General features: G+C 49.8%; 2 protein-coding genes and 1 long non-coding RNA gene across 9 annotated transcripts in view; 2 read left to right on the top strand and 1 right to left on the bottom strand.

Moving 5' to 3' along the window:
• Window positions 1-21,839: 21,839 nt before the first annotated feature.
• On the bottom strand, window positions 21,840-47,721 carry C1QTNF1 (C1q and TNF related 1). 4 transcript variants are annotated; one of them, XM_025362884.1, is made up of 4 exons: window positions 47,291-47,721; window positions 27,496-27,664; window positions 24,915-25,054; window positions 21,840-24,092 (listed from the first exon to the last, which is right to left on the bottom strand). In XM_025362884.1, exons 2-4 carry the CDS (start codon window positions 27,648-27,650, stop codon window positions 23,542-23,544), a joined length of 846 nt encoding a protein of 281 aa, XP_025218669.1. In that variant the 5' UTR covers window positions 27,651-27,664; window positions 47,291-47,721; the 3' UTR covers window positions 21,840-23,541. The 4 variants fall into 4 exon arrangements, with proteins under 4 accessions (XP_025218669.1, XP_025218668.1, XP_025218666.1 ...); XM_025362883.1 differs by lacking the exon at window positions 47,291-47,721 and adding an exon at window positions 45,889-46,308; XM_025362881.1 differs by lacking the exon at window positions 47,291-47,721 and adding an exon at window positions 44,499-44,837.
• A 2,843-nt stretch (window positions 47,722-50,564) lies between these two features.
• Window positions 50,565-51,517, top strand: LOC112609784. The gene is made up of 2 exons (XR_003116240.1): window positions 50,565-50,726; window positions 51,117-51,517. It is a non-coding gene; the product is annotated as an uncharacterized LOC112609784 (long non-coding RNA).
• A 9,341-nt stretch (window positions 51,518-60,858) lies between these two features.
• The window catches only part of CANT1 (calcium activated nucleotidase 1), a 17,598-nt gene continuing 7,901 nt past the window's right edge, over window positions 60,859-70,555 (top strand). For 2 of the 4 annotated variants that reach the window (XM_025362547.1, XM_025362548.1), the window contains exon 1: window positions 60,859-60,992. The gene's annotated coding sequence lies outside the window, so the exon portion shown is untranslated. Of the gene's footprint in view, window positions 60,993-65,151; window positions 65,262-70,555 lie in introns of all 4 variants that reach the window. The other 2 variants (XM_025362545.1, XM_025362544.1) reach the window with 2 other exon arrangements.

The following is a 70,555-nucleotide window of genomic DNA, read 5'->3' as shown; positions in this document are numbered from 1 at the left end:
GTCTCAGAACAGTTGGAGGAAAAACAAAAAACACAAGTAAAACTGTCAAGGCTGGACGCGGTGTCTTACGCCTGTAATTCCAGCACGTTGGGAGGCCAAGGCGGGAGGATTGATTGCTTGAGCAGACTTGGAAACCAGCCTGGGCAACATGGAGAAATCCCATCTCTCCAAAAAATACAAAAAATTAGCCTGGGCCAGGCACGGTGGCTCACACCTGTAATCCTAGCACTTTGGAAGGCAGAGGTGGGCGGATCACTTGAGGTCAGGAGATTGAAACCATCCTGGCCAACATGGTGAAACTCCGTCTCTACTAAAATACAAAAAAGCAGCCAGGCATGGTGGCGTGCAACCGTAGTCCCAGCTACTTGGAAGGCTGAGACACGGGAATCACCTGAACCCGAGAGGCAGAGGTTGCAGTGAGCTGCGATCATGCCACTGCACTCTAGCCTGATGACAGAGCAAGACTCCATCTCAAAAAAAAAAAAAAAAAAAAAATTAGCCTGGCATGGTGGTGTGCACCTGTACTCCTAGCTACGCAGGAGGCTGAGGTGGGAGGATCACTTGAGCCTGGGGAGTCGAGGCTGCAGTGAACCATGATTGTGCCACTGCACTGCAGCCCGGGCAACAGATTGAGATCCTGTCTCAAAAAAATAAATAAATAAATAAAAAGAAAAAGAAAAGAAAAGGAAGAAAGAAAAAGAACTTTTCAACTGTCACTCCCTTTCTCCTTGCTACTCAGTAAAGGCTTAATGAATGAAAGAAAGCTGTGGTTCTGGCTGGCCCCTGGCTCCAGCCCCCCCACTCACCTGTATACCCACTGGGGGCTGCGCCCGGGTACCTATTGGAAGTCCTGTCTGCCTGCACACCTCCATCTGTGAACACACACTCACTCCTCAGTAATACAGTGACACTACCTGGGATGCCTGCCCTGGTCATTTTCCCTCGTATTATTATTGCAATTGCACAAATATTTGTTAAACAGAAATTATGGGAGCCCATTATTTTGGACTGAGCTCCTGCACTAGGCTCCAACAGACCACCCCAAACCAAGATGGAGTCACTCGTGCTAAACGCCACGTATCATGAAACCGAAGCCTTGAGGAAGCAGATAGTTCCCAAAACAGACAAGTTTTTCCTGAAAACAGGGGATTCCAGTCTACGTAAGTCAGTGTAATAAGGAAGTCCCCTCTGCTTTAACATTTACCAAAGAAACACAATGATAACCAACTGACGTTTTTCCTGTGGTTCCGTTTCCTTGTTCCCATCTCACAAAACCCACTGTCTGCCATTGGCCAATGGAAGCTCTTACTCCATGTTGTAGAAGGAAAGCTGCCCCAATTCATGAATCTCAAATAAAAGCCAATTAGATTTATAACTAAATGTGTTATAATTTTGTCTTTTGACACATGGCATTCATTTTCTCCTTTTAAAATTTCAAGGCGTTGCAGATGGAATTCATGCTCCTTTTCATCCACCTACCTCTTGCTTTCCATACTTCCCCCTCAATAGTCCACCCCTCAGCATTCCACCAATATCAGCAATTTGGCCTGTATTTTTACAGATGTTTTAAAATACTTCTGGGCCGGGCACAGTGGCTTACACCGGTAATCCCAGCACTTTGGGAGGCCGAGGCAGGCAAATCACTTGAGCTCAGGAGTTTGAGACCTGAGCAACATGGCAAAACCCTGTCTCTACTAAAAATACAAAAAGTTAGCCAGGCATGGTAGCACATACCTGTAATCCCAGCTACTCTGGAAGCTGAGGCAGGAGAATCACTGGAACCCAGGAGGCGGAGATTGTAGTGAGCCGAGATCGTGCCGCTGCACTCCAGCCTGGGTGACAGAGCAAGACTCTGTCTCAAAAATAAATAAAACACTTTTCTGTACATGTATAAATATTTAAAACATACATGCTTTAAAATATGTGTATGTACCTGGAACTATATTGGGCTGTTTGTGTTTTATAAAAATGGTATCATATTGTACAGGTTATTCTGCATCTTGCTTTTCACACCTAGCAGTATTTTTTAAATCAAGCCATATTGATTTATATAACTCTAATTTGTTCGTTTTGACTGCTGCTTAATATGCCATCATTTCAGTGAATACTTAAATAGCAACATAGCAAACATTTGCTATTTTTTTATGTTAAAATGAGTATCTTTGTATAAACCTTTTTGGATACATATATATGTTTCTTCTTTTTAAGGTAAAAACATGAGTTACTAACAGTATACACACTTTCAGTTGTAACAGTCACTGCCAAATTGTCATTCAAAATGGTTTCACCACTGACATTTTCCCCAGCACTGGATGAGTATGTATTACTCCGCAACCTCTCAAACAGTGATGTTATCAAACTTTAAGATTTTCTTTTTTTTCTCAACTGATGTGTGAACATTGAGTTTCATTGTTGTTTTAACTTTTTTTTTTTTTTTTTTGAGACGGAGTCTCGCTCTGTCGCCCAGGCTGGAGTGCAGTGGCCAGATCTCAGCTCACTGCAAGCTCCGCCTCCCGGGCTTACGCCATTCTCCTGCCTCAGCCTCCTGAGTAGCTGGGACTACAGGCGCCCGCCACCTCGCCCGGCTAGTTTTTTGTATTTTTTAGTAGAGACGGGGTCTCACCGTGTTAGCCAGGATGGTCTCGATCTCCTGACCTCGTGATCCGCCCGTCTCGGCCTCCCAAAGTGCTGGGATTACAGGCTTGAGCCACCGCGCCCAGCTAGTTTCATTGTTGTTTTAACTTTAAGTTGTACCAGTCATGGTGGTTCACGCCTGCAATCCCAGCACTTTGGGAGGCCAAGGTGGAAGGATGGCTTGAGTCCAGGAGTTTGAAACAAGCCTGGGCAGCATAATGAGACACCTGCAACTCTACAAAAATATTTAAAAATTAGCCAGGCATTGTGTCACACACCTGTATTCCCTGCTACTCTGGAGGGGCTGAGGTTAGAGGATAGCGTGAACCAGGAGTGAGGCTGCAGTGAGCTATAACTGTATCATTGCACTCCAGCCTGAGTGACAAAGCAAGGTCCTGTCTCTTAAAAAATCTGAACCAGTCAGGCATGAGAGGCTCACTCCTGCAATCTCAGCACTTTAGGAGGCCGAGGTGTGTGAATCACTTGAGACCAGGAGTTCAAGACCAGCCTGGGCAACATGGCAAAACCCCATCTCTACAAAAAATACAAAAAAATTAGCCAGGCATAGTGACATACGCCTGTAGTCCCAGCTACTCAGGAAGCTGAAGTGGGAGGATTGCTTGAACCCTGGAGGTTAAGGCCGCAGTGAGCCGAGACTGCAGCCACTGCACTCCAGCCTGGGCGACAGAGGGAGACCCTGTCTCAAGAAAAGGAAAAAAAAGAAAAGAAAAAAACAACTCGACACGCACATACACACACACAAAAACTTCAAGTTACACAGCTTGTAATGTCAATTAGCCCTTTGGACATGTGTTACATCTTCTGTGACAATCCCATTAAGCCCTTTGTTCATTTCAATTATGTTTTTTTCTTACTGGTGTATACAGGTGTGTTGCATACCCCAGATACTAATATTTTGCCTTTGCTGTATATAAAGGGAGCGAATCTGCGTGCTGCTTGTCTTTGAACTCTTTCAAAGTCTCTGGCACTATCAGTATTTCACACTTCAGTGTGGTCCGGTGTATTCATATCATCCCCTGTGACTTTGCTGTTTTCCCCAGTTTAGCAGAGCTGCCCTGCTGTAAGCTCACAAAGATATTCTCCTGCATTTTGGGCTGATAATTCTCTAGCTTAATTGTGTTTGTTTACTTTTTCTTTTTACATCTACAAATTCAGATGCCTTTTGGGAGGTAGGTCTTTAATAGTTCATCTTCCTGTTCGATTATTGACCTACTCGAACTTTCCTTTCTTTCTGGGCCAATTTTGCTGGTTACTGTTTTCCTAGAAAAGAGTCCATTTCATCAAGGTTTTCAAATTTGGGGTATTAAGTTGTTCCTAATCGTCTTCTTTTGTCTCTTGGTTGTGCCGTCTCTGTGTTTATTTGTGTCTTCTTTCCTTCTTCATGCTTTTTCGCTGAAGGACTGTCCACGTTACTCATCTTTTACAAGCTCTTTATTTTGTTCTATTTTCTGTTTCACTAATTTCTGATTTTACTGTTTTCGTGCTCTTTGGATTTATGTTGTTGTTCTTTTTCTGGGTTTTTCTTGTTTGTTTGCTTTTTGGTGTTTTGTGTGTTTTGTTGTTGTTTGTTTTTGTTTTTGTTTTGTCAGGGTCTCGCTCTGTCATCCAGGCTGGAGTGCAGTGGCAAGATCTCAGCTCACTGTAACCTCTGCAACCTCCTTGCTTAAGCGATCCTCCCACCTCAGCCTTCCCAGTAGCCAGGACTCCAGGTGCATACCACCACACCCGGCTAATACTTTTTGGTAGAGACAGGGTTTTACCATGTTGCCCAGCTGGTCTCGTGTGATGCTACTGCCTCAGCCTCCCAAAATGTGGGGATTACGGGCGTGAGCCACCTCACCTGGCCATTTTGTTTTGTTTTGTTTTGTTTTAAGACAGAGTCTCACTCTGTTGACCAGGCTGGAGTGCAGTGCAGTGGCGTGATTTCGGTTCACTGCAACCTCCGCCTCCTGGGTTCAAGTGATTCTCCTGCTTCAGCCTCCTGAGTAGCTGGAATTACAGGTGCCTGCCACCACACCCAGCTAATTTTTTATTTTTAGTAGAAACGGGGTTTCACTATGTTAGCCAGGCTGGTCCCAAACTCCTTACCTCAGGTGATCCACCCATCTCGGCCTCCTAAAGTGCTGGGATTACAGGCGTGAGCCACTGTGCCCGGCTGCCTGGCCATTTTTCTGGTTTCAAAAGTGGAAAGTTAGGTTCACTTATTTTTTTATTTCTAGTGTCATTTTTTTATTTTTAATTTTTCCGTAAGTTATTGGGGTACAGGTGGTATTTGGTTACATGAGTAAGTTTTTTAGTGGCGATTTGTGAGATTTTGGTGCACCCATCACCTGAGCAGTATACACTATACCCTATTTGTGGCCTTTATCCCTCACCCCCTCCCCAAGTCCCCAAGGTCCATTGTGTCATTCTTATGCCTTTGTGTTCTCATAGCTCAGCTCCCACTTACGCATGAGAACATGAAGTGTTTGGTTTTCCATTCCCAAGTTACTTCACTTAGAATAATGCTCTCCAATCTCATCCAGGTCGCTGCGAATGCCGTTAATTCATTCCTTTTTATGGCCGAGTGGTATTCCATCATGTGTGTGTGTGTACATATATATATATCTCACATATATATCAGTATATCATATATATCACAGTATATATGATATATCTCATAATTTCTCTCACATATATGATATATATGATATATATCATATATTAGTATATATTAGCATATATGATATATATCATATACAAGTATATATTATATATTATATAATATACACATTAGTATATATTATATAATATACACAGTATATATTATATAATATACACATTAGTATATATTATATAATATACACATTAGTATATATTATATATAATATACACGTTAGTATATATTATATATAATATATGTGATGTATCAGTGTATTTTATATCACAGTATATATGATATACTGTATATATGTATATATGATATGATTATATCTTATATCACAGCATATATGATATACCATATACACCATATATGATATACTGTGATATATATTTTATGTATCTATACTATATATGATATATATAGTGTGATATATATGATATATATATCTCTCTCTCTCTCACCTCTCTCACACAGTTTCTTTATCCACTCGTTGATTGATGGGCATTTGGGTTGGTTCCATGATTTTGCAATTGTGAATTGGGGTTCGCTTATTTTTAAATCTTTTAAGTTTTCAAATGCATGCAGTCTCAGGGACACGTGTTCTCCTGAGAATCACTTCTCTTGTTACCCCATAGGTTTTAATGGGGTAGTACTTGCATTTTCATGAAGTTCTAAATAGTCTGTAATTTCTACCTTTAGCTCCTCCTTAACCCATCAAAAAAAGTTCTTAATTTTACTGTAGTAAAGTTCATCAGCCTTTTCTCTTACGATTTGTAGTTTTGCGGATTTTTCTAAAGATATTTCCTTACTTCAAAGTCATGACCTCATGGGCTATGCCATCCTCTGTTATTTTCTGCAAGCCTTATTGTTTTGCCGTTATCCTTCAAATCTGCAGCTCACCTGGAATTGCTTTTATTTATGACGTGAGGGAAGGGGACACGTTTTATTTTATTTTTTATCGTATGTCCCTCCAGTCGTTGCATGAGTTCCAGAAAATCTCTTTCATGGCTCTGCAGTGCCCCCTTCTGGTCACACATCCATACATGTCTGAGCCCTCTATTCCATTTGTCTTTTCTTTGTGCAAATCCCAAAGTCTTAATGTCGAAGCTTTAAAATAAATCTTTATATTTAGCAGAACAAGTCCTCCGACCTTGATCTCCAAGATTAACAGGGATATTCTTGGCCCTTATATTTCCATATAATTTTTATTTTATTTTTATTTTATTTATTTTATTTTTTTTTTTGAGTTGGAGTCTCACTGTGTCTCCCAGGCTGGAGTGCAGTGGTGCAATCTTGGCTCACTGCAACCTCCACCTCCCAGGTTCAAGTGATTCTCCTACTCAGTCTCTCGAGTAGCTGGGATTACAGGCACACACCACCACACACAGCTAATTTTTGCATTTTTAGTAGAGATGGGGTTTCGCCATTTGGCCAGGCTGGTCTTGAACTCCTGACCTCAGGTGATCCGCCCACCTCGGCCTCCCACAGTGCTGGGATTGCAGGCGTGAGCCACCGCGCCCGGCCCCATATAACTTTTAGAATCGTACTTTCAATTTCTTTCTTCTTTTTTGAGATGGAGTCTCGCTCTGTCGTCCAGGCTGGAGTGCAGGGGCGTGATCTCCACTCACCACAACCTCTGCCTCCTGGGTTCAAGCAATTCTTCTGCCTCAGCTTCCCAAGTAGCTGGGATTACAGGTGTGGGCCATCATGCCCAGCTGATTTTTGTATTTTTAGTAGAGATGGGGTTTCACCCTGTTGTTCAGGCTGATCTGAAACTCCTGACCTCAAGTCACCTGCCTGCCCCAGCCTCCCAAAGTGCTGGGATTACGAGTGTGCCACTGAGCCCAGCCCATTCTGTTGATTTCTGTTGGAATTTGGATTGAGATATAATTGTAATCCTGGGCTGGGAAAAAAATTGATATCATTATACAATTGGGTTTGACAGCACATGAGTGTGGCGTATTCTTCTGTGGATACCAAGCAGATGCACCACTCAGATCTCCTGCTGGGCAAGGGGGAACAGGTGACCGGAGGGCTGAGCTGCTGTGTTTGGGGATCTCACAAAGCCAGGCTGAGGCCGTGCTGCCTGCAGGCTGCTCCTAGCCCATAACTGGGCACAGCAGTATGACAAAGGATCATGTTTGCTCGAGGACTACCTATCAGCCTGGATTTCTGGGAACTATGCTACAGTTTGAGATTGTTCCAACCCAGTCCTCCTGCCTTGCTCTCTCTTTCCCACATGGTCTAAGCTCCCCACTGCAGCCTCCTCCCACCTTTATCTTTCACAAGCATTTCCCCAAATAAATCTCATGGACTTCCAATCCTGTCTTGGCATCTTTGCAGAGAATAAGAACCACCGTGCTGTCCATGGATTTCGATTTTATACCTAACTGTTGTCTGTGTACAGGTCTTACACATCAGTTGTTAGATTTGCCTCTGGGGCTGGGCACAGTGGCTCATGCCTGTCATCCCAGCACTTTGGGAGGCGGAGGTGGGCGGATCACCTGAGGTCAGGAGTTTGAGACCAGCCTGGCCAACATGGTGAAACCCCATCTCTACTAAAAATACAAAAATTAGCCGGGCATGGTGGCAGGTGCCTGTAGTCCCAGCTACTTGGCTGAGGCAGGAGAATCATTTGAACTGGGGAGGCAGAGGTTGCAGTGAGCCGAGATTGCACCACTGCATTCCGGCCTGGGCAACGGAGCAAGACTCTATCTTGAAGAAAAAAATAAAAAAGATTTGCCTCTGGGTAAACGACATTTTGTAAGTGGCCTCTCTGATGGGTTAAAGACGGCTGCAGATTCTCTGCATGTCCTCCCGTGACATGGTGATGTCTGTTACCCACCACTTCCTTGGGCTGGCCCTGTGACTGGCTGGAGGGGCCACCATGTGGCTCCCAAGGCGTGGTCCTAGTAGGCCTCACATATTCCTGTCCTACTCTCTTGGAGCACTGTGCTGAGATCGGTACGCAAAAGAAGCCTAGGATGAAAGAGGATGCGGGGAGAGAGACCCAGACACCTCAGCCCTTTCAGCTGAGGCCCTAGACATGTGCGTGAGGCCATCATAGGCCACCCGGTTCCAGCTGAACTACCTGCTGCAGGAAGCCCCATGAACGAGCCAAATAAAGCCAGCAGATCCGCCTGCCAACCCCCAGGATCATGATCATGACCGGTGAGGAACTGATGTTTCTTCTTAAGCTATTAGGTAGGTGGTTTGTTATGCAACAATGTAATTAATTTGGTACAGGCTTGCCTCAAAGATATTGCAGATTCAGCTGAGTCCACCAAAGTAAAGTTGCTATTGCAATAAAGTGATGATATGGTTTGGCTGTGTCCCCACCCAAATCTCATCTTGAATTCCCACGTGTTGTGGGAGGGACCCAGTGGGAGGTAATTGAATCATGGGGGCAGGTCTTTCCCATGCTACTCTCGTGATGGTGAATAAGTCTCACAAGATCTGTTGGTTGTAAAAAGGGGAGTTTCCTTGCATAAGATCTCTTCTCTTCTCTTGTCTGCCACTATGTGAGATGTAGTTTTCACCCTCTGCCATGATTGTGAGGCCTCCCAGCTACGTGGAACTGTAAGTTCGTTAAACATCTTTCTTTTGTAAATTGCCCAGTGTTGGGTATGTCTTTATCACTAGCGCGAAAACAAATTAATACAAGTGAGTTACAATTTTTTGGTTTCCTGGGGCCTATAAAAATTATGTTTATGGGCTGGGCACCTTGGCTCATGCCTGTAATCCCAGCACTTTGAGAAGCTGAGGCAGGAGGACCAAGTGAGCCCAGGAGTTCCAGACCAGTCTGGACAACGTAGTGAGACCCTGTCTCTACAAAAAAAAAAAAAAAAAAAGCCAGGCGTGGTGGTGCATGCCTGTGGTCCCAGCTGTTCGGGAGGCTGGAGCAGGAGTACTGCTTGAGTCTGGGAGTTGGAGGTTGAAGTGAGCTGTGTTGGCACCGCGGCACTGCAGCCTGCACAACAGAGTGAGACCCCCATCTCTAAAATAAAAGAAATTAATTGTAAAGTTACGTTTACGTTATATGGTAGTTTATTAAGTGTGCAATACCATTATGTCTTAAGAAACAAGGTATACACATTAACTTAAAAATACATTATTGTGGCCGGACGTGGTGGCCTACGCCTGTAATCCCAGCACTTTGGGAGGCTGAGGTGGGTGGATCACCTGAGGTCAGCAGTTCGAGACCAGCCTGGCCAACATGGTGAAACCCTGTCTCTACTAAAAATACAAAATTAGCCGGGCATAGTGGCAGACACCTGTAATAGAAGGCTAAGGCAGGAGAATCACTGGAACCCGGGAGGCAGAGGTTGCAGTGAGCCGAGATCATGCCACTGCATTCCAGCCTGGGCAACAAGAGTGAAACTCCACCTCAAAAAAAAAAATATATATATACACACACACACACACACATATATACACACACATACACATATATATATATATACACACACACTAAAAATTGCTAGTGATTAAGCCTTCAAGTCTAGCTGTCATTTTGCTGGTAGAGGATCTTGCCTCAATGTTGGTGGCTGCTGCTGACCGTCCAGGGTGGTGGTTACTGAAGATTAGGGTGGCTGTGGCAATTTCTTTTTTTTTTTTTTTTTGAAATGGAGTCTCGCTCTGTTGCCAGGCTGGAGTGCAGTGGCATGATCTCGGCTCACTGCAACCTCTGCCTCCAGGATTCAAACGATTCTCCTGCATCAGCCTCCCGAGCAGCTGGGACTACAGGCATGTGCCACCACACCCAGCTAATTTTTGTATTTTTTAGTAGAGACGGGGTTTCACCATGTTGGCCAGGATGGCCTTGATCTCTTGACCTCACGATCCACTCACCTTGGCCTCCCAAAGTGCTGGGATTACAGGCATGAGATACCGCGCCCAGCTGGCTGTGGCAATTTCTTAAAATATGACAACAGGGCTGGGCACCATGGCTCACGCCTGTAATCCCAGCACTTTGGGAGGTCGGGGCAGGAGGATTGCTTGAGCCCAGGAGTTCAAGACTACCCTGGGCAACATGGCAAAACCCTGTCACTACAAAAAAAAAAAAAAAAAAAATTAGTCATGCTGAAACACACCTGTAGTCCCAGCTACTGGGGAGGCTGAGGTGAGAGGATCACCTGAGCTTGGGGAGATAGAGGTTGCAGTGAGCTGTGATTGTGCTACTGCACCACCTGGGCAACAGAGTGAGACCCTGTCTCGAAAAAAAAAAAAAAGACAGTGATATTTTCCACACCGAGGGACACCAGGAAAGATTTCTCCACAGCATGCAATAACAATTTGATAGCATTTTACCCACAGAAGAACCTCTTTCAAAATTATAATCAGGCCAGGCATGGTGGCTCGGCCTGTAATCCCAGCTCTTTGGGATTCAAAGTGATCAGTTAAGGTCAGAAGTTGGAGCCCAGCCTGGGCAACATGGTGAAACCCTACCTCTACTAAAAATACAAAAATTAGCCAGGCGCGGTGGTGGGCACCTGTAATCCCAGCCACTTGGGAGGCTGAGGCATGAGCATCGCTTGAACCCGGGAAGCAGAGGTTGCAATGAGCCAAGATCATGCCATTGCACTCCAGCCTGGGTGACACAGCGAAATTCCATCCAAAAAAAAAAAAAAAATAGAATCAGTCCTGTCAAATCCTGCCACGGTTGTATCACTTACATTTATGGAATATTCTAAATCCTGTGTTGTCATTTTAACAATGTCCATGGCATCTTCACCAGGAGTAGATTCCATCTCAAGAAACCACTTTCTTTGCTCATCCCTAAGAAGCAACTCTCATCCATTTAAGTTTGATCATGAGATTGTGGCAACTCAGTCCCATCTCCAAGCTCCACTTCTCATTCTAGTTCTCTGCTATTTTCCACCAGCTCTACAGTTCCTTCCTCCACTGGAATTTTGGACCCCTCAAGCCATCCATGAGGGTTGGAATCAAGCTCTTCCAAACTCCTGTGAATGTTGTTGGCCTCCTCCCATGAATCCTGAATGTTCTTAATGTCATCTGGAATGGGGAATCTCTTCCAGAAGGCTTTCAGTTGACTTTGCCCAGATCCGTCAGAGGAATCTCTAGCTGTGACAACTAAAGCTTTACTATTAATATATATATATATGAGATATGTTTTCTTAATCTGAGAGATACTTTATTTTATTTATTTATTTATTTATTTTATTTTATTTTATTTTTGAGACGGAGTCTTGCTCAGTCGCCCAGGCTGGAGTGCAATGGCACAATCTCGGCTCACTGCAAGCTCCGCCTCCCGGGTTCACGCCATTCTCCTGCCTCAGCCTCCCAAGTAGCTGGGACTACAGGCGCCCGCCACCACGCCCGGCTAACTTTTTGCATTTTTAGTAGAGATGGGGTTTCACCGTTTTAGCCAGGATGGTCTCGATCTCTTGACCTCATGATCCACCCGCCTCGGCCTCCCAAAGTGCTGGGATTACAGGCGTGCGCCACCGCGCCCGGCCTATTTTATATTTTTGAGACAGTCTTGCTCTGTCACCCAGGCTGGAGTCCAGTGGCGCAATCTCTGCTCACTGCAACCTCTGCCTCCCGGGTTCAAACGGTTCTCCTGCCTCAACCTCCCAAGTAGCTGGGATTACAGGCATGCGCTGCCACGCCTGGCTATTTTTTTTTTTTTTTTTTTTTTTGTATTTTTAGTAGAGACAGGGTTTCCCCATGTTGGCCAGGCTGGTCTCAAACTCCTGACCTCAGGTGATCTGCCCCCCACCCTCAGCCCCCCTCAGCCTCCCAAAGTGCTGGGATTACAGGTGTGAGCCACCACGCCTGGCCTGATACTTTATTTTAAACTAAAATAACCAGCTTCTATTTGAATATTTATCTATAATAAAGACGTATAGCTTTCTGTGCTAGTTTGGTTTTTTTTGTTATTGTTTGTTTGTTTTATTTTGCTTTTCTGGGGCAAGGTCTGGCTCTGTCGCCCAGGCTGGAGCGCAGCTGGCACGATCGTGGCTCACTGCGACCTCAACCTCCTGAGCTCAAGAGACTGTCTCAAAAAAAAGAGATAACAGTGAAGTTTGCCACACCTCCCCCTTCAGCCTTCTGAGCAGCTGGGACCACAAGCGCATGACACCATGCCCAGCTACTTTTTGCATTTTTTGTAGAGATGGGTTTTCACCATGTTACCCAGGCTGGTCTTGAACTTATAGGCTCAAATGATCCACCTGCCTTGGCCTCCCAGAGTGCTGGGATTACAGGCATGAGCCACCATGCCCGCCTGCTAGCTTGGTTTTTCATACTAAAAAGGTAGCATGTGCACCTCACACAATGCATATTAAGTAGAATTTAAAATACAAATGTGGCCAGGCGTGGTGGCTCACGCCTATAACCCCAGCACTTTGGGAGGCTGAGGTGGGTGGATCATGAGGTCGGGAGTTTGAGACCAGCCTGACCAACATGGTGAAACCCTGTCACTATTAAAAATACAAAAATTAGCCAGGCATGGTGGCACACGCCTGTAATCCCAACTACTCAGGAGGCTAAGGTAGGAGAATCGCTTCAACCCGGGAGGCAGAGGTTGCAGTGAGCCAAGGTCGCGCCACTGCATTCCAGCCTCAGCGACAGAGCGAGACTCCATCACACACACAAAAAATACAAATGTACTCATTGCCCAACCCCAACCACCATCCACTTCTCTGCCTCTTGTTTTTTCTTTTTTTTTTCTCCAGATTTTTTTATTGTGATAAAACACACATAACGTAAGATTTGCTATCTTACCCATTTTAAGTGTGCCTCTCGGTGGTGGTATGATTTTCCTCTAATTCGGCCTTCAGGTCTCTCCTGGAGAGTGGCTGCAAACTCGCCCTGACAGGGCTCCAGGGGAAGTGCTGGTGGGTGTTTGCAGTATGCCTTTCACAGGAGGTTGCTTTTTTTTTTTTTTTTTTTTTTTCTTTTTTTGAGATAGAATCTCACTCTGTCGCCCAGGCTGGAGTACAGTGGCATCGTCTCAGCTCACTGCAAGCTCCACCTCTCGGGTTGGAGCATTTCTCCTGCCTTAGCCTCCTGAGTAGCTGGGATTAAAGGCATGCGCCACCATACCGGGCTAATTTTTGTACTTTTTAGTAGAAATGGGGTTTCACGGTGTTAGCCAGACTGGTCTCAAACTCCTGACCTCAGGTGATCTGTCCCACTTGGCCTCCCAAAGTGCTGGGATTACAGGCATGAGCCACTGTGCCTGGCCATAGGAGGCTGCTTTATTCTGGTGGATGGCCTAATGCCTACATGTGACCAGGTGTCCCTCTCCCAGAAAACTTGTTTCCACGGGAAGCCCTTGTGGCTCTTGTGTGACCTGTGTCCTTACCAAGACAGCCACTCTCTAGAGGAGCCCTGACCGGGAGGCATTAGCTTAGAGGAAGCACCATTAGAGAACACATGGTGGAAGAGAAACAGTTTATTACTCACAGACCCTGCGGAGAACAAGGTGCCCGAGAAGGCGATGGGCAGTCCAGAGACAGCAGGGAGCTCACCGAGCGGTGGAGGGGTTAGGGAGACCTGTGGGATCAGGCCCTCATTAAGGCCCATGGGTATTATTGTATTCTTTCTTGTGGGGGTTGTGGATTGTTAGTTTAAAGAAAACACACACAAAAGGGGAACTTACTGCCATGACTCCGGTGTTGGCCATTAGGTTTTTGTCACAGTCAGCAATGGTGGGGTATGCTGGGTTTGGCATCAGTGAGATGAGGAATAAGTGGGTGTAACACAAATAACCACATGAGCAGGGGAGTGTTAAGACCAAGGGTGACATGGTATGTTTCAGAAGAAAACTATGCTGCATCCAATATTAGATTCTAGCCCCGTTCATTTTCTTTGAAGAGTTTTGACTTTGTTTTTTATTTGTTTTGTTTTGTTTGAGATGGAGTCTGGCTCTGTCGCCCAGGCTGAAGTGCAGTGGCGCAATCTCAGCTCACTGCAACCTCCGCCTCCCAGGTTCAAGCAATTCTCCTGCCTCAGCCTCCCAAGTAGCTGGGATTACAGGCACGCACCACCACACCCGGCTAATTTTTGTATTTTTAGCAGAGACGGGGTTTCACCATGTTGGCCAGGCTGTTCTCGAATTCCTTACCTCAGGTGACATCGGCCTCCCGAAGTTGTGTTATTATTATTACTATTTTTTGAGATAGTCTGGCTCTGTCACCCAGGCTGGAGTGCAGAGATGCTATCATGGCTTACTGTAGCCTCAACCTCCCTGGGCTCAGGTGATCCTCCCACCTCAGCCTACCAAATAGCTGGGACCACAGCCGTGTGCCACCCTGCCTGGATGATTTTTTTCTATTTTTTGTAGAGATAAGGGCATTCACTTTGCTGCCCAGGTTGGTCTCGAACTCCTAAGCTCAAGCGATCCTCCTACCTTGACTTTCTAAAGCACTGAGATTACAGGTGTGAGCCACCGTACCTAGCCAATGAAGTATTTTATTCTTATTATTATTTGAGACACAGTCTCACTCTGTCACCCAGGCTTGAGTGCAGTGGTACAATCTCAGCTCACTGCAGCCTTGACCTCCCTGGGCTCAAGTGGTCCTCCCACCTCAGCCTTCCAAGTAGCTAGGACTACTGGTATGTACCGCCACACCCAGCGAACTTTTTGTAGAGATGGGGTTTCGCCATGTTGCCCAGGCTGGTCTTGAACTCCTGGGCTCAAGAAATCCACCTGCCTCGGCCTCCCAAAGTGCTGAGATGGCAGGCGTGAGCCACTGTAAATGGGCCAATAAAGTATTTTTTTAAATTAAGACATGTACATTTTTTATAAGAATTAATGCTGCTGCACACTTAATAGACTACAGTATAGCATAAACATAACTTGTATATGCACTGGGAAACAGTGCTGACCCACAGCCCAATATACCCCACAGATGCTGACCACAATAAAAACCTGATGGTTATAGCCAGAACCCCCTCACCCCGATGTTTCCTCCTAGGAATGTTCCACCCACTGACCCCCACCCTACTCCTCAGCTATAAATCCCCACTTGCCCAAGCTGTATTCCGGGTTGCGTTCAATCCCTTTCCTCCACCACAAGACCCTGTTGCAGTGGTCCCTGTACCTGTTGCAACAGTCCTGATAAGGTCTGCCTTACCATGCCTTAATGGGAGTCACTAAATAAGGTCTTCCTTAACAATTTGGCCAGGTGTGGTGGCTCACGCCTGTAATCCCAGCACTATGGGAGGTTGAGGTGGGCGGATCACCTGAGGTCAGGAGTTCAAGACCAGCCTGACCAACATGGTGAAACCCTGTCTCACGAAAAATACAAAAATTAGCCAGGCATGGTGGCACACACCTGTAATCCCAGCTACTCAGAGGGCTGAGGCAGGAGAATCACTTGAACCCAGGAGGTGGAGGTTGCAGTGAGCTTAGATCGCACCACTGTACTCCAGCCTGGGTGACACAGTGAGACTCTGTCTCCAAAAACAAACAACAACAACAAAACAATTAACAGAGTTGTGCAGCTATCATCACAATCTAATTTTAGAACAGTTTGTCTCAGCCAGGCATGGTGGCTCATGCCTGTAATCCCAGCACTTTGGGAGGCCAAGGCGGGTGAATCACAAGGTCAGGAGTTTGAGACCAGCCTGACCAACATAGTGAAACCCTATCTCTACTAAAAATACAAAAAAATTAGCCAGGCATGGTGGCATGTACCTGTAATCCCAGCTACTTGGGAGGCTGAGGCAGGAGAATCACTTGAACCTGGGAGGTGGAGGTTGCAGTGAGCCGAGATCACGCCACTGCCTTCCAACCTGGGCAACAGTGCAAGACTCCATCTCAAAAACAAAGCAAAGCAAAACAACAAACAAAAAACAGTTTGTCTCCCCAAAAAGAAACCAAGTAGCAGTCATATTCTAATCCCCCCACCACACACAAGCAGCCTTGGAAACCTCTCGTCTGCTTTCTGTCTCCATGGATGTACCTCCCCCAGAGGTTTCATATAAATGGAATCCCACAATATGTGGTCTTTGTGTCTGGTTTCTCTCACACAGTGTAATGTTTTGAGGTTCATTCCATGCTGTAGCATGCATCACTAATGCATTCCTTTTATAGCCAAATAATATCCCATCATATGGACACACTACATTTTATTTATTCCATTACCCACCGATGGACATTTGGGTTGTTTCCATTTTTTTGGCTATTATGAATACTGCTTGGAACATTGGAGCACAAGCTTTAGTGTGGGAGCTTGTCCTTATTTCTCTGGGGCATACACTTAGTGGAAGTACTGAGTCATGTGGCAACTCTATGTTTAACATTCTGAGAATTTTCCGACTGGTTTCCAAGATTGTTATTTTCTTACTGGTGACATCCGTTGAGAACCGCCACCAAATTCACCAGTGTTCTAGGCCTGGATTCCTCGCTATGCCTCTCACCTTCCCTCTGGGTTCATTTTCTCTCAGCACAGGTTTTCCAGTGACAGATTCCCCCAATTTTTGTTCGTTTGAAAATGTCTTTTTAAAAATATTTTAATTGGAAATAGAACTGAGATGGACAGTTATTTCTAGCCCTTTAAACATTCCATTCTGCTATCTTGTGGCTTCTGCTCTTTTGCTTGTATTTGTTCGTTCTCTCGTTGCTATAAAGAACTGCCTGAGACTGGGCGATTTATAAAGAAAAGAGGTTTAATTGGCTCACAGTTTTTCAGGCTGTAGAGGAAGCATGATGGCTTCTGGAGAGGTCTCAGGAAACTTTCAATCATGGCAGAAGGGCAAAGGGAAGCAGGCTGGTCTTGCATGGCCAGAGCAGGATGAAGAGAGATGGGGAAGGTGCCACATATTTTGACACAACTGGATCTCATGAGAATTCTATCACAAGAACAGGGGGACTCAAGGGGAACCCACCCCCATGACCCAATCACCTCCAACCAGGCCCCACCTCCAACATTGGGAATTACAATTTGACATGCTTGGGAGAGGACACGAATCCAAACCACAGCAGAGGTCAGTTGTCATACTTACTATCACTCCTGTGAAAGAAAATATTTTCCCCTCTCCTTTTAAGACTTTCTCTTGGTCTTTGGTTTTTAGCAGTTGTACCATGATATGCCACGCTGGCTGTGACCTTGGTTTTATTTGTCTTGCTTGGGATTCACCGAGTTTCTTGAATCTGTACCTTAGAGACTGATCAATTGAGTGATTTTTCTCAGCTATTTTATCTTCCAGTATTTCTGTTGCCTTGTCTCTCTCGTGTCGCCTTCTGGGACTCCAGTTGCACATATATTGGGCCTTCTTCTTGTCACTTCTGTACCTTTGTTCTGTGTTTTCATCCTTTTGTCTTTCCATACTTCTTTCTAAATATTTTCTTCTGATTTCTCTTCTAATTCACTGATTTTTCTCTTCAGCTCTGTACAGTATGATGGTATATTTATCCACCAAGTTCTTAGTTCCTTTTTTTTTTTTTTTGAGACAGGGTCCCACTCTGTACCCCAGGCTGGAGTGCAGTGGTACAATCTTGGCTCACTGCAGCTTCCACCTCCTAGTTTCAAGTGATCCTCCTGCCTCAGCCGCCCAAGTAGCTGGGACTACAGGCATGTGCCACCATGCCTGGATAGTTTTTGTATTTTTTTGTAAAGATGGGATTTTGCCATGCTGCCCAGGCTCTTAAATTCATTTGTTTTTCACTTCTAGAGTTTCCATTTGCTTCTTTATTATCATCACCATCATTAAAGTTTTCTGCCACAAATATCAATCCTTTTTTTACCTCCCTGAATGTAGCAAGCATAGTTATTTTATATTTTGATTGTGATAACTCTAAATGGTAAGAGTTTTTTCCTCCGTGTGGTAAGCATTTAATACATTCTTGTGGAATATCTTAGTTAGCAGGATCTCAAGTTGCATGGAGAACTAACTTAGTGGCTATGTCAATTGATCGGCTGGAACATTTCCTGTCTTTAGGCAAGGAGGTTTCCAAATTTTCCAGAGCATATGGAATTCTAATCCTATCTGTAAAAGTGTCTAAAGCGGAAATTCCTTGTCCTTGCCTGGCCATCTGCATAATGAGATATGGGCTCACTCCATTCTGCCCTAGGAAGGGCTGGATACGGGAGCACTTGAGGTCACCATAGCTTCCCATTCCTGCCCCAGCTGTGGAAGGACTTGAGAGAGGAAGACATGTCCTCAATTAGTCATTCCTTGTGGAATGCTTCCCCTGGCACCTGCATCAGCCTCCCGCTGACTCTGTGATCTCACCCACCAGTTGATTCAAAAATGCTTGTTTGACAGTGTTCTTGGAAAAACTAACCCTGACATTCCCATCCTATTTCACTGGCCCTTGGCCCCTGGCCCCTGTGCCATCATAAGCCAAGCCCAGAACAATAGGACCAACTCTGAAGGTCATGACTCTGGAGGTCCAGGACTTAACCAGCCTTCAATAGAGAAGGCTGCGGCAGCCTGATTTTTTGGTTTTGTGTTGTTTGTTTTTGTAACTGCTGTTTATTGAGATATCATTTACATACCATAAAATCATCCACTTAAAGTGTAGAATTCAATAATTTTTAGTTTGGATTTGCTTATTCTGGACATTTCATATAAATGGGATCATGCAACGTATGGTCTTTTTTGTCTGGCTTCTTTCCCTTTGAATAATGTTTCTGAGGTTTACCAATGTTGTAATATGTAACAGCATTTCATTCCTTTTTATTTATTTATTTATTTTTTGAGATGGAGTCTTGCTCTGTCGCCTAGGCTGGAGTACAGTGGCGCAATTTTGGCTCACTGCAAGCTCTGCCTCCTGGGTTCACGTCATTCTCCTGCCTCAGCCTTCTGAGTAGCTGGGACTACAGGGGCCCGCCACCACACCTGGCTAATTTTTTGTATTTTTAGTAGAGACGGGGTTTCACCTTGTTAGCCAGGATGGTCTTGATCTCCTGACCTCATGATCCGCCCACCTCAGCCTCCCAAAGTGCTGGGATTACAGGTGTGAGCCACCATGCCCAGCCTCCCGGCTGTCTTCTAAAGAGGTCTCACCATTTTGCATTCCTAACAGCAGTCCCAGTGGTTCCATATCCTCACCAACACGTTATCATCTGTCTTCTTGACTGCATACTTCCCATTGATTGTAGAGTTGTGTCTCACTGTGGTTTTGACTCACGTTTCCCTGATGATTACACCTGTTCATGTATGTATTGGCTTCTGTATATCTCTTTTGGAGAAGTGTGGGCTGCTTCACCCATTTTTAATTAGATTATTTGTCTTTTTATTATTGAGTTGCAAGAGTTCTTTATATATTCTAGATATAAGTCCCTTATCAGATATATGATTGGCAAATATTTTCTCCCATTCCGTGAGTTGTCTTTTCACTTACTTGATGGTGTCCTTTGAAATACAGAAATGTACGAGTTTGATGATGTGCAGTTGATCTATTTTTTTATTTTGTTGCTTGTACCTTTGGTATCATACCTAAGAAATCATCACCTAATCCAAGGTCATGAAGATGTATGCCTGGGCTTTCCTCTAAGAATTTTGTAGTTTTAGCTCTAATATTTAAGCCTTTGATCCATGTTTAATTTTTGTATATGGTGTGAGGTAGGGGCCCAACTCCATTCTTTTGCATGTTGGGACATCGACATCTTACGTTATTATTTTCTGTTACATTCTGTTTTTTTAAAATAATCTGGGCAACAATGTCTCATCTTATGGCAGTCATTATGGCCCAATAAAATCAACTTGCCATCACACCACTGCATTCCCACAGTGGACCTTACAGAAAATTATCATTGAGGACTAGTGTGGGTCATGCCCTCCTCGTCCCCATGCCTGGCTACAAAAGCTCCTGAAAGTCCTAACATAAGCAGTTCTTTCCCTGGACTGAGTCGTCAGTCATTTCTAAGTCCTTTTGCTAAAACACTGATATTTGTATTGCAACTGAGCCTTCATGACCCTTTACTGAGATGGCTAGCCAATTTCTCATGACCTTGGGACAGGAAACTGGGAGAGGACCCTGTCAAGATCAACTTCTTGGGGAGGGCATCAGGTGGAGCAGATCGCTTGGTACCAAGCATGCAGCTCTTCTGAGAAGGCTGGCCTCTATGTCACACTGCAGTCAAAACCCTGAGAAAGTCCTCAGAAAGGCAAGGACCATATCTTATCTGTCCTTATGCCTCTAGTACCTAGCACATGGTCTGCCACAAAGCAAGAGCAAGGGAAATATTTGGAGGAAGAATGGGTGGAGCATAAATGCCAGCCTGAAAAGATTGGGGGTGGGGGAACCCCAAAGGTAGAGGGGTGTTAAAAAGAGCATGGGGCGGGCCCAGGAGCAGACCCCGCCTCCTTTCCCACGAGAACTTGACCAGCAGGGAAATAGGTATTACACGGTCCACGTGACTTTGTCTCCAGAGAGGGTTGTCACTGGGCACCTGTAAGAAGCTGGCTGGTTCCCTCCAGGCACCTCTGGGAAGGGCACTTAGTCCCTGCTCCCCACTGCCTGGGAAGCGCATCCTCTGCTGAGTGGCCTGAACTCCCCAGAGGTGGGGGCCTGCTCCTTCTCCCACAGAGCAGGATTGCAGGGTCCACCTGATCCAGTCTGGCCCTAGCCCAGGGCCAAGCATGACCACGTGGCTTCCCTCCAGGAGCAGGCAGAAGAAGGAGATCAGCTGTTTGCAGCCTGCTGGCACCAGAGAGAGCAAGGTAGATCCCGTCGGCAGCTGGATCAGGGCCTGGCTTCTAACCCAGTTGGCAAGCGATGGAGAGAAGAACGAACATCTGCTCTGCACCACTGGAGAACAGAGCGGGCTGCTGATGGGTATATTCAAGCTGCAAGCCGTGGTAGTGGTTGAACTGTATCCCCTGAAAAAAGATATGTCCAAGTCCTCATCTCTGGTACCTGTGAATGTCACCTTATTTGGAAATAGTCTTTGCAGATGTAATTAAGTTAGGATCTAGAGAGAAGACCGTCCTAGATTTACAGTGGGCCCTAAATATTTACCTGATTCTCTAAATCCTCCAACAGGTGTTATAGTAAGGGAAGGGAGAGGAAGATTTGAGACACTCAGAAGGGAAGGCCACGTGAAGATGGAGGCAGAGCCTAAGGAGATGCAGCCACAAGCCAAGGAGTGCCTGGGGCCACCAAGAGCTGGAAGGGGCAGGAAGGACCCTCCGCTAGAGCCTTATGCCACCCATGCCCTAACCCCGGTTTCCACGGCAGTCCTAGGAAAGGAATAGTGTCCAGGCTGCAGAGCCACGGCCAAGCTGCTACCTCCACGGTTTCTCTCCCTCCCGGGGGACAGTATGGTCCTGCTCAGGAGAGCAAGCCCCTGCCTCCCACCCACCTCTCACAAGTGCCCAGACCCCAGGCGTCCGACTTGGGCACACATTCAGCTGCAGTCGACACACGCTCTGGCTGCCCCACCCATGGGAGGCTGCACCCCCAGGAGGAGCGAGGCAACTCAGGGTCCAGCATGTGCCTGCTGGGTGCCAATGTCCCCAGGTACGAAGCTGAGGGCCTCCCAGGCAGGAGTAGACTTTAGGTGGAGAGGAGAAGACGACGACAATTCGGTTTAATGAACAAACTGATGAGGCAGGATGCTTAAAACACAATTCTGAGTTTAATGTTTTCTGGAAAGAGCTGGGGGAGCTTAAGCAGCAAGTGTGGCGCTCTGCTTCCGGGCACGCCCACAGGAACTCGGCTTTCAGAGTCTGACCCGCGGAAGTTCTTTAAAGAGAGACACTTAGGGACCCCAGATCCCGGCAGGCAGGCCCAGAGAGGGAAGCAGGATTAGTCAAAACCAGGTGCGGGATGGGGGAACGAAGAGCGGCAGTGGAGCTTTGGGGGCCCAGCAAGTAGCAAGAACGACCCTGGGCATCAACGTGGGGTGAGGTGGAGAGGGGTTGTGGGGTTCCTGGAGATCAGAGAACGTGGCGGCCATGGGTAGGGCCAGAGCACCGCAGAGACACCGCAGCCCTGCTGCAGGTGGTCCTGAAATTGGCGCAGGGGCTATTGCCTCCCCTGCCACCCAGCTCCTGAGAGAGAATCCTGACCCAGGTGGTTGCGACATGCACTTCCTCTTGACTCTGGTCTCAGAACTGAGGCTTACAGAGTCTGAAGAAACAGGCAAGCGTGAGCTTTCCAGCCCCTTCCAGCTCTCCCCTGCTCTGAAGCCTAGAAAAAGCCCCTCTCAGGCTACTGGTCAGAGACCTGGATGAGGGTGGTGGGGGTGGAAGGGGTCTGGATCAGCCTCACTGCCAACCAACACATGTGGAAATGGGGATGCTTAGCCCACGAGGAGATGGGAGACTGCAGTGCTGCGTGAGGTGTTTTATAAAAAACAGAAGCCAAGGCCCCAGGGCCTTCTGGGGCTGACTCGTGTGGCAGGCAACACAGAAAGTAGATGCCAGGGTGGCAGTCATGGAGACCACCCCCCCCCCCGGGCTCTGGGGTGGCACGGGGGTGGAGCAGAGTCACACATGGATGTACCAGGAGCTCTGCCCCTCATAGAAACATCTGCAGGCCTGGGGGACTCAGGGGTCCCTGGCCGCTGTCAGGAGCCCTTTGGTTGCTTCTACCAGCCTGGAGCCAAGGCAGGGGGCTCAGCTGTCCCTCTGGGAGGCTGACACTTGCGGTCCCAGCCCCAAGCACCCCGCAGCTGTGACTCAGAAAGACCAGCTGAGCCCTTGGGCAAGGCCACAGGGATGTCAGGGTCCACCTGTCCCTCAAGAAAATTCCCACATGGCTTAAAAGAATGAAGCCAGAGGTAGTTTCCTGCCCCCAGCCCCTCCCCTGACCCCAGGGCTTTAACTTTGCATCTTCTCTTAAGTGGAGTCTCAACTGAAAAAGTGCCTCTCTTGGGAGCCAGCAGGCTGGCTGGAAAGACAAAAATAACAACGCTTTTCTTTGTCCTCCATGGTTTACTTTGCTCCTTTTGAGACCTGTAGAATTTGCCTAATTATTTCTAAGGACTGGAGCCCCGGCGCTGCACCCTGGGATGCCCTGCCGCCACCCGCATCTCGCTGTGCGGGCTCCACTTGAGAATGTGTGCCGAGAGGGCAGCGGAAGGTCCCTGAGGGTTCTCGCAGGCCCCCCGCCCTGGTGATTTCATCTGCCGTCAGCTCTCGCCAGAGGCTGCAGCATCTGGCAGCACCGGTTGCTTTGGCTTTCCGAGCGTGCAGGGCATCTCACTGAATTGGCCAAAGCCAGGGAGGCGGAATCCAGGGATGGGGAAAGAGGCGGTGGGGTCCGCACAGAGCAGGGGTGGAAGGTGGCGAGAGGAAAGGAGGTGGCCGGCCAGCTAGGGCTCGGTGGCGTGCTTGACCAGGTAGCCACTGAAGGTGATGTAGGTGTCCAGCTCCTCGCTGAAGATGGCGTTCTCGCGCTCGCCCTTGTAGAGACGCACCCACACCTGGTCCTGCTCCTGCAGCTCCAGCATCAGGCTCTGGCTTTGCATGATGCTGCGGTCGCCCACCTGCGCGAACAAGATCACCACCTCCTCCTCGTTCTTCATGATGTGCAGGTACGTCTCCTTCTGGTTCCAGGTGTGCACGTTGAGGCTAAAGAAGTAGATGCCGGGCACGTAGCAGTAGAACTTGCCAGTGAACATGTTGAAGTGGCTGTAGAGGTTCACGAACTCCGTGTCGAAGATCACCGTCTGGTAGTAGTGGTTGCTGTGCATGGGCTTCTTCCGGCCCACCGAGAAGGCAGCGTAGTGGCTTTTGCACCGCTCCCCGGGGGCCCCCATGGAGCCCTTCTGCCCTTTGGGTCCAGTGTGGCCCCTGGCCCCTGCTGAACCTGTTTTGCCGTATTTCCCTTGGAGGCCTCGATCTCCGCGGTCACCCTTCTCACCTAAAAGGGACGGGAAGACATGTGCTGTTATTGGAGTAATCCGGTGGTGTCCTGAGCCTTGGCTGCTCACGCTCTGGTCCCTGGCGCAGTCCTGATTCGACCTCACAGCCCTGACCTGGCAGAAGCTTCACTCCTGCCCCCAGCCCCCCACCACGGGCAGCTTCCCAGCCTGGCACAGGGGTATTTTGATTCCCAAACTGGCCAAGCAAACAGACTCAACCTCAAGGACGGTTCTATTTTTGCCGAGAAGCAATAATTTTTTTTCCTTCTGGAAAGCCCTGGTTTAAAAAAAAAAAAAAAAAGGAACATACAGGTTCGTCCAAAAGCAACGGGCTCTGCGGCCAGACCCACGGCTCGCTCAGCAAATGAACTCCAGATGTCTGGGCCGGCTCAGGATCTAGGCTGCAAGTGTTCCCAGTTCGATTTCACGGGGCTGTGCGGGGTTATCTGCCGTGTGCAGGACCGGGGCGAGCGGGTGGCATTTCAGAAAGCAGGCTGGGGCACCAAGCCCCAAATCAAAGGGCCTAGAAGCCTGGCGTCCACATACAACTGGAGGGACGAGGCCCCAAGCAGCCACTGGGCTCGCTCTCCTGCTCTAGGTCCTGCAGGCCCCTTTCCAACCCCTCCTCTTGGGGAGGGGCCAGAGCCTCAAAATCAATCTCCTGTGCCTTCCCCTCTAGATGACAGCCTGCCTGCCTCTGCTCCGTGTCCCGAGGGAGTCCTCCGCTCTCGCCCAGCCCCACCCTAACGACTCCATCCCTTCCTCCAGATCAGCACAGAGCAGCCCTGGCCACCCCGTGCTCGTCTTTGCAGCCGTCTGACCTTTTAAGATAGTGATGTTGATCTGGGGCACGGCGGTCGCCGGGTACATGGAGGTACCGGGGTCGCAGCAGCGCAAGCACCGGGAAACAGGGAGCCCCTCGTCCTGGCTGGGCCTGTATTTTTCATGTTGTTCTTCAGCCCTGAGGGAATAATGCATCACAGTGAAAGTCAGGAACTCTCAGGCCTGGAAACGCTTCTCTCTTCTGCTGCCAGTGCCTGACTTGCCTTCTCCCTCTCTCACCTGGGCCCACAAAGCTCTGTGTTCATGCTGGTGGGCTCACAGCCCACTCTGGGATCCTCACTACAGAACGAGCCCCCTGTCCTTTGTTAAAGGCAATGACAGTCCTGGAAACACGGCAATCAGCTGAGCGCCACGCAAGACGGTGGCTGCTTGGGAAAAATCCACATGTCTAGGAGAGGGTCTTGGGGGACACAAGACAGTGCCAGGACTCCCTATCGTGTATCCGTGATGCTAGAAAATAACATATGAAGCTGACTCGTCTGTGAGTGAGAAGGTTCAACTGGATCTTTAGGATTCCTCTCAGCTGCAGCCGCTGGAGAGATTCTAATGTTTCCAACCTGACATTGGAAGGACCGGCCCACGGGCAGGATGCATGGCGGCGGCTCCTGGCTGCCACCTCGCGGCCCCTCACGGTATCTTGTGTGCTCTGGCTTGTGGCTCTTGCCCAGGCTGTAGAGCTGCACAGACCCATGGGGGCAGCAAAGTCCCCCTGGATGGGCCAGCCCCTTATCTAACGCTGCTCCCACTTTTACACCCCAGACTATCCAGGAAATGGATCTCTGTGCCCTACGTTCAGCTACCCATAAGCCCAGGACTCCCAGACGGACATCTCACCCCCACCTCTCTCCTAAGCCCCAGACCTTGACTTCAAACTTCTCACCAGAAGTCTGCATCTGGAGATGCAACAGGCCCCACAAATGTCATGTGTGCAAAACAAAAACCCCTGTCCCCATCCCTTCGTCTCTGGAATCTTCTCTTTCTGAGATCTGTTCCTGGCATCAGCGGCGGGTGCCCAGGGTGGAGCCTTCAGCGTCACCCCCAACTCCCCCCACTGAAACCTTCAGCAGAGTCCTGGGCCCCCAGCCTCCAGGCACCTCCAGACCTGAGCCCGGGGCCCCCTCATCGTCTCTGAGGCACCCCTGCCATTTCGACTCTAGCTTGGAATCTGCCTCTCCCCGCACCAGCTCATCCTCTCTGCGGCCTCCCTCCGGCATTCTTCCGAGAACACTGTCCAATTTAAGCTTTCCCATGACCCCTCTTGTTCCTTCTAGGATTTCGTTCAGGTGAGACCCTCCCCAACTAGACCCAGCTGCCTGTAGGCTCAACTGCCCTCCTGTCCTTCAGCCTCCAGCCTCCAGCACTGGGTCTCACCATCCCAAGCCACCCACCAGCCCCGACAAACACTGCCAGCCATGCCTCTGCACACCCCATTCCGGCTACCAGGCGGCTTTCCCCTCCTTCTGCACCTGGGAGGCCCCCAGGTGTCTTCAAGACCTAGTTCACTCCTCTCAGTCTTCCTGGGTCCCGCTCCTCCCTCTCCTGACCCTGCCTCCAGCATCATGGGTGCACCCCTACTACAAAGCCCACCACACTGCACTGTCTCTCATGGGTCTGTCTCCCTCTCAGCTTCAGAGCTCCTGGAGTCCAGGACTGTGCCAGTCATGTGTCCCCCGTGCCTGGGGGATGGCCTGACTGATAGGAGGGGCTCAATCAAAGAAAGAGGAGGGAGAGGAAGAAAGAACGGAATGGTGTGACTCAGCCTCAAATCCTGTCCAATCCCATTGTACACTAAAGTTAGCCTGAAGCCTCAAGTATCAAGTCAGCCCAACGCTCAAAATAACGAAGAGATTCCAAGCCAGGCTTGAGCTGTCGCTGGGTCTCCAGGACCTCACGCTGGATGCATGGCAGTTGGATAAAGCACTCAGCTTCCCTAGGAAATATCCCAGGTCAGCTGGAGTCTCTCTGTCATTGCAGGTCATAGACACAAAGGTAGATGCCATCCAGAGTCCTTCACAACGATGCCATCCAGAGTCCTTCACAACCTTTCAAGGGAAGCCGACACTTGGCCCGCCTGGTCTCTGCTGTCCTCTCCTGTCCTGCAGTGTGATGAGACACGTGGGTCGTGGACACCAGCTCTTGGTCCAGCATCTCTCCTAAGGCCATGCTCCATCTCTCCCTGCCTCCAAGTGGTGCCTAGAACCCCAGCGGACATTCTCAGCAGACAAAGTGAGAATGAAAAGACAAACTGGAGGGTGGATTTGGGAGCTTGGTCTGCTCTTTACTTAAGAAGGCAGCTGCAAAGCCACTTGCAGACCCCGCTCCTTTCGGCTCGTGGTGAGGCTGGACCACTGTCTGCAGTTTCAGGTGAGGTGCCCAAGCCACTGAAAGGAGGAATAGCTCGTCCATCCTGCAGGACCAGCCTCCAGCAGGGCCACGGCTCAGCTTTGGCTTTCTCGCCTTCACATCTCACAGGGAACCAGCTCCCCCGGGGGCCCCGAGTCCCAGGCTCAGCCTGGCCAGAGCCAGAGATCCTGCTATTACACCCTCGTGGCCCCTCACCTCTCAGCATGGTCCGGCGGGGAGGGCAGCTCCTCAGTCCCCTCCCACTCCTGCTGTTCCCCCTGGACATGGGGCACACGGCTCAGGACCGGGCCAGAGGCAAAGGCCAGGAGCAGGCAGTACGCCAGCAAGAGTCCCTGTCCACGGGAGCCCATCTTCCTCCTGGGCCCTGGTGGGAAAGAAACACACAGGGAAGGCACCAAGTTAGGAAGCAGCTGCACAAAGAAACAGCCTGGAAATCAGAGGTGCTTCCCCAGCTTCACGCCACTGGGAAATGCTGCAGTTACACAGCTTCTGGGAGGACAACCACTCTCACACACCCATGCATGCACACACACAACACACATGCATGCAACCCACACACATGCACTCAACACATGCATACTCACATACACTCACATGCAACCCACACATTCACATGCACACAATACACATGCCATCCAGAGTCCTTCACAACCTTTCAAAGGAAGCCGACACTTGGCCTGCGCAGTCTCTGCTGTCCTCTCCTGTCCTGCAGTGTGATGAGACACTCACACATATACCATCACATGCACTCACATACAATCCACATGCACACATTCACATACATGCAATCCACTCACACATGCACATTCACATACATGCAGCCCACACACGCACACATTCACATACATGCAATCCACATACACTCAACACGTGCACACACATGCACAAATTCACATACATGCAATCCACACACAACACACGTGCACACACATGCACGCATTCACATACATGCAATCCACATGCTCAACACACGTGCACACACATGCACACATTCACATACATGCAATCCACACACAACACGTGCACACACATGCACACATTCACATGCACATATACCCACATCACATGCACACTCGCATGCATGCATACTCTCAACACGTTCACATGAATGCTCATCCACTCATGCACACATGCGCTCACATGTACACACACCTTCACACGTGCACACACACTCTGCCCCCAGAGCCTCAGCCAGTCAGGCTGGTGTTGAGAGGTTGCTGAGCAAGGTGCTGTCTCTGCCCACCCAGCCTCTTGGGAAGGAGAGTCCATCAGCCGCTGGCCCCACAGACAATTGTTTACCACCCCTTTTAGGACAGTAAGAAAAATCCCAAGTAAGCTTTGAATGATCATCATCCCTTAACTCAAAGCAAAGCTGGCTCAATGACCAGGTCCTTCACCGGTGGGCAGGTGGGTAGGAAGGCAGCTGCAAGCTGCTTTCCAGCCTCCAGGCGGCGCATCAGCGAGTGTCCTTGGCATCTACTTTAGGGACGTGCCAAGCCCAGCCCCGGAGAGCAGTCATCTTTCCAGGAAGTCAACCCCACGTCTCTCACTCCCAGAGTTTTTGGCAAAAGCTTGGGGCAGGACCCTCTTCATCCAGTATTGGGACAGTCCTTCTAGAAAGGGGTGCTCATGGAGGTGGGGAGTCCAGGGAGCCCTCGACGGTCGGCGCTTGGGCCCGCATTAGACGAACGCCCACCTGCCACCCTGTGAGCGGCTCGCTTTCCTCGCCCAGAAATCTGGCATCAGGAGTCACATGCCCAGCCATTTCAGGTGGGCCGAAAACCTCCCCACCGAGGGGCATAGCGACTGTGGTCAACTCTAACCCCTCTTTGTTACCAAAATGTAAAACTCAAGAATGTCTCAGGCCCTATGGGAACACCTCATTCAACACACAGCCACCCAGTGAGAAGATGGGTGAGAAGTGCACGTAATCTCCCGAGGTGCTGGGATTCCAGGTGTGAGCCACCACGCCCAGCCTTTAGTGGGCTCTTGAGTGAGGTCTGAAGGGCTCCCCGCAGAGCCTTCACACCAAGTCAACATTGCAGGGGAAGATCTGGAGCCCAAGGCTCTCGTGATGGAGCCTCCAAGGTGAGAGTGAGGAGAGCAAGGTGGGCCCCCCCGAACCTCTTTCCTCCCGTCACACATACCTACACCCAGTCTTCACCCCACTGCATGACCCCCGCCCATTCCTGCAGTGCCTTAGCTGAAGCCCCCACCTCCAAGTGTCCTACCAACCAGCTGTCCCTCCCATGCGTCAGGGCCCAGAGACCGTCCCCATGACCAAGGGGCTGCTTAGGCCAGCTCCCACCCAAAATCTCTGATACCTCCCACCACTTGCCAAAGACAGTGTGTATCTGCACATGTTAATTTGTAAAATGCACATCTAAGTTATCTCTCCAGCCATCAGTCTGATTAGGTTTGAGAACACTTCCTCATTAATAATTTTTATCCCATCACAGATGGCCCCACAATCCTCTAGAGAGACAATATTCATTCATTACTGTACCACATTTGTAAATGAGAAAACAGAGACTTGGAGAAGCTAATTAGCTTAAAATTCTGTTTTGTTTTGTTTTGTTTTTGAGACAGGATCTCACTCTGTCACCCAGGCTGAGTGCAGTGGTGCAGTCTCAGCTCACTGCAGCCTCTACCTCCTGGACTCAAGTCATCCTACCTCAGCCTCAAGGAGAAGGGACTGCAGGTGTGCACCACCACACCCAGCTAATTGTTCGTTTGTTTGTTTTTGTTTGTTTTTTATAGAGACAGATTTTCACCATGTTGCCCAGGCTGGTCTCAAACTCCTGGGCTCAAGTGATCTGCCCATCTCGGCCTCCCAAAGTGCCAGGATTACAGGCTTGATCCTCCACGCCAGGCCAAGGCTGATGTTTGAGCAGGGTGGCTGCATTTGAACTCAGACAGGCTGACAACAGATGACAATAAAATCCTGCCCACCATGTCTTCAACACCCAACTCAAGGTCTCATATTCTTCCTGAAGCCTTCCCAGGCCCCTCAACTGGGAAAATTTCTCCATCCTCGCTTTTAGGTTTCTTTTTTGACACAAGGTCTCACTCTGCCTCACTGCAGCCTCAACCCTCCAGGCTCAGGCCGTCTGCCCACCTCAACCCCCAAGTAGCTGGGACTACAGGCATGCCCCACCAGGTCCAGCTAAATTTTTTTGTTGTTGTTTTTTCGTAAAGACAGGGTTTCACCGTGTTGCCCTGGCTGGTCTCACACTCCTGAGCTCAAGCAATCCACCTGCCTTGGCCTCCCAAAGTGCTGGGATCATAGATGGGCGCCATAATTTTGTTTTTCCTATTGTCTCCTACTGCAGAGAGTTTGTCTAGCCTACGAAAGTCCACTCAGCAGACCGTGGGTGACCTCCTCCAGGGCTGGGACGTCTCCCAGCCAAGCATCCTGCAGCCTCCTGAATGTCACTGGTGCTCAGCAAATACTTGTCAGATTGAATTCTCTAAATTTGTTTATTTCTCTATTTCTGTATTTCCTCTGTTTCTCCTTGGCGCCTTAATAATTACTCTGTTTTTTCCTTTTAAGTGGCAAACTTGTGCCAGTTAAAAGGAAAAGAGATTTTCCTTTCTTTAAACATTTTTTTCTGAACCCCAAATGTTTTATATATATACACACGTTTACATATATATACACATATACATACACACACACACACACACACACGTGTTTATTTCAGAGAGGTTGGAAAGTAACTACAAAAGGCATTACAAAGCTACTGTGGTTTCTCAACCCTGGCACCATTGCTGTTTTTTTGTTTCTTTCTTTTTTTTTTTTTTTTTTTTTTTGGGATGGAGTCTCATTGTCACCCAAGCTGGAGTGCAACGTGTTATGATCTTGGCTCACTGCAACCTCCACCTCCCAGGTTCAAGTTATTCTCCTGCCTCAGTCTCCCTAGTAGCTGAGGTTACAGGCGTGTGCCACCAAGCCTGGCTAATTTTTGTATTTTTAGTAGAGACGGGGTTTTGCCATGTTGGCCAGGCTGCTCTTGAACTCCTGACCTCAGGTGATCCACCTGCCTTGGCCTCCCAAAGTGCTGGGATTACAAGTGTTTGCCACCCTGATGCCAGCCCTGGCACCACTGAGGTTTGGGCCTAGATGATCCCCTGTGATGGGAGGCTAGCCTGTGTGCTGCAGGATGCTTAGCAGTAACCCTGGACTGTCCACACCAGATGCCATTAGCATCACCACCTCTAGTTATGACAATGAAAAATGTCTCCAAACACGGTAATATGCCTGTTCCCCGGGGGCAGAACTGCCCCTAGCTAAGCACCAGCACTTGTTTTTATGTTGGTCTCTCTCTTTCTAGTCTAGCAAAGGGATTTTCCACACCTTGGTCAGAAGAGATGGGATCCAGGATGCAGCTGGGTTAGGAACAAGGCTGTCACCTGGGCGTGGCAGAGGGGAGGGGGTGGAGCTGGGAAAGCCCAGCAGAGAGCCCCAGGCTCAGGCTGATAGGGAGAAGGCCACTTTGGTGGTGGTGGATCCCCTCAAAAGCCTCCTCTTTGGAGTCAGAGCAAACCTAGACTGAAATCTTTCCTTCTTGAAAAGATCTTAAGAACCATTTTACCAAATCCCACAGCAAAGCCAGCGTCATAACATTATGATCATTTTAGTCACTTTTGGGCAAAAACAGTATTGCCCAACATCTAACCAAACTTGGCTCCAGATCACTATTAGTGATTTCCAGCAAAAATCCCCCTACAGTGGGGAGGCCGTGTCCCAGCAATGTTATCTGGAAGAACGTGTTAGGCAGTTCCAGGAAAGTGCCCCGAGCACATCTTGACCAGTGGTGTGAAACCCACACGAATCCAGATCAACGTGGCCCAGTCTCCAGGCCGCATCGCAGTCAAGGCAGCTGAAGACAGTTCCAGCATGACTCAAGCTCTTTACTTGCCTTTCCCAAATCCTGCAAATAAGAGCCAATTTCCATGGTAATTCGGTGACCATTTTCCTCCCCTCCATGTCCCTGAGGACCAGCTGCTCTTCAGCGTCCCTTCCCCAACCCCACACCATCCACCTACAGCGGACCTTCTCCTGAACAAGAACACATCCCCCTTTACAGGAGGAGGGAGGCCGGAAAAGAGAAACCAGGCTACACACAGGACGGAGAGGAGGACAGGAAGCCTGAGGACACTTCCCTGTTAATTTGTATCCCAGCCGGGCGCGGTGGCTCACACCTGTAATCCCAACACTTTGGGAGGCCAAGGCAGATGGATCACCTGAGGTCAGGAGTTCGAGACCAGCCTGGCCAATATGGCAAAACCCCGTCTCTACTAAAAATACAAAAATTAGCTGGGCGTGGTGGCGTGGGCCTGTAGTCCCAGCTACTCAGGAGGCTGAGGCAGGAGAATTGCTTGAACTCAGGAGGCGGAGGTTGCAGTGAGCTGAGATCACACCACTGCACTCCAGCCTGAGCAACAGAGTGAGACTCTGTCTCAAAAAAAAAAAGAAAGAAAGAAAAAAAAAATTGTATCCCTTGGTCGCGTGTGGTGGCTCACACCTGTCATCCCAGCACTTTGGGAGGCCAAGGTGGGAGGATTGCTTGAGCCTAGGAGTTCAAGACCAGCCTGGGCAACATGGTAAAGCCCCATCTCTACCAAAAACACAAAAATTAGCCAGGCATGGTGGTGTGCGCCTGTAGTCCCAGTGGCTGCTCAAGAGACTGAGGTAGGAGGATCACCTGAGTCCAGGAGGTCAAGGCTGCAGTGAGCTGAGCCATGATCACACCACTGCACTCCAGCCTGGGTGACAGAGTGAGATCCTGCAGCAATAATAATAATAATAATAATAATAAATAATAATTAATTTTTATCCCTTCACAGGCCTCATGGATCTGTGGTAGATCCTTTAAGGAGACAGTAGTTACACATAAGTTCATGATTCCTTATATTTGTTTCAAATTGGGCCTATTGGCTGGGCGCCGTGGCTCATGCCTGTAATCCCGGCACTTTGGGAGGCCGAGGCGGGTGGATCACGAGGTCAGGAGATCCAGACCATCCTGGCCAACATGGTGAAACCCCATCTCTACTAAAAATACAAAAATTAGCTGGGCGTGGTGGCGCATGCCTGTAATCCCAGCTACTTGGGAGCTTGAGGCAGGAGAATTGCTTGAACCTGGGAGTCAGAGCTTGCAGTGACCCGAGATCATGCCACTGCACTCCAGCCTGCTGACAGAGTGAGACTCCATCTCAAAAAAAAAAAAAAAAAAAAAAATTAGCTGGGCGTGGTGAATAAATAAATAAATAAGTGGGTCCTGTTATATTTTTGTCTCACCTCCATGCTCTCATGCTCGTGTGCTGACAGCGGACCCCTGAAGCTCTGGGACCGTGTGCCTGGGTTTTGTCCTGATGCCCCACCCAGTGCAGGGCCTTTTGACAAAAGCATTCTGTAAACACTGTTTTCCTTTTTCTTTAATCCTCATCAGGTGAGCAGCTGTTCTGAGACGCAAGAAGCCTATAATCTCCTTGAATTGGAAGGAGCCTTGGCAGACAAGTCCAAGCTGCCCTCTCAGCTGACAATCTAACACAGGCTGGGTTTACTGAATGCCCATGATTTGCATGGCATTGTGCAAGGGCTTGGGAGGAAGTGATTCAACCATAAATTAAATCTATTCCCTGACCTCAAGAATATAACAGGCTAGTGAAGGAAACAGACGCATACCCAATTATAGCTCAAGACAGAATAACACATGTTGAATTAAAATGCTAAGTGGGTAACATTCTAGAACTGTAGTGTCCGGTACAGTGGCTGCTATGTGTGGCTATTTAAATTTAAATTAATTAAAATGAAAGAAAATTCAAAATTCCGTTCTTCAGCTACACTAGCCACATTTCAAGCATTCAATAACTATTAATACATGTAGGCCAGGCACCGTGGTTCATATCTGTAATCCCAGCACCTTGGGAGGCCAAGGTGGGAGGATCGCCTGAGCCCTGGAGTTAAAGACCAGCCTGGGCAATATATCAAGACCCCATCTCTACAAAAAATACAAAAATTAGCCAGGCATGGTGGTGTGCACCTGTAGTCCCAGCTACTTTGGAGGCTGAGGCAGCAGGATTGATTGATCTCAGGAGGTTGAGGCTGTAGTGAGCCACGACCTTACCACTGCGCCCTAGCCTGGGCAACAGAGCAAGACCCTGTCTCAAAAAATAAAAATAAAAAGCCACATGGAGCTAGTGGTTACCATGTTGGAAAGTATAGAATAGAACATTTCAATCATTGCAGAAAGTTCTGTTGGACAGCTCTGTTCTAGATTAAAATGAAGTCACTGGGGAGGAAGCAGTAACTGTGAACAAACAGCAGGCCAGAAATCTGGGAGGCATTTAGACCCTTTCCTCTCAAGCAACCGCATCTCATCCATCCCCAGCCTGCTTGAATAGCTCCTAAAGGCCAACTCTCCTTCCTACCCTGTGCCTGTATCAGATGCCCTCCAGGGGCTCTGCTGTCCCCCAGACCTCAGTCCACCCAAGACAAGCATCTTCGTCTGCCTTTTCCAGGGTCTGGATATTGCCTGCCCCGCTTCCCCCTAGTTTACATTCATCTCCCAAGGAAGCTTGGCATAAGATAGGACTTTATCCCACACCTAGTGGTTTCCAGTTCAAGAATTGGATTCAGGCCAGGTATGGTGGCTCATGCCTATAATGCCAACACTTTAGAAGGCTGAGGTGGGCAGATCACTTGAGTCCAGAAGCTCGAGACCAGCCTGGCCAACATGGTGAAACCCCATCTCCACTAAAAATACAAAAATTAGCTGGGAGCAGTGGTGTGTGTCTGTAATCCCGGCTACCCAGGAGGCCGAGGCAGGAGAATCGCTTGAACCTGGGAGGCAGAGGTTGCACTGAGCCGAGATCGCATCACCGCACTCCAGCCTGGGCAACAAAGCAAGACTCTGTCTCGAAAAAAGAATACGATTCAGCCCAGCACCCAAACACTCCTGGTTTCTACACAGCCTCAATGGTCCCTCAGCCATCACCACCCCTTCGTGCCACTCCCTCCTGCCACCTTTGGAACATCCCCAGAATCCTCCCAACCAGAAAAGAAGCCCTGAGTCCACTCCCCCTCGGCTCTGACATGAGTAGAATTCTCCTGTTGAGAAGCATACAGCTCTCCTGTTGTTGCAAGAGGACTCAGGTACTGGGGCGCCAAGAAAGAGGAAGGTGCCACGTTGGGGTGTCCTTCTGACAGGTGACATCTGCTTATAGCCCTTTCCTTCCCGCCAGAAGCCATTCATCACACTAATTGCCCATTGACCAAACTCCTCTGGTGATGGGCAGGAGGCGGGCAGAGTGGCTCCCATTTGATGAGTGACGTGTGTTTACCTCTTCTAGAAGCCCATTTAATAGCTAATGTTCCCTGCTATAATTGCACTGCCCCCACGGATCTCACACTCTCCTTCTTCCCCTCAACCTGGTGGTGGATGGGGGTCCCTTATGGAAGGAATTCTGGCCAGATGGAGGCGAGCAACCACTTTTCCTGAGAGACGCCGGGATCCTGGAGCCTATGTCCTCTCTCAGTCTCCCTCTCCCATTTCCAGAAAGCTGCCCTCTGTCTTGCAGAAGGAGGGTTTGTTTTTAAGGCTTAGGTGTTTATTTGGTTACTTCCAAAGCCCAAGTCCAGGGATGAATAGAGACTCTTCCAGGGCTACTTGCTAGTTCATTAGCAACGGTTTCCTCTTCCCTGGATGGGAATGAAGTCTGGCTTGGGACAAAAAAGTGAAGCGAAGACAGGCCAAGAATTCTCCCATCCTAAAGCATCTCCCGCCCATCTTGGAGCAACTGTACCTTGACCAGGAAGGACTCACCTGGAGCAAAGAGTGGGACTCAGTGTAAATTTTCGCCCAGGCCCTGCAAACAAGGAGGCCGCATGAGCCGCCAGGCATCGGGCCTTCAGGGCGCTTGGCCAGCCCAGCCTCCAGAGCTCCGATTCCGTCCCAGTGGAAACAAAGATTTCCTTGAGTAGAGCAGCTGTCCTCAGCTCACCTCCCAGCTGGAAGGCCTCGGGCGGCAGGCTTGCCCCTGCTTTGAGAACCGTGTGAGAGAGGAGAGGCACCAACAGCTGCCCTTGGCCCACTCTGCAGGTGGCCTGGCCCATCGCCCACTTCCCCAGAACCAGCAGCGGGGACGCCCTCGGGGGCTGACCGCTCCCAAGACAGAGGGAAGAAAGAACCTGGGAATTCTATGGCCTGGTGCCCCACCGCACCCAGCCCTTTACAAGCAGCACGGATGTCTTTGGTTGTCTGGGGCCTGGACAAGCCCCAGCATTTTCCAGGCAGTTCCCGAGGAAGCCTGGCATAAGACAGGACTTTGTCCCCAGCCTGGGGCCTCTAGGTCAGGAATATCATCAGCACAGCATCCCACTGGCCCTCCTCCTGCCGGCCCCGCCCCGACTGTTCGGCTGCGATCACCCACGCCCCTCGTGGTACCCAACACCCTTCTGCATTCCTCTTTCGTGCTCCCTGTAAGCATCTGCCAATGTCGACTGCCCTCTTCTTCAGCCCTGGGGTTTGGCCCACACTGTCTCCCAGTGTTTAGCCTTCCTGATCAGCCCCCAAAGACCAGTGCTCTCCAAGGCTATTCCTCAGTTCTCAGCTCCTCTTGCTCCTAATTCTCCTACATTTATTTATTTATTTATTTAGGAGACAGGGTCTCCTTCTGTCACCCAGGCTGGCGTGCAGTGGTACAATCATGGCTCACTGCAGCTTCAAACCCCTGGACCCAAATGTCCTCCCATCTCAGCCTCCTGGGTAGCTGGAACTACAAGCGCATGCCACCACATCCAGCTAATTTAAAAAAAAAAAATTGTTTTAGAGACAGGGTCTCGCTATGTTTCTCAGGCTGGTCTCAAGCAATCCTCCAGCCTTGGCCTCCTAAAGCGGGTAGGATTATCAGCATGAAGCCACCGCGCCTGACCTCTTTCTGCCTGTCCTGGTCCACACTACATCTTCAGCGGACAACGCCCCAGTCCACATCCCCACCACTGACCGGGCTGCTGAGACCTGAGCTTGCAAATGTTTAAGTCAACACAGTGGCTACGAGCCACGTGGGGCTATGTCAGTTAAACAAGGCGAACCGTCCAGTTCTCAGTCACCGGAGCCACATTTTAAGTGCTCACGTGACTAGCAGCTGCCATAGCTGCCATACTAGACAGTGCAGCTCTTAGCACTTTGCACCACGGCTGAAGGTTCTGCTGGGCAGCCCTGGTCTAGACCCACATAAGCAATCGTCTGCTGAGCGCCTCCTCTTCGCTCTGCGCTAAGCTTTTTTTTTTTTTTCTTTTTTGAGATGGAGTTTTGCTCTTGTCGCCCAGGCAGGAGTACGATGGCACAATCTTGGCTCACTGCAATCTCCGCCTTCTGGGTTCAAGCGATTCTCCTGCCTCAGCCTCCCAAGTAGCTGGGATTACAGGGATTTGCCACCACGCCTGGCTAATTTTTGTATTTTTAGTAGAGACGGGGTTTTGCCATGTTGGCCAGGTTGGTCTCGAACTCCTGACCTCAGGTGATCCACCCACCTCGGCCTCCCAAAGTGCTGGGATTACAGGTGTGAGCCACCACACCGGGCTGCTCTGCCCTAAGGCTTTTAAGCCCCCAATTAACTCATCCCCTTCTCCCCCATCCTCACCACACTGGCTTCTCCTGTGGCTTGCAGCTTGGTGAAAGCAATGCACACCATCACGCAGGGTCCTGGGCCAGAAGCCTGCAAGCCACTTGGATGCCACCTTCCTTGCACCCGCCACATTTCATCCATCGCCAACCCCCTGCAGGTCTCCTCTCCTCTCCATCACTTCTTCTCCAGTCCTGGCTAGTTTTCTGCCTCCCATCTGTCTTCCACACTGCTTCCAGAGGCAGCTTTGAAAAACGCAAATCTGAATGCCACCCCGGCTCCAAGGGCTTCCTATGCCAATAAAGGAAGGAGTAAGCCCTGAGCATTTCCATCTGGCCCTTCCCCACACTGCACAAGTCCCCTTCACTCCGGCTCCCTGGAGCCACTCAGTCCCTGACAGGTCACACTCGAGGTCTCGTCCTCTGGCACACGCTCTTGCCTCTGTCTGGATGCCCATTTCTCCTCCACCTTCTCCATCGTGTATTCTCCAGAGCTCAGCCTGAGGCCACCTCCTCCAGGAAGTTGCCCAGACCCGGGTGTGCTGTAGGTGCCCCTCCCCCAGCATCCAGAAGAACCGGTCTACAGTCCTTGGTTTCCTCTTCCTGTCCCCACAACTCCAAGCCCCTGGGAAATGGGGGCCACATCTCATTTCTCAGGCATTACCAGCATCCGGTGTCTAACTCTCAGCAGGGCTTGAACGCTCCCCTCACCTTCAATCAATCCCAAGTACAGAGCCAAAGATGACACGCCCCAGCCACAACTCTGTCCAAATCTCTCTCTAACTCCAGCTAGGGACACAGAGATCCAAGGTACGTCACTGTCACCAGAATGCTGACTGCCACGTAGCCATCTTCCCCAGAAATGCTCCTCTTATCTGCACTCAGAAAGCCTACTCTTTCAAAGAGATGAAACCACTGCCTCCATTCACCAAGGTTACAAACCACCTACATGTCCAGGAAGACGGTCTAATGAAATACATGGCTGGGTGCAGTGGCTCATGCCTATAATCCCAGCACTTTGAGAGGCTGAGGCAGGCAGATCACCTGAGGTCAGGAGTTCAAGACCAGCCTGGCCAACATGGTGAAACCTTGTCTCTACTAAAAATACAAAATTTAGCCAGGTATGGCACATGCCTGTAATCCCAGCTACTCAGGAGGCTGAGGCAGGAGAATTGCTTGAACCTGGGAAGCGAGGATGCAATGAGGTGAAATAGCACCACTGCACTCCAGCCTGGGTGACAGAGTGAAACTCCATCTCAAAAAAAAAAAACAAAAAATTTACAGTGCATCCATATGATGGAAACTAGAAAAACGAGGTGGTTGATGAGAGTAGTGAACTCAGCAATAGGGAGGGATGGGGATTGTGGCAGTCCAGGAAACGTGCTCTTTCTAAAGACATTTAAATAAATAATATGGAGGGATCGGGGCGGGGGGAGGCAGAATCAGCCAGCAGCACCAGTTAGGGGTCTCTGTAAACAGGTAAGTATTTACTGACATGGAAAGATGTTTGGGCTGGGCGCAGTGGCTCACGCCTGTAATCCCAGCACTTTGGGAGGCCGAGGCAGGTGGATCACTTGAGGTCAGGAGTTCAATACCAGCCTGGCCAACATGGTAAAACCCCATCTCTACTAAAAAATACAAAAATTAGCTGAATGTGGTGGCACGTGCCTATAATCCCAGGTACTCAGGAGGCTGAGGCAGGAGAATTGCTTGAACCCAGGAGATGGAGATTGCAGTGAGCCGAGATCGAGCCACTGCACTGCAGCCTGGAAAATGCAGCGAGACTCTGTCTCAAAAAAAAGAAAGAAAGAAAGAAAAAGAAAAGAAGGAAGGAAGGAAGGAAAAGAGAGAGAGAAAGAAGAAAGAAAGAGAAGAAAAAGAAAGAAAGAAAGGCAAGAAAGAAAAATAAGGAAAGAAAGAGAGAGAGAAAGAAAAAGAAAGAAAGAAAAGAAAGAAAGAAAGAAAGAAAGAAAGAAAGAAAGAAAGAAAGAAAGAAAGAAAGAGAAAGAAAGAAAGAAAGAAAGAAAGAAAGAAAGAAAGAAAGAAAGAAAGAAAGAAAGAAAAGAAAGAAAAGAAAGAAGGAAGGAAGGAAGGAAGGAGAAAGAAAGGAAGAAAGAAAGAAGAAAGAAAGTTTGTAAAGCAGTAATGAGTTTTGAAAATGCAGGTTGAAAACATGCAGACCCAAACACATGCACATACATGCACACACACACACACACACACACAAAACCACAAAGACCCAAAGGCCACCCACCGGGCTGCCAACAGCGATTATCTGCAGTGATGAAAATACAGATGCTCACCATTTTCTTATTTTGGCCTCTCTGTTTCTTTCCCCTGTAACAGTCACGTCCTTTTTCACAGTAAGGACACATTATTTTCCACTTAGAAAAATGACAAATAAGCCCCACCCTGGGGACTAAGTAAGCATTTTGTTTATTCCAGGAAACTCGACTAGATGCATAGAAGAGTAGGATGGGGAGAAAAGAGGGCTTGTGATGCTGCGTCGTTTAAGGCTCAAGCGGAACCACGGGGAATATAAGTTGACCTAGTGCTGAAGTGTCACGCTCTTTTGCTCATTTGTTCAACAGGTGTTTATTGAGTGTCTGCTACATACCCGGCAGGGAGCTGGATTCTCGGGACAAATGGAACAAGAAGCCCCTTCCTTTGGGCAGTAAAGCCCCTAGCAGCTATGGTATGGGATGTGTTAGGACCAGGAATGGCACAGGTGGTAGGGAGCCCAGCAGGGTGGCACTTCATCCAGGCTGGAATTAGGCGAGCCAGAGAGAACCTGTTTCCTAGCAGTGAGGGGCTTTGTCTTTGGCCCTTGCTGTTGAAGGAGGCTGCCTGAGTAGGGCCGGTGGCCTGCAGCATGAAACAAGGAAACGGAGCCCAGTCCTCAGCCCACCCTGTGCGTGATGTGCAATGGCTGGCATGTTCCTGGACCTAGGAGTAGCCCAATGCTTATCAGAGGTTGCTTCTGACAAAGCCCTGCTACCCCTGAAAAGCCACCACTGAGAGCCAGGCTGTGGGCGTGGTGCCTTCCTTACACCACTGAGCTTGATCCTTAGAATACCTGATCCTTAGAATGCGCAAACAGGCTCAGAGCGATGGAGCCGCCTGCCCCAGGTTCCACAGTGGGGAAGTGCTGGAGCTCAGATTCGATCTAGGTGTGTCCGACAGCAAAGCACATTACACTTCACCCCGAGGGGTGGCCAGAAAGATGCCAGAGAGCATAGGCTCCTCCTCCCAAGTCATGGTGCAGCAACCATTCCCACCCGCTGGCTCTCTTGGGGCAGCCCAGCAAGCCGCTCTCATGAGTTATGACAGTTGGGTTATGGCACCCACCGATTTGCTTACTTGTTTACAGGTGGAACGGCTGCAGCAGCCTTTGGCTTTGAGGACTGTATCCAGCGGCTGAGCCCTCGCGTTCATCATTCAACAGAGGATTACTGGGCGCCCACTACATGCCAGGTATGGTACCAGGCACCAGGGTAACCATCGTCCTTGATGCAAGGTGCTAAGATATCCCTGGTGCCAGCCTGCTGGCATCTTAAAATACACCACTGGAGTTTAATTCCTTTGGATTTAGGCATGGGATAACCAGGAACATACACATGCACACCTTAAAATGTGAGGGGCTTGGGCAGTGTGGCCCATCGGATGTGCATTTTTAGGGCACTGCTTTTATAGAGTGAAGAGAGACCAGCATGCTGGCAAGCTCTGAAGAAGGGACAGAAAGGCCCACGTGCAGGGGTACAGATGCTTTTCTCTCCCGGCCAGTGCCCTCTAATGGGCAGAAGCAGACCCGAGCTCTGGGTTGCAAAGGAATCTGAGTTCATGTACCACACAGGGAGGACCCACAGGACCATGAGTCTTGCCCTCATCGTTATCCTTTCATGGAGGAGGTGGCTCCCCTGAATGCCAGAAGACGCGAGAGACCTGTGGTCACCCCCTAACCCACCCAGATCCTTCCATCTCTCACTTTAGACTCTTTACAAGGAGAAAGGGTCCAAGCATTTTCTGAACACACCTCTGTCCCCAGCTGTGAAGACCAGCCCCAGGAACCTGTGCGCAGAGATGGGGGGCCCTGCCCACCTTCTGACCTGCATCCACCTCGAACCCACCCAGGGCTGGCAGCTCTCCCAGGCGCGGTCCTTTTCCTTCCCTTCTCCCCAGGGCAGAGGGTGGCTGGTATCCAGATGTCTTGCTGAGGGGGATGGGTACAACCCAAAGCATAGGGTTTGGGGCATTCCACCAAATATGGCTTTAGCCGTGGCCAAGAGCAACATTTGACCCAGCACAGGGCACCAAGAACTTGACTTCCCCATGCCCCACCGGCCCGTCTGCCTCTTCTCCTCCTCCCTCGACTCCTGCCTCCCTGCCTGCCGTCTCCTGCTCTACTCTGTCTCGTGTCAAGGAAAATTCCTACAGGAGCCAGGGAGATGGGCAGACACAGGCCCAGCCACAGCCGTCCCGACGGCTGTCCTGGACAGGATGGGGGCCCAGGGAGGGGCCTGCAGTCTGTGCCAGCCCCGTCTGAGGCTGGAGAAGGGCTTAGCTCCAGGGAGCCTCAGAGGCAAGATAGGGGTGCCCCAGTGTACAGTGGGGACTGTGGGGGTCCCTGTGCCCCTGCCAGAGACCATCCCCCTTTGAACCACATTCAGATGCCAAGCCCAGCTCTGGAAATCAAGTGTGGGCAAGAACAGGTAGCTGCAGCGGTGCTGATGTGCCAAAAGCCACTCATATCACCCCAGCACAAGTGTCACATAGCCGTGACCTTGACAAGGACCCAGAGATAAAGATCCTTCCCACATGGCCCCGAAGCCCCTCCCCCCTCCCTTCCTGCTAACACCACATGCCTCACCCGGAGAACCAGAGGCTGCAGCGGCAGCAGTTGGAGTATCTCACTGCGGGGCTCGGGAAGGAGGAAAGGAGTGAGCATGCCCTGCTCCTGCACGTCCCTGTTTAAGCTCAGAATTGACCCTTCCAGGCAAGGACCCCAGCATAGACCCCAGGACAGGACCCCAAGGATCCTCGGCTCATGAGAGCGGCTGCTGGGCTGCCCCAAGAGAGCCTGAAAGAAACCCATTGTTGAGCTGGCATTGCTGTTTCTTCCAGACTGCTGTCTCAAGCGGGCAGGGAGTTCTCACCCTGCATGAAGGGGTCAGCGGGGCAGCGTCCTGTCCAGAGAGCTGCCTTGTACCCCGTGACACCAGCAGGCCATTTTCAGCAGGTTAACAGGGGAAATGGCCTGTGGCCCACGAGGTAGTGCCCCCACTTGAATATCTCTAGAGGCTACTGATTGTCAGGCAGAGGTGGGACTGTCCAGGGGGTGGTGTAACCTGCTCCTTCTTCCTGCCCTTCCTGGTGTCCATCACCCCCGCCCCTTCCCTAAGGTTCTGGAACCTGAGCCACAGCCCCCGATCCCAGGAACTGGAACCCATCAGGACAAGACACAAACGGGAAGCTCCAGGCCCCGCGCACAACTGTATCTACGAAATCCTTTTCATCTTTGTTTTGATGAGCAAAGTTCAATGCCAGAATATTTGGTTTATGAGTCATGCTAATTACAGCTGGGGGGAGGCACCAGGAAGAAGAACAGAAAGGAGCATGTTCCAAAAACACTCTGTTGTCCTGGTTGCCCTGAACAGGGGGGTCACTTCCTAGGAACAAGGAGGGAACCCACAGCCTTCCTGGGACAGCCTGGGCTTTCTCTGCTCCCACTTGGGAGGACATCCCTCGCCAGCTGGCTGCACCTGCCTGGGAGGGGCAGTGGTGTCCTGTGGCCGCAGAGCTCCCATCTAGGGCTTCCTGCCTCCCTGAACAAGCTCACTGGGGACACCACCCTTGGCGACACAAAAGGAGGAGAGGGAGACAGGAGGAAAAGTCGAGAGTCCCTGGGTAGCAGACCTGTGTCCTTCCTGCCCCTGGGCATTCTCTGTTGGCAGCTGGGAGAGAGTAGTTCCCAGCCTCAGTTTGGCCCGCTGAGCACCATGTTCCCAACACCAGATAGGAAGGTTAAAAGTATACGCCCTGGAGGCCAGGCGCTGTGGCTCACTCCTGTAATCCCAGCATTTTGGGAGGTTAAAGCTGGTGGATCACTTGAGGTCAAGAGTTTGAGACCAGCCTGACCAACATGGAGAAACCCCGTCTCTACTAAAAATACAAAATTAGCCAGGCGTGGTGGTACACGCCTCTAATCCAGCTACTTGGGAGGCTGAGGCAGGAGAATCGCTTGAACCTGGGAGGCAGAGGTTGCAGTGAGCCGAGATTTGGCCTTGTACTCCAGCCTGAGTGACAAAAGCAAAACACTGTCTCAAAAAAAAAAGAAGAAGAAGAAGAAACATACAACACACTTGGGATAAAGACACAGATTGGAGTCTGGAGTTCTCCATCCCTGTCTCTAGGACCTCAGGCAAGCCATGAGCCTCTTGAGCTTTGCAGCTCTGCTCTTCCCACAAGTGAGAATTCCCTTGATAGAAGTGTTGAGAATTAACTATTATAATAACTATTATAATTATTAATATAATGTTCAGCACCTGCCATGTGAGAAGCAGACACACAAACCTGTGGCTAACATCATGATGATGATGATGAAGATGATGATGATGAAGCTGATGAAGATGATGAGTGCCACTGTTGTTGTTGGGTGGTCTCTAGGGGCCTCTCCAGCTCCACAGGTCTAAGAGGGAGGGTGGGGAAGCTTCCGCTTGTCCTCAGCCCTCGGCTGCCGTCTCCCTGTCTTGGTTCCCTCCTCCCTGGTTGGCAGGTGCCGGACAGGCCTCCTGGAGCATGTCCTCCCAAGTCCTCCCGCTCCCTGCGGCACACACAACAGCCAAGTGCGTCTATCTGTGGCTGTTCATGGCTGCACAGCCTGCCAGGCAGCGTGTACTTTCCAGCACTATAAAAAGCAGAGGCCGGGCAGCCTGTAAGGACGTCACATGCTCCCCTGGGGCCGTGAAGTAGCCAGCGGAGGAGAAAACAGTTTCTCACGGCATTTCTCATGTTCAAAGCTCAGGACCAGAAAGCTCCCAGCACGTTATGTTACTGCCTTTCCTAGAAACTAGGTGGGGTAGAAGAGTCAGGAACACCTCACAGAGGGGGGCGGCTTCCTCCCTCCCTCCCAAGCAGGGATGAGGCGGCCCAAGGGTTCATAGAAGATAATCTGGCTTTCTGGGGCTGGAAGAGTGTGGCCCGGGAATTGGACCCCGCGAGGCCCGGGCTAACAGTGGGGACCACACCTGCACCGGAGGAGAAGCCCTGGCCAGAAGCTCCCGGGCGGTTCAGATGCTCCAGCCCCAGGCCAGGGGCCACTCCCAGTGGCACAGGCAGCTTAGCTTCCCAGGAGGGCCCCGGGGAAGCAGCATTGTTTTTTCCTGCCCAAGCTGGACCCCCTCCAGGACACCAAGGCTGTCAGATGCGAGGGCCAAAGTCAGCGCTTCCTATTCCGTGAAGGATCCAGGTTGGCCACAGACAGGACTGGACAGACCCGGCGGTCAGGTGGTCCCGGTGACATGGAGTGGGGTGAAGCCATCCCCACCAGGTGCAGCCGCGAGCATTAGTACCATTCCTCTTCCTTCCACACCCTCAGAAAGGCACCAGAGAACAGTGAAGCAAGATAAACACCCCACAAAAAACTGGGGGGAAGGTGCAATTACTCCCGTTAGTATCCATGTGCAGAAGAGCCCGGCTTCTCCACAGTCAGGGAGATCTGGGACCATCACGACCCCCCTGCGCAGAGGCGCCTATGGCGGGGGCTGAGCCATAGCCGGCCGCCAGGGCTGCCCCCGAAACCCCGGGTCTTTCTGCCCCTGCGCCACCGCCGCCAACCCGGCCCCTCCTACGGCGCTCCCCGTCCGTCCTGGCCCAGGTGTCTGCCATCCCCGCCCTGGCCACCAGGCTGGAGCCACGAGGACAGGGGCGGGGCGGCGCTGGGTCCCCCGGCTGGGCCACCTACCTCCGTCCCGCCGGCCGCTCCTCCCGCGCCGCTCTTAGAGCATCTCCCGGCGGCCAAGCCTCCTCCCGGCCAGGTCCGGGGCGACGCACGGTCTCGCCGAAGGAGACAGAGCAGGGGAGAAGGTCCTCCGGGGGACCACGGTGCAGAAGAGGAGGGTGGGGGGCGGTGCGAGCAGCCACGGGTCTCCCCCCAGCACCTCCGTCTCCCCGGCGCGGTCTCCGAGGTCTCCGCGACCAGAAGCGGAAGCGCGGTTTCTCGAAAGTAAAGGAAGAGACGAAGAAAGTGGGACAGACGCGCAAGGAGCGAAGCCCAGCCAGATGTGAGCAGCGAGGAGCCTCCAACACCCCCAGCGCTTTTCGTCCAAACAGCAGCCGCGGAGGATTAACCGTGTGTGCCCCGCGCCGTGCCGCAGGGAAATCCAGCGGCCGCCTCCTCCTGCCCCCTGGGGAGCCCGCCAGACTGAGAGTGGGGGTCGGGCCGATTCCGTGAGTCTGGAGGTCCGTCCAGAGGCGGAGGGGCTGCGAACCCTGGACGAGGATGCCCCCCACAGAATGGGGGTGCCCAGCAAGGCTGAGCGCTCCGAGTCCCTTGGTAGCAGAGGGATGGGCTCCAAGGCCTCAGGGATCCCCTGTAGCCAACTCCGACGGGTCAGGTCTCCAAACAGTGGCAGACCTGAGACACCCCATGCATCATAGGGGACTCAGGTTTGGGGGAATCTGTGAGCCCCCTATAACAAAATGCCAAATTGTGTGTGTGTGTGTGTGTGTGTGTTTGTGTGCACGCACGCGCGCACACACATCTTTGGAAGGTGATGGTCCACTGTTTTGTTCAGGGTCTTGAGAGCTCTGTGATCTAAAGGTTAGGAAGGAGCCCCTGCCCGGAAGATTTCCATTTTCCAGAGAATAGCACAGAGTACAGTGGTGGGCCAGGGCTGGCTGGAAGCACTCCTCAATCTCTATCAGGCCTCTCATTCCTTGATACGAAAACTTGACATTTTCTCAATCATACACAAATATTTTTTCTAAACAAGGCGCATAGGCTGCCCTCCCATCCTGATCCCTAATCCAGGCTGCTCCAGAGCTGGCCCTGGTTGGGGCCCAGTCTCCATCCTAGACTCTACATCAGCCCCGCTTGTTCTGGAAACTTACCATATCACTAGCAGGGGAAGGATTTGGCCAGAGAAGCAGAAGTCTGCTCTGATGATAACAGCGTTCCCCTTTTTTTTTTTGCTTCTTTTCTCCCTGCTCTGCCCTGTTCTCTCCGAGCGGCCCCTCACCTCCATGCTGTAGCTGGATTTTTTGGTTTTGTTATCATTCCTGTGAGGGTCTGTCTCTGGCCAAACAGGAGATGTGAAAATGGGGATGCTGATTGGGACATTCAGAGCAAAACTAAGAGGTCTCACCTTTCCCTGCCTGGAGTGTCCTCCCATCCGCTGCACCAACAACTGGACAGATGAAAAGAATCAAAAGGAAGAGGAAGAAGATGCCCGCTGCCTTGCTCCAGGCTGGGCAAGGCCAGCACTCGGGTAGAGCTGAGGACGAATGGAGATGAGAACAGAAGGAGAGGCCTCTGGGCAGGTGAGGCACCCAACAGCCACTCCACAGAGGCCCTGACTGGGTACGCCAACCCCTCCTGTGAGTACAGGGAGAAAGGCTGCCAGGCCTCCAGCATCCGGGGGAACTCAGAGGACACGCACAACGAGGATATGAAGTCAACACTACTTAACCAACTAGAGATGCGGCCTCCGCTAGGCTTAGAAGATCAGGAGTTGCTTGTGTTCTTGGCATACATATCTGAGGCTTGGCAAAACCTACATCCCGGGTTGCTTATTGATACAGGAAAAGCCAGAGATAAGCTTGTCTCCATTCCTGTAAGTGACATGAGGAAGTTTCCCAGTCACCAGGAGCAAGGCCTAGCACATGGATTGACCCTTCCTTAGTTACTCTGTCCTCAAATAGCCCTTGGTGCAGGGATACCAGAGAAAACAACAGTATTTTTTGCAGCCCTTATGAGACCTTCGTCCATATTTCAGAGAATCTGGGCCTTTCTAGAACTCTTATGAGCTAAGGACTCCCTCAATGCAATGAGAAGGCTCCTTGTTGCCGGGCACAGTGGCTCATGCCTGTAATTCCAGCACTTTGGGAGGCTGAGGTGGGCGGATTACATGGTCAGGAGATCGAGACCATCCTGGCCAATATGGTGAAACCCCATCTCTACTAAAAATACAAAAATTAGCTGGGCATGTGGTGGTGAGCACCTGTAATCCCAGCTACTTGGGAGGCTGAGGCAGGAGAATCACTTGAACCAGGAGCTGGAGGTTGCAAGTGAGCCGAGATCGCACCACTGCACTCCAGCCTGGGCAACAGAGCGAGACTCCATCTCCAAAAAAAAAAAAAAGTAAAAATAAAAAATAAAAAAAAGAAGGCTCCTTATTGCCCTGCCTGGGAGCCTCAGACTAAGGGAAGTCCTGGACAGAGACCAGAATTCACAAAGCTGGACACACAACTCAAAAGAGAAAGAGATGCGGATGATGGGCTGGGTGTGGTGGCTCACACCTGTAATGCCAGCACTTTGGGAGGCTGAGGTGGGAGGATCACTTGAGCCCAGGAGTTTGAAACCAGCCTGGGCAACATAGTGAGACCCTGTCTCTACAAAATATAAAACAATTAGCTGGGCTTGGCAGCACACACCTGTAGTCCCAGCTACTCAGGAGGCTGAGGTGTGAGGATCCCTTGAGCCCAGGCAGTCAAGGCTGCAGTAAGCGCTGATCGTGGCATTGCACTCCAGCCTGGGCAACAGAGCAAGACCCCCATCTCAAAAAAAATAAAAGTTATGGATGATGGGAGATTTATTCTTTCTCTTTACCCCATCCAAGATGGCTTTGGTGTTGAAGAACTGGAAAACAGTTATCTTTAACATAATTCCAAGACAGAACTCAGAGGCCCAATATAGTGCAAAGTTGTACAAAGACAGCTGAGTTGTAGAAAGAAGGCTGGTCCTCTCTTTCAGCTGCACCTGGCTCATCCTACTAGGAGGCCTTGTCCTGGCTCTGACTTACCTTGAGGCAGCCTGGGGATGCCACCAAACTTCAGCGGGCCTTAGTTTCCTTATCTATAAAGCAGAGATAGGTCCAGGGTCTCTTATCTGGAGCCAAGGAGGTCAGATGTGTTCAGAGTCAGGTGCAAATATCCCACAGAGCATCTTACCCAGTGGGTTTTGGGCGGCACCCCTTCATCAAACACTTGAATATTCTGCAGTGGGATGAAGGCAAACCATCCACAGTCTCCGGACAGTTCAAGTCACATTGTTCTGTCAAATTTGTGTGTGTCAAATTTAGAGGAAAACTAAGTTTTCAGAGTTTTTGCATTTCAGGGATTTGGGAGAAGTGACTGTGAACCTATAGTTTCTCACATGATTAATAAAAAGGTTGGTGGAGCAGACACAGTGTTTATTGCAACTACAATTATTACAAGTATAATCTTCCTTCCCTCTTGGGAAGAGGAGGGAAGGAGGAGATTAGAAAAGAGATTACTCATTTTCCTTGAGGCAGAAACTGGGGATAGGGAGGAGTGGTATCAAATGTAACACAGAGAGTCTGGGGTTTCCCAAGATATTGTGTGAGACCCAAGGCTCGGAGGCCTGGGAAATTCCAAAGAATAGGAGTTGAGGTCTGAGCACATGTTAGGTGCCGCCATCTTGGCTCACAACTCAAGGCAGCAGGCGATGGGCAAAGACTCACAAGGCCAGCTCCCAGAGAATACAAGCTAGTCCTCAATAAAATGGAAAAAAAAAAAAATCCCAAATAGGAAAAAATCAAATATAGGAAAAAATAAAAATCCCAGGTTCCTAATGCTCTTTGTCATCAACTTCACCTCTGCTTTGTAATTGTGAGTAGGAAAGATGGAAACTTTGGCAAGCAAGAGATGTCCTTGTAGAGTGGCTGATTTTCTTCCATCCCAGCCTTAGGCGCCCCCAAGCAACAAAAGGCAGAGTGTTTTCTCTTTGGCAAAATCCTTCCCTGTTGGGCAACAACAACAACAGATTTCAAAAACAAAAACCAGCCCTGGGGGACTTCATCAGACCTGAGATTGCGGGTCAGAAGTCAAAGCCACCTTCCAGAAAGACTGAGTCCCCTCCCCAAGGTCTCTCTCTTAGCCCCCCAAACCCATCCTAAAACTCCCTAGGAGCTCACATCTACACAAGGGTGTCTGGATCAAAACCCCTAAAGGCTTCCTGAATATTCCCAAATTCCCATATTCTCAGTCACGGGTAGGTCCTAAAACGGGAAGAAGTATTTCCTGGAATGCCTGGCAGGGGAGGCAGCATGGCCTGTGCCCTCCCCGATTTGGTAATTCTTTCTCTCTCCCTGGGCCTGTCACCACCACTCGCTGGGTCTGTTTAGTTATTGCTGGAAAAAGCAATGTGACCTCGGTTAAAGTCTGCAAGACGCTCAGTTCCAGATAAGCACAGCATGTCATTAGCAGCACTGTGATTTTTCCCACCGCGGCCCTAACATCCCGCCTTTCCCAACTATTTTGGGTCGGGCTGCCCAGTCATCCCACAAGGGCAGAGATTGGTATTGCAAACTTTGAATTCTGTTCCCAGGGCTAGCGACCAGCCGGCTCCGATGATGACGTCCCACTGCCAAGGGGTGGGAGTGGGGAGAGTCTCCACAGAGCTTCGAAGAAGCTGCAAAGATGGAAAAGTGGAAACTTGGCAGACAGATCCAGCCTCCCTGGCCATTGGCCCATGCTTGTGGCTCCTGGATGGTGCTGCCCACGTTCTGAGCAGCTCGGGACAGGTGGAGATCAGGACTGGCAGCTGCAAGGACAGACCAGGTGAATAGGTTTCTTTATGGTCCTCACACCTGCAGAAAACCAGGAGGGCAAGGGCGTTCCCTCTCCGAGGAAGCCATGCCTTTCCACAGAAGTCTCCCCTGAGGCCATGTACACGTGTGTCTTGCACTCTATCAAGCCAGTTAATTTCCCTATGCCTCAGTTTCCCCAACTCTGAACATTTACTCTCCTGTTTTGGCAATGAATGCTTTCAGTTACATGGAGACAGGCATATACTGAACAATTAGGCAATATTTTACTTGATAAATAAGATAGGAGGGCCCCCTGGTGGACTCCCCAGTTCCAAGCACTTAACTATGAAATGAGTGAGTAAATGCATAAGCCAACACATGAACGAATGGTTTAATAAAGAATGTCTTGTCCTTTATGCAGAGCCACAGAAACTAAAGAGAATTTCCAAAAGGAGGCTATGGTGAAGTCTCTGATGATGCAAAGAAGACAAGGAGAATGGAAATCCAATGAAAGCCTGATTGTATTTGTTGACCTTAAGGAGAGTGATTTTATGGCACAGCCTCTCTGGAAGGGAGGGTGTGTTCGCTCACAGTGTGCAAATACCCTTTGACCCAGTAATCTTTCTTCTAGGAGTTTCTCCTACAGATAAATTTAGAATGGTGGTCAAATAACTAAGTTCAAGGATATCCTCTGAAGCATTGTTGTAGTATAAAAAGATCATAGATATCCTCAAAGGATATCATTAGGGGCCTGGTAAAATAAATTCCACACAGGGAAACACCATGAAGCTCTTTAGAGAATAAACAGCTCTCTATATGTGATCTGGAACAATCTCCAAGCTATATTGTGAAGTGAAAAATTACAAACCCTTACTGAAAAGCATTAAAGAAAATCCAAAGAAATGGAAAAGCAAAACATGGTCTTAGATAGAAGACTCAATATTATTAAAAAAACAAAAACAAAAAAACAAACAAAAAAAACCCCTCAGTTCTCACCCAATGAAGCTATAGATTCAAAGCAATTCCATTCAAAATCCTAGAAGGTTGAAGGTGGATAGGGTAGGAGGGGACTTGTCCTACATCATAGGAAGGCTTATTATAAAGACATAATAATGAAGATACTGGTATTGGAACAGATGTGATCAAGTATATTAGTTCAACATGATAGAAGGCCCCCCCGACAAAGACCTATGTGTGTATGAAAACTTGATGTATGACAAAATTGGCATTGCACATATATCAATGCGGATGGGATGGATCAATTCCTAAAAATACACAAAGATGGTGGGGAATCCACAGAAAAAGAAATGTAAATGGCCAAAAAGTATAAGAAAAGATAAACAACCTCACAGTAATCAGGCAAGGAGAAGACATTGATTACCATCAGATTGGCAAAATTAAACCATCTGATGATGTCTGTGGAGCTGTTACTGGAAAGGGTCCCGAACCAGACCCCAAGAGAGGGTTCTCAGATCTTGAGCAAGAAAGAATTTGGGATGAGGCTGGGCGCGGTGGCTCACGCCTGTAATCCCAGCACTTTGGGAGGCCGAGGCGGGTGGATCATAAGGTCAAGAGATCGAGACCATCCTGGCCAACATGGTGAAACCCTGTCTCTATTAAAAATATTTTTAAAAATTAGCTGGGCACAGTGGCCTGCGCCTGGAGTCCCAGCTACTCAGGAGGCTGAGGCGGGAGAATCACTTGACTCCGGGAGGCAGAGGTTGCAGTGAGCCAAGATCACGCCATTGCACTCCAGCCTGGGTGGCAGAGCAAGACGTTGTCTTAAAAAAAAAAGAAAAAAAAAAGAAAATTTGGGACGAGTCCACAAAGTAAAATGAAAGCAAGTTTATCAAGAGAGTAAAGAGGCTGGACGCAGTGGCTCACGCCCATAATGCCAACACTTTGGAAGGCCGAGACAGGCGGATCACCTGAGATCAGGAGTTCGAGACCACCCTGGCCAACATGATGAATCCCCATCTCTACTAAAAATATAATTACCCCTATTTACCCCTATTCCTGCCAAACCTCTCGGGAATGCAGCCCAGCAGGTCTCAGCCTTATTTTACCCAGCCCCTATTCAAGTAGCACACCTGTAATCCCAGCTACTCAGGAGGCCTTGGCATGAGAATCACTTGAACCTGGAAAGTGGAGGTTGCAGAGAGCCAAGATTGCGCCACTGCACTCCAGCCTGGGCAATAGAGTGACACTCTGAAAAAAAAAAAAAAAGAAAAGAAAAGAAAAGAAAAAGAAAAAGAAAAAAATGGCTACTCCATAGGCAGAGCGCCCCAAGGGCTGCTTCTTGGCTATTTTTATGGTTATGTCTTGATCATATGCTAAACAAGGGGTGGATTACTCATGAGCTTTCTGGGAAAGGGGCAAGAATTTCTTGTAATTGAGGGTTTCTCCCCGGCATAGACCATACAGGATAACTTCCAGACGTTCCCATGGCCTTTGCAAACTGCCATGGCGCTGGTGGGAGTGTTTTTAGCATGCTAATGTATTATAATTAGTACATAATGAGCAGTTGGGAAAACTAGAGGTCACTGTTGTCGCCATCTTGGTTTTGGCAGGTTTTGGCCGGCTTTTATACTGCATCCTGTTATATGAGCAGGGATATTGTGGCCTGTATCTTGTGACCTCCTATCTCATCTCAGATCCCAGGAGCTTAAAATACCTTAACCTCCCAGGAATGCAGCCCAGCAGGTCTCAGCCTCATTTTACCCAGCCCCTATTCAAGTTAACGTTGCTCTACTTCCAATGCCTCTGATGTATTTCCCCACTCCTTTTTACCAGAGGACTCTTAATCCTAAGGGTTGTAGAGATAGGAAGATTCCTCTTCTGTAGCTTCTTCAGGCTAAATAGCGGTAATGATATTCTCGTCTAACTATTAAGGTCTTTTGTATTCAGGGTAGAGAGGAACTCAGTCAGAAAGCATCAGTATAGTGAGGGCCATTCATAACTCTGAGTTCCAACAAAAGGTGATATCTGGAAGACTGGCAAATGTTCAATTTAAGAAAATGGTGAGTAAGCTTATTCTGCATTCCTACACAAGGAGTACGACAGGAATATATTCCACAATAGTAAAGCAAAATAAGTAAAATTATCTGATATGGTTTGCATCTGTGTCCCCACCAAATCTCATGTCCAGTTGTAATCCCCAAAGTTGGAGGTAGGGCCTGATGGGAGGTGATTGGATCATGGGGGCAGTTTCTCATGAATGGTTTGGCATCATCCTCCTTGGTTGTGATAGTGGGTGAGTTCTCGTGACATCTGGTTGTTTAAAAGTGTGTGGTACCTCTTCCCTCTCTCTCTTTCTCCTGCTCCTGTCATGTAAGATGCCTCTCCCCCTTTATCTTAGACTAAGACTAAAAACTCCCCGAGGCCTCCTCAGAAGCAGATGCTGCCATGCTTCCTGTACAGCTTGCAGAACTGTGAGCCATGAAACCTTGTTGCTTTATAAATTACCCAGTCTTGGGTATTTCTCTATAGCAGTGTGAGAATGGACTAATACTTTATCCCAAATACATAAGGCATTCCATTAACTGGGCAACTATTGGAACTAAGCTGATATAGGGTTGCTAACAGATTCCAATATGTGCCCTGATTCAGATTTTTCTTATGTTACCCATCTCTATTATTTGTTCTGAGCTGTGACCAGAGATCACTGGTTGGATCACTGAAATAAGCAGGGTCAGTCTAGATTGCAGGAAAAAAAAAAAAAACAATGAATGAGACTAGAATCTAATAACAAGTGTACCATAGTTTTTGAAACATAATTTTTCTCTCTCCAGTCCCCATTTTTATTAAAAACAAATAATGGTAGGACTTATTTGTTTGAAAAATAAGCCTTAGTCTTATTATACTTGGCATGATCATTTGCATGAAGTGCAGCAAGAATAATTATTCTCCATATAGGCTCTTTTTACAAAAAAAAATTGGCTTTGATGGAATCTTGTTCCATAAGGAATCTTATATTTGACTTTTTAAAGCCTTGCCCAGTCATGGGTTTATGTCTTCAATTACCTGTATGAGTTGGGTAAATTTCTCTCCTCTCAAGGTCCCAATATAACTTAGGGCTTCTGGACCTGTCACAAAGTGAGATTCTTTACTTACCACATGGCAGGAAGCCTGTACAGGGACTGCATAGACAAGGTATAAAGCCAGATTTTCCAAGAGCCTTTTATTAGCTCTATAAGTCAACTTTGATTCCTTAAGTCAGTTTTTTTTTTATATTTGAAAGCAAGCCATTCCATTCAAAGCCTTAGTAAAAACCAATTTCTCCAATTGTGTCCTGTTACAAAAGAAAACAGATCTTTTTTGCACTTATGCAAATAACTATTAACATATAGCCATAAGTTAAGAATACTCACAAATAGTTTTTGATTTTTGGAGAAATCAGGTAGAGAAAGAAATATGCTCCAAATTTTGTTTACAGGAGTATATTTTACTCAACTGTTAAAAGTTGTAAATAGTTCAAAAGAAAAGTTTGCTTGACTTGGAAAACAAAACAGAAAGGATCAGCAACATTTTATGCAAAAGTCATAAAAAGATTATTTCAGTCTTTCATTAGTGTATGCAATTAATTTCTGTTTTGCTCAATATTTAAGAACACATTAGTTTTCCAAAAGAGTCTTGGAAGCTTTTTTTTCCTCTCTATTTTAATGGCATGCTTTCCAAAGTTATCAGACACTCACATTTAAGAGTAATTGTCAGCATCCTATAGCTGGTTATAAACCTTCTTTTGAAGAGGATTAAAACAAGACAATAATTGTCTCTGAATGACAAAAAATGTCTTAGAAAAGCCACAGTCAAAGACACAATTGACAAGGAAATTTCATTACTTCTGTAGCATACAATTTTACATAACAATTATAATTATTACTGATAACATACACTAAGTCACCAATAACATACACTAAGTCATTATAGGAATTTCCCATAATTTTAGAATGCATACCAATAACATATTTACACAAATATTGTCTAAAGAAAGTCAAACACCATTTCATACTTGACAATGCTTCCTGTATGATTTTAATATACCAAATAAGCCGAATAAGTCTTTTTTGGACTTTAGCATTTTTACCATCTAAAAGGATTAATCAGGTCAGAAAAAGACATATTTAGAATCTGATCTTGGAAAGTTGGTCAAATATCAAAGGTTTAAAACACTTGATATCATAAAATAAAATTCCAGGTCACTATAAGTCATTTATGTAGCCAAAATGTTAACTCAACAATTTTAAAAAGGCAAAAAGCTTTACTCAGTGATAGAGGGAAGATTTAGCTCTTCAAACAATCTGTCTCTTTCCTTTCCCTTCTTTTTCCTGTAGTTTATTTAAAAGGCAAACAAAAATCTTTCATTATCTTTTAATATTACTTGAAAATCTTGTTCAAGAGAGAAAGCCAAATTTCACCTTTTCGTGAGTGTACTATTGATGTCAAATTCAATTCCTAGTAAAACTTTATAGACAAATTTTTCTTACTTCAATCAGTTTGACCATAATTTAAGGTTTTCATAAACCTTTTATAACCCTTTACATTTTTTTTTTGTTAAAGAGTACACCAATGCTCCAAGAGAACCCTGTTGTGCTTTTATTCCAATGTTCAATTTATGGAAAAACTGAATAATACTCCTTTAACTTTAGCCAATATGTTCACACAGAGAATGGCTTTTACAAGATTAATCTTTCACAAACCTTCCACAACTTGCTTAGACCTTCCATTTTCTCCTGAGAACAACTCTTTAAACCTCCAAACCAGGCAAAAACAGACTGCTTTCCCATGCCTTCTTATAATCTTTTACCAAATACACATTATACTTTCCTTACACACAGTGCATGTAAAAGTGTTTCTCCAGTAATGTCAGTTACATATGGTGTAATGTTAACTCCTAGCAACTTTTATTTTTGGTGAAGAACCTGGTAAGTGATTTTATTTGTCTACCAGGTGTAGAGCTTAGGGCACCAGAAAAAAGTGCAGATAAGGTCTGACTCCTTCCAGCATAGCTAGGGGCATGGCTAACTCCATATGTTCCCAGGCCTTACGTAGACACTAATGGCTCCAAAGAAAGTAAATTGAACAATTACCAAAAGTCAAAGAAGTAGTTTAGTAAACATAGTATCTGACTTGCCTAATTTAGACCAAATGTCTAAATTTCCAAGACATTTTTATTTTACCAATAATCTTTAAAACTGCCTTGCTTTTCCAAAGATGACTAAAGTCATGTGAACAAAAAAGCATTAACATTTTAATTTTTCTGGTGAAATATTTTATTTAAGTGCTTATTTTTCTTTAAGCCAATTAAATAGAGCTCTTTTATATATTTTGGTTGTAAAACATTACTCACAGGGATGGTGGAAACCAAGAGAAAGTACCCCTACATGGTCACAAGATCAAGCTCCCAAGGATATAAAATAAGACGAGGGGGAATCCTCATCCAGTTTTTGTTTTAGTGACCTGCAGCAAAGTTGTCAACTGATCAGTTTGCTGGGCCAGGTTGAATAGTGGGCTTACAGGGGTCCTAGGGCCACATTCCATCCTATGATACCCCTTTTATGACAGAATGACACAGAAAGACAAATTTACAGCACAAAGTACACAAGATTCGTCACAGCCTAAGACTAGCCTCACAAATCCTTTTTCCCATTCATCAAAACCTTGCAGAGGAGACACTGATTTTTACCATTCACTCAACTGATTTGCATAGAGAGGGAGAGACCAGAAGCCTGACTGGTAAATTCTTACCCTTTTGTCAGCAAGATGAAAGAGTAGATAAGTCACCCAGAGTGACAGAGAAGATAGACAAGGGAAAGGCGAGAAAGAGAGAGAGGAAAGGGAAGGGAGAAGAGCATTGCCTGTGGTGCATTGCAGAGGTGAAGACCTCATGAAAGCCAGATAAAGACTCATCCATAAGAGCGACACTGAATCAAAAGTTCAGGCAGCTGCTTGTCAAAAAGGGATCTTTTCCAGCAGTCCCATCAGCTCTCAAGCTTCCCCCTTTGGGGGAGGAAAAAAAAAGCTCCCCAGGTCCCATGATCCCGCACATACCTAATCCTGTCACCCACAGCTATCAGCAAAGAGGACATGGCAAATTAATCCAAAGAGAACGGCGGTTAACATCCTGCAGTGCTGAATCCATTTTTAACCAAGAAGGCTCTTACCGAGGGTGGCCTCTAACCTTCCTAAGTTGGGCCTTGAACCCAAGTTTGAACAAGTGTTCTTGTTCTTTACTAAGAGGGGCCTCCAACTCCCTGTGTCTTAGGAGGGACTCTAACTCTCCTCATTTGGGCCTCTAACCCAATTCCATCCATTATCCTGGATAAAATGCCCCACCACTTACCCAAAGTTGGTCAACTGGTGCTGCAGTCTATTTCTCTTGGGTCAGTGGTCTCTCCAGTATCGTCCCTTCATGGTTTCTCAGCAAGATGTTACCAGAAAGGGGTTCCGATCCAGGCCCCAAGAGAGGGTTCTTGGATTTTCCACAAGAAACGAGGCCGCAGAGTAAAGTGAAAGCAAGTTTATGAAGAAAGTAAAGGAATAAAAGAATGGCTACTCCACGGGCACAGCAGCCACAAGGGCTGCTGGTTGGCTATTTTTATGGTTATTTCTCGCTCATATGATAAACAAGGGGTAGATTATTCATGAATTTTCTGGGAAAGGGGTGGAGATTTCCTTAAAACTGAGGGCTCCTCCCCTTGTTAGACCATCTAGGGTAACTTCCTGATGTTGACATGGCATTTGTAAACCATCATGGTGCTGGTGGGAGTGTCTTTCGCATGCCAATACATTATAATTAGTGTATAAATAGCAGCAAGGACAGCCAGAGGTCACTTTCATTGCCATCTTGGATTTGGAGGGTTTTGACCGCTTCTTTACTGCATCCTGTTTCATCAGCAGGGTCTTTTTTTTTTTTTTTTTTTTTTTTTTGAGACGGAGTCTCGCTCTGTCGCCCAGGCTGGAGTGCAGTGGCGCGATCTCGGCTCACTGCAAGCTCCGCCTCCCGGGTTCACGCCATTCTCCTGCCTCAGCCTCCTGAGTAGCTGGGACTACAGGCGCCCGCCACCGCGCCCGGCTAATTTTTTGTATTTTTAGTAGAGACGGGGTTTCACCGTGGTCTCGATCTCCTGACCTTGTGATCCGCCCGCCTCGGCCTCCCAAAGTGCTGGGATTACAGGCGTGAGCCACCGCGCCCGGCCCAGCAGGGTCTTTACAACCCATATCTTGTAACCTCCTATCTCATCCTGTGACTAAGAATGCCTAATCTCCTGGGAATGCAGCCCAGGAGGTCTCAGCCTCATTTACCCAGCCCTTATTCAAGATGGAGTTGCTCTGGTTCAAAGGCCTCTGACAGAGCTACTGGATCCCTCATCCATTGCATACAGTTTTATTTCATTTTATAAAGGTTAAAATAGACAGAATTAAACAATATATTGTTTAGGGACACATACCTATGTGTTAAAATTATAAAGTAAAGCAAGAGAATGATTAACACAACATTCAGGATTGTGGCTGCCACCTCTTCGGGGTAGTAGGTTGTTGAGAATAGGAAGAAGAACCTGGAGAATTTAAAGATACAGGAATAATGTGTTATTTCTTAAGCTGGAAGACATATGTAGATCTTTTAGAAAATAAAAGATTCGAATATAATTGTCACGTGCATCTGTGTGAAGAGAGTCCACCAACGGGCTTTATGTGAGCAACAAGGCTGTTTATTTCACGTGGGTGCAGGCAACTGAGTCTGAAAAAGGAGTCAGCAAAGGGTAGTGGAATTATCATTAGTTCTTATAGGTTTGGGATAGGTGGCAGAGTTAGGAGCAATTTTTTGTGGGCAGGGGGTGGATCTCACAATGTACATTCTCCAGAGTGGGGAGAATATTACAAAATATCTTCTTGGGTAGGGGGAATATACCAAAGTACATTATCACAAGGGCGGGGAGGGTGTATTGTCATAAGGTCAATCGATCAGTGAGGGTGGGGCAGGAACAGATCACAATGGTAGAATGTCATCCTTTGTGGTTCTTCAGTTGCTTCAGGCCATCTGGATGTATACGTGCAGGTCACAGGGGATATGATGGCTCAGCTTGGGCTCAGAGGCCTAACAATTAGGAGTATTATGTGAGACATGGTTGGGACTCAGTTTAGCATGACAAGAAACATTAATGAATTCAAGAAAAGTTTGCCACCTCTCCAAAACCAAAAGTGCATAACAGTGTGTTCAGCACATTTCTATTTAAAGTAATTTAAGATTCGTGTTTACGACTTGTTTGAATACCATATAACATCCTTCAGAGGAATCACAAGAAACTAGAAATAGCGATCGCCTCTGGGCAGGGAATGCAGAACGGCAATGGGAGGCTTTTCACTGCGCACCATTTATATAATTTGAATTCCTCCTCTTGTGTACCTGTTACTGAACAGAAGGCTTTTGAGAGAGCTGGGGGAAGTACCTGGTGTGGAGCAGGAAAGCTGAAGGTGCAGATGGGCGGGGGGCTGGTGCACCCTCTTGCCAAGTTCTACTGCCAGAGGCTCCACGGCTACCAGGCCTTTCTCAGAACTTTGGGATGGAGGAGAGCGGGGCCCGGGAAGCCTTTTAACAGAGCGCCCTAAAAGATCTCGGGGGCTGAGGCTAGAGAGGGGAAAGGAGAAATCAAAGACCCTTGTGTGGCAGGTTTGACAATTGCAGATTGGTTTCAGGGACACACCCACCGTCCCCACCCCAGGACACTACAGCCTTAGACCTCCCCGATTCGGGCTTTGGAAACTGGTCAGCAGCACTCTAGGAGGAGGCTGTTTTGAAGGCCAAGGAGAGGGGCTGTCTGTCTGAGAATGAGGATGGCAGAAAGGGGCCCACGCTTTTCAACCTCCCAAAACTACGAGGGGTCGGGAGGCCCGTGTAAGGGGGCCCTACCGTCTCACTCGGGGAATGAGACCTTCCCTCCCCAGTAGCCTTCACCCCCGCCCCATGCCTCCCACCACAAAATATCTGCTTGGCCCACATTCCAGCGAGCGCAACGCGGTGAAACAGAGCTCTCGTGTGCCAGTTCGGACCCTCGCGCCCCTCCAGCCTGCAGCCAGACAGCCGCTCCTCCAGCGCGCAGGCGCGGGAAACAAAAACCACAGCTCCCAGCAACCCCCGCGCCGCCCCTGCGCAGCCGCAGAGCAGAGGCTGCCGGGAACACGGGCCCAGAGGCGGGGCGAGCGCGCGCGGGGCGGAAGTCGGTTGCAGTCTTCTGTCCCCGCTGTTAGTGCAGCCGAGCCACGCCGCCCGCGGGCACTGGAGCCAGCCCCGCAGCGGGTGAGTGACTCTGCGCCCGCGGCCGCCGGCGCCCTGCCCCCGTCACGGGCCTGGGTCCCCGTCCCGGAGCCTCCCGCCGCGTCCCGCTCCGTGACCCCTCAGGCCCCCCTCCCGTCCCACCCGTGCGGGACCTCTGTCCCCTGACTCGCAGACTGGACTGGGACTCTGCTCTCTGACCTGTGGGAAAGTCCCTTTCTTCCGACAGGCGGTGGACACCACCGCCTCTGACTTTTGGGACACCTCTTCCCTGGGACTAGCGTGGGGACCATTCCCCTCTGATTAGTGTGGCCCATCCCCGCTCAGATTAGTGTGGGACACCCCCCCCCCGATAACTTTGGGGACCATCCCGCTCTGACTACTGTGGGGCACCTCGCCCCTCTGCTTAGTGTGGGGCTCCTCCCCGCTCTGATTAGTGTGGGGACCATCCGCCTCTGATTCGTGTGGGGACTATCCCCCTCTGATTCATGTGGGACGCCTCCCCGCTCTGGCTCGTTTGGGGCACCCCTACTGGGAATGACCCCCCTCACCGCCCTCTGACTTCAGTTACCCCTCCTCTGGTCTATGCAGGGTCTCTCTGGACTGATAAGGGAATTTTCTCCCTTTGACTGGCACTTTGTCACACCTGTAGCAGGCTCACCTTCCCCACCCCATCCCAGTCCTTGCTCTCCCTGCCCTCATCCAATTTGGAGTCCTCCTCCAGGCAGCACAACTCACTCTCATCTTTCTGCATGCAAATGATTCGCTCTCCCCACCACACCTGTCTCACACCCCTACTGCCATCCGGTCTGGATTCTCTCATCCTCGAGGACGGCACCTCCTTGCCAGACCATGTTGCCTGGTGCCTTTGCTTCTCCCTCCGAATGGTCTTTCTGTTGCCCTCTGTGTCCCTAGGTTTGGCACAGAGCACCTGTGACCACTCTTCCATCTGCCTCCAGCAGACACAGCCGTCTGCCAGGTACCTTTCTCCCTTAGTGACCCCTGGAAAAGCAGTCTCTTAGTGCCCCAGCTCCGTTTCTCATTTTTTTTCTTGGGGTTGTATGCCCTACGGCCTCTCCTACCACATTTTCAACAAAGCGGGGGTTTGGGAATGTGAATCTCTTGGTGTCAAGTGAATCTGGCTAGCTCTCCAGTGTAAGGGCCCAGACTGGAAACAAGTGTCCGGTCGTAGAAGGCTCCTAGAAGGAAGCGGGTGCGGCAGCCCTTCAGGATCCGCTGTCTCCCAGCTCCTCCTCCCTCTCCCTCTGAGGAGCTTTGCTGAGAAAGGTCCCTCCAGGCCTGGGCTGCAGACCCTCCCTCCAGCCCCACCCCAGGCCTCTCAGCAGGACAGTCTGGCTGGAGCCTGTGGAACAGCAGTGGGGCTCCTCCCAGGTGCTCCTCCCTGCCGGCCTCAATGAGCCCTCTATCCGAGCACAGGCCCCTGCTGAAAGGCACATTGAAGGAGCCAACCCTCTCCCCTCTGGACGTGGCAAGGGTTTCCTGTTGGGGCAGCCCCAAGCATCTTCATGGCCAGGACTCAGGAGAAGCATGGATTTGTCCAGGCGCTGTCATGAGGCCACCGCAGCAGTGTGGGGACCAAATTCTAGTGTCACTTTTTCATGTCCAGATTAACCTGATCACAAAAGAGAATGACACGTCACAAGGTGGTAGAAGAAAGCATCCACTTGCAGCAGGATAGGACCCCTGGACCCCGGGATGCCTCACTGGAGGGGCTCGTCTGAGGTTTGACGCTTCTGTTCGCCAGAGGTCTCCTTTCTTCCCCTTAGGCTATAACCATATTTTCCTAGCCCATGGCTGCTTAGTCAATGTGTTGGTGTAAAAGCTCTTGGTACTCAGAACGTTTTCACTCGCCTCTCACTGTGCACCTGGTCTGCAGGGCCTCCCTGAGCTGCAGAGTGTGTGAGAGACCCAGGGTGTGGTAGGAGCAGTTCTCCTTGCCCTGTGGGTGTTATCACTCTGCCACCTGGATGTGACTTTCGAGGTGTGTGTGTGTGTGTGTGCGTGCGTGCGTGCGTGTGTGCCTGTGCAGGCTCCCACGAGTACATATAGCCCGTCATCGGAGTCTTGGTACTTTCTGGCAACCATATAGGTAGATAGGTAGATGTATAAATGCTGTAGTGTTTTCTCTTTCAAAAACAGAAGATCTGAGACTTGGAACTATTGTCCAGGTCATGAAATGGGTCAGTACTATCACAAGGAGGTCATTTTTCTGTTGTTTGTTGAATGGTACCAGGGATACTGAGGAGACACAGCGTTGATTCTTTTCACTCAGTGCATTCTGAACTGTCGAGATTTTCTGGAAAGCTCTTATGAAATGCCAATATCAAGGGAATTAAAAACTTTTATATTAATTTTTAAGAATGTTCATGTTGATTTTCCTTTTACTTTAATCAAGATCGTTAATTAGGAGAAAATCATCCTGGCGATAGAGAAGTCTGGGCAGACGTTCTGTTTTTACTTTTGGACCCTCCTCATCTCTGTCATGCGTGCAGTGGTCAAGTGGAGCACCTAGTTCCCAGGCAGGACACTGCTCCCCCTGTCCTCTGGGATGGTTCTATGGGAAGTGAAGAAGGCACTGAAATCGGGCTTAAGAGTGTGTGATGCCACCATGTGGGGGTGGGGCAGAGGTGAGACTGGGACCCCCTAGAATGGTTCTGCAGGTCTTGCTGGGTTGAATGAAAGTCCTGGCGATACAGCCTTTGTGTCCCAGGAGCCGGGCCCTGAGGAAGGCGTGAGGTAAGAGGGTGGCAGTAAGCAGGTGGGCTCGCGCAGGTGCTGCTACGGTGTGAAAGCCAACCCTGATCCAGGTCCAGCCCTGATCCAGGTCCACGGGGTGATGATCCCATCCGGTTATTCTCATGCACTCTGGAAAAGGACACCTTCCCAGATGTGTGGTGCTGTTTGGAATGTGCCTTTCAGCTGAGAAGGTCACTTTTTGGCTAAAATTCCTCCGGGTGTAACATCGATAATACAAATTAAGCAGACGCAGCCTCTTTGCAATGCAGTAATTGCAAACCGGAGAGGGTTCTGAAGCTGTGCGCCCACCCTATAGACAGTGACTGGTCCTGGCCCTTGGAAAAACCTGGAGGCAATTTCCCCTCTTCCTCCTGTGATTGGTGGAGGAACAGCTCCCCGAGATGTCCATGTCCTACCTTCTGAGCCCGTGAATATGTCACATTACATGGCAAAGGGGAACTAAGGTTGCTAATCAGCTGACCTTAAAATAGTGAGGTGATCCTGGATTTTCCCAGGGAGCCCAGTGCAATCACAGGGGCCTTAAGAACAGAAGAGGGAAGCAGAAGAGCCAGAGGGAAATGATGGCCAAGAGGCTTAGGGAAGTGCAGTGGGCGGGCTTTGGAGAGGGAGGAGAGACCACCAGGCAAGGAATGTGGGTGCCTCCGGAAGCTGGAAGAGGCATGGGAATGGATTGCCCCGAGAGCCTGAGAAAGGAGTACAGCCGGCCCATGGCCCGTGTTAGGCTTCTGTCCCACAGGATGGTGCCCACTGCCGGCCGTGTGCCGGATACTAGGGGCTAGGGACTGGTGCAGAAGTCAGATCCTGAGCTTGACCTTTAAGGAGGGTGCTGTCTGTGGAGGTGGGATGGCCTAAAGGGCAGACTCCCTGTGACCTTCTCCTTCCTTCCTGGTTTCCCTGTGCTGCCCACGCCCGAGCAGATTTGATGTGGAATTTGCGGGTACAATAGCCTCACACATGCCGAAGCAGGGATCAGGTAACGTTTTCAAGGAGTCTGGCCCATAGCAGGCATTAATAAGTGTTTCTTTGAGATACACCACCCGTGTTCTCTCAGATGCTGTTAGCACGAGTGTTTGAAGGCCTTGGCTCCTGCCTTGGCCGTGCTGAAGAGTCTGTAGGTCAGCAGGGTTTGCCCTGTACTGTGGCAGTGAACACAGTGGGCACTCTGAGGCCTGCTGCCTGCTCTCTGGGTGAGGGAAGGGAAAGGAAGGTAGCTCTTCTCCAGAGATAGGGGGTTGGCGCACCTGCCACCTGCCTACCTGTCCCTTCCGAGGAGGTGGGGACTAGGATGTGGCGGCCTCTTAACAATGCTATGGCTTCCTGCCCTGCCTGGATCCTGAAAGGGAGGAGCCTGGCAGCCCTCAGTAAACCTGCTGGTTCTGCCACCTGTCCTGTTCCACTCCTGCAGGAAGCTGGAGAAACAGACCCTCTTGGCTGTCTGCTGTCCAGGGAGCCGCTGCTCCCTTCATCACAGCCTTGCGCAGAGTGCAGCGGCAGGCCTGGGGATGGCCTCAGGAGGTAGGTGGCCCTGGAGCCTATGGCTTCTCCTGGGAAAGGGCAGCAGCAGGGAGAGGCCTCCTGGGTGTGCACAGAAAAAAGCACTGTTTCCCTAACTCCCTGCTTCGTAACTCCCCGCTCCCTAACTCCCTGCTCCCTAACTCCTTGTTCCCTAACTCCCCGCTCCCTAACTCCCCTCTCCCTAACTCCCCACTCTCTAACTCCCCTCTGCCTAATTGCCCTCTCCCTAATTCCCCTCTCCCTAACTCTCCACTCCCTAACTCCCCTCTCCCTAACTCCCCTCTCCATAACTCTCTACTCCCTAACTCCCCTCTCCCTAACTCCCCTCTCCCTAACTCCCCTCTCCCTAACTCCCCTCTCCCTAACTCTCTACTCCCTAACTCCCCTCTCCCTAACTCCCTTCTTCCTAACTCCCCTCTCCCTAACTCCCTGCTCCCTAACTCTCTACTCCCTAACTCTCTACTCCCTAACTCCCCTCTCCCTAACTCCCCCTCCCTAACTCCCCTCTCCCTAACTCTCTACTCCCTAACTCCCCTCTCCATAACTCCCCTCTCCCTAACTCCCCTCTCCCTCTCTACTCCCTAACTCCCCTCTCCCTAACTCCCCTCTCCCTAACTCCCTTCTCCCTAACTCCCCACTGCCTAATTCTGGGAGTGTCCTGTGGGATGGACAGGTGCCTCCATGGTGCCTTGAGAGCCTTTCAGACGGCTGTCACTCCTGTGAGTGCTCTCCAGGCAGCAGCAGGGGTCCTGTTGTAGGCCCCTGAGCCTGGGAGATAACTGGTTGCAGCCCCACTGAACAGCTGAACAGGAGAGGCTGGCTGGCCACCGAACCTATGACTTTGCTGTAGTTACTGAGTCCTCTTGTTGCTGATTATCTAAAACCATTACTCTGCAGGCACTGAGGATGTGAAACTTTTCACAATGAAGCCAGCATTTAAGCTGCTTAAAGCTTTGAGGGGTGTAGGGAGAAGCCTCACATGGGCCCTTTCTGGAAAGGACTTTGTCCATCCTGTGTCTGGTTCATTTCTGTTGTTTCTGGCTGGCAACAAACAAAAGAACCCCCGTACCCCCCACCCCCAAAAAAGAACCCAACTTTTTAAAGAACATGCAAACTCTTGCCTGCAGCAGGCACCAGCAGCCCAGCACCCCAGGCAGTCAGTGGTAGCTCATACACCAGCATGGGCTGTGGCAAAGGCATCTGATTTGAAACTTTTGTGCAAAATAAAAGTAATTCCTTGGGGTCCTAAAGGAGAGATGAAGCCCAAGGAAAGGTGTTCTGGTGCTGAAGTTAAAGGAATTTTCTGGAAGGTACACAGAGTTCTCTTGTCACTAGAAGCAGTCAGTCCCTTGTTTAATCAAAGGCGTCTGAGTCCCTGGCATCGCTGCCCCTCTGTTAGCTCTGGGGAATCAGCGTGACCTCGAGGTAGCACTGACCACATGGGACTGTTCAAAGTCTGTCTCCCGCACTGTGCTGAGCTCCTGGAGGAAAGGCCCTGCCTCTGTCACAGTGTTCCCCAGAGGGGCAGAGACGCAGGGACTCAGGACACCTCTGATTCCATGTGGTCAGAGGACATGAGCCTCCCGGGTGGGGAGCATGTGCCGCAGTGTAGACGCCAGGAGTCTGGAATGGGAAGGCGTGCAGGGTTGCACAGCGACCTGGGAGGTCCCGCTCCCGGGAGGACAGCCGGAAAAACCCAGTGAGGCTTTCTCTGCAGGCTGAGGCGTTTGTCCTTTATGGAAGGCACTGGGATCTACTAGAGTGTGAATCCAGGTTTGCTTTGGAAAAATCATTCTGTCAGTTTTGTGGAGGGTGATTTGAGATGGTCTTGACCAGGGATCTGTCAAGGGACAGGGAGTCGATATTCTCAGCCTCCACTGTCTGTTGGGACCACTCAACGGTGTAGCCAGAATCAGCATGCCAAGGAGGAGTCCTAGCCGGCTTTAATCAGCCGCATCTACACAGCAGGCTGCCTCTACACAGCAGGCTGCCTCTACATACCAGGCCGCATCTACACACCAGGCCGCACAGGCCGCCTCTACACACCAGTCCTCACAGGCCGCATCTACACACCAGGCCGCATCTACACAGCAGGCCGCATCTACACACCAGGCCACATCTACACACCAGGCCGCACAGGCCGCATCTACACACCAGGCCGCATCTACACAGCAGGCCGCCTCTGCACAGCAGGCCGCACAGGCTGCATCTACACAGCAGGCCGCCTCTACACAGCAGGCCGCCTCTACACAGCAGGCCGCCTCTACACACCAGGCCGCACAGGCTGCATCTACACAGCAGGCCGCCTCTACGCAGCAGGCCGCCTCTACACACCAGGCCGCACAGGCTGCATCTACACAGCAGGCCGCCTCTACACACCAGGCCGCACAGGCTGCATCTACACAGCAGGCCGCATCTACACAGCAGGCCGCCTCTACACAGCAGGCCGCCTCTACACACCAGGCCGCACAGGCCGCCTCTACACACCAGGCCGCACAGGCCGCATCTACACAGCAGGTGGGAGACTGGATTTGGCCCACAGGTGGTAGTTTGCAACCCTCCCAGCAGGCGAGAGGGTACTTGTAGAGTGAGTGAGAAGCAGTAGCGGTCAGCCCCTGTGCAAAGTTCTCTAACCTGAGCATCCGGCATGGCCGTCAGCATGGCTCAGGGAAGTAAACTGAGGCCAAGAGCAGTCCCTTGGCTGAGCCGAGATGGTCTAGATCGGGGTGTCCAATCTTTTGGCTTCCCTGGGCCACACTGGAAGAAGAATTGTCTTGGGCCACACATAAAATCCACTGATAGCTGATGAGCTTAACAAAAAAATCTCATCTCATCATGTTTTAAGAAAGTTTATGAATTTGTGTTGGGCCGCATGTTGGGCAAGCTTGGTCTAGATCATTAGACCAAGACTCAGTCATCAGGATGAGACGGAACTGGAGCCAAGGCTGTGTGGATGGGGAGAAGGGAGCCGAGTCTAGAGCTGGGTGGGACACGTGGGGCTGGGGAGGGAGGAGGGCTAGGATGAATTGCTTCCCAGGATGGCTCCTGAGGGCTGGGAGCGCTGGAGCCAGGACAGGGAGTTCCTGAGGAGGTCCTGGTTTGCGGTGGATATCAGATGAGGAGGCTGAGAGACTGGGTCAGGCTAGAAAGGCGTAGGGGTCTTCACCTTAGAGGGAGGGCAGGCCCTGGGAGAGGTCACTGGGCTGCCAGCACTAGGGGCTGAGAAGACCTGCCTGGGGAGGCCACAGGGAGCACCTCCCTTCCTTGAGGAGGGACACGCAGGATGTGCTCACTGGATTTGCCGCTGGTGAAGGCTTCCGGCGGCTGCCTCTGAGGATTAGCCGAGAGGGAAGGAGAGGGTGTGGGTGTGGGTGCTTTTGCACCATGGTGGGCGAGGGGGCCTGGGCAGGGGTGGGAAGGGACAGAGGTGCCGGGGACTCAGGGAAGGGTGTTCATTCTTTCGCAGATTTGCCATTTATTCAGTAGCAGTTGAGTGTCTGTGGGAGTGTAGGGTCTGGAGGTAAAATGGTGACAAGGTGGGCGACTTGGGTGGCCTGTGGATGGAAGGGAGGAACCAGAAGAGCAGGTGCCCAGCAGCTTGGGGAACTGACCTGAGTGGCACGTGTGGGCCCCACCCAGGGGCCTCGGCTGCTGAAGGTGGCCACAGAGTGGTCTCCTGGGAGAAGTGGGCCGGAGATTTGACAGGAATGGCGAAGGTGAGGACAGTGGCTCTCTGGAGTGCTGGGGGAGTTGAACAGGGAAGAATATGAGGGTTCCAGGGGCTGGTGACGACACATCACAATGTCTGACAGCAGTCTCTGCCGGTACATACCGTCGTCCCGTGTCGGCAGGCAGCGTCGTTCTATGCCGGTACATACCGTCGTCCCGTGTCGGCAGGCACCGTCGTTCCGTGTCGGCAGGCAGCGTCTTCCTGGGCCTGCAGCTCAGATGTGGCAGCTGATCAGCTTGATCCAGGCCACAGGTTCACAGTATGACTGAGGTGGGCCCCGGCAGAGTGCAGAGGGGCTGTTAAAGAAGTGGCTGATGGCCCACCTGGCATCTCTTTGCCTTCAGCCAGTGTGCGCAGATCATCTGCTTCCTGCCTGGCAGTGCGTTCAGGTGCTGGGGCTCTGACAGTGGCCAGGTTCCTGCCCCGGGAGCAGAAATAATCACCTAGCCAGGCAGGGGCGGTGGGAGAGCCGGAGCCGCATGGGAGGGAGGGTGCGTAGGCGAGTCTTCCCAGGGAGCTGATGCCCTGTAGGAGAGACTGAGCCGCCGGTGGGAAGAGCAGGCCCGACTGTTCCAGGCAGGGGGAACTGCAGGCTCTGCCAGGGCCAGTGTGGTCGGGGATAGAAGGAGGTGCATGTAGCCAGCCGGCAGGCAGAGGAGATGGTGCAGTGTGAGGGCTGAGCGGGAGCAGAGCAGAGTGGGTTCACCCCAGGAGCTGAGGAAGCCGCTGAAGCTGGGAGTGTGCCATCTGATGGATGCCACTTCATGGCAGGTGGTGAGAGGGAGTGTCGGGATGTTGGTGGGGGGCAGGTGGCATAGCAACTTCATGGGGGGGTAGGGGAATGTCAGGGGCGGAGAGGCAGCTGATGGGTGGAGGGAGGCAGCCAGCATGGCATGGTGAGGAAGGGCCGTGGAAGAGGACAGAACCTGCCCACGGAGTCAGTGCCGAGGAAGGAAAATGGAGGATGAGGCCAGTCAGGTTTTTCGTGGCAGCAGTGCCTTATGTTTTTATCGAAGTGTAATATCCACACAGAAAAGCACATCTCCCAGGGTCCCGAGAGAGCTTGAACCAGACCACTGTGGACATGGTGGCCACCCATCCCCACTGCCCTTCCCGAGGGGAGATGAGGAGCAGGTAGGCTTGAGGGAAGAGCTGCATGGGACTCGGGTCTTGAAATGTCTAAGACACATGTCAGAAATGCAGGTAGGTGGGAGTGTGAGTGCTCGCACCTGTAATCCCAGCACTCTGGGAGGCTAAGACAGGAGGATCACTTGAGCCCAGCAGTTCAAGACCGGCCTGGACAACATAACGAGGCCTCATCTCTATAAAAAAATTGAAAATTAGCTGTGCACCAGGTGCAGTGGCTCACGCCTGTAATCCCAGCACTGTGGGAGGCCAAGGCAGGTGGATCACTTGAGGTCGGGAGTTTGAGATCAGCCTGACCAACATGGAGAAACCCCATCTCTACTAAAAATACAAAATTAGCCAGGCGTGGTGGTGCATGCCTGTAATCCCAGCTACTAGGGAGTCTGAGGCAGGAGAATCGCTTGAACCCAGGAGGCAG

Source organism: Theropithecus gelada, chromosome 16 (assembly GCF_003255815.1).
Source record: "Theropithecus gelada isolate Dixy chromosome 16, Tgel_1.0, whole genome shotgun sequence".
Lineage (NCBI taxonomy): Eukaryota > Metazoa > Chordata > Mammalia > Primates > Cercopithecidae > Theropithecus > Theropithecus gelada.
Note: the sequence above shows the minus strand (reverse complement) of the source record. Positions and strands in the feature narration are given on the sequence as shown.

Coding starts and splice junctions, on each gene's coding strand:
- C1QTNF1 (XM_025362881.1), bottom strand. Junction 25,055..27,495: donor CCGCCGGACCATGCTGAGAG/GTGAGGGGCCAC, acceptor TTATTCCCTCAG/GGCTGAAGAACAACATGAAA. Junction 24,093..24,914: donor CAACATCACTATCTTAAAAG/GTCAGACGGCTG, acceptor CGTCCCTTTTAG/GTGAGAAGGGTGACCGCGGA.